General features: G+C 34.0%; 2 protein-coding genes, 1 long non-coding RNA gene and 1 pseudogene across 4 annotated transcripts in view; 2 read left to right on the top strand and 2 right to left on the bottom strand.

Moving 5' to 3' along the window:
- The window catches only part of LOC107914192 (uncharacterized), a 7,177-nt gene extending 5,318 nt beyond the window's left edge, over nucleotides 1-1,859 (bottom strand). Inside the window, exons 1-3 of the long non-coding RNA XR_001688728.2 lie at nucleotides 1,626-1,859; nucleotides 1,178-1,359; nucleotides 1,020-1,082 (exon numbers count right to left, since the gene is read on the bottom strand). This is a non-coding gene — a long non-coding RNA (uncharacterized lncRNA). The remainder of the gene's footprint in view (nucleotides 1-1,019; nucleotides 1,083-1,177; nucleotides 1,360-1,625) is intronic.
- Nucleotides 1,860-10,098: 8,239 nt separating this feature from the next.
- LOC107914191 (calcium-transporting ATPase 9, plasma membrane-type) lies at nucleotides 10,099-31,380 on the top strand. Of its 2 annotated transcripts, XM_041103084.1 has the most exons (35): nucleotides 10,099-10,264; nucleotides 10,449-10,523; nucleotides 10,677-10,945; nucleotides 11,978-12,094; nucleotides 12,177-12,216; nucleotides 12,868-12,983; nucleotides 13,066-13,197; nucleotides 13,297-13,386; nucleotides 13,804-13,873; nucleotides 14,043-14,113; nucleotides 14,205-14,288; nucleotides 14,367-14,444; nucleotides 14,517-14,588; nucleotides 15,361-15,444; nucleotides 15,527-15,609; nucleotides 15,691-15,799; nucleotides 16,230-16,285; nucleotides 16,425-16,467; nucleotides 16,574-16,657; nucleotides 17,340-17,477; nucleotides 21,663-21,728; nucleotides 21,807-21,905; nucleotides 23,471-23,581; nucleotides 24,178-24,345; nucleotides 25,174-25,233; nucleotides 25,508-25,672; nucleotides 25,787-25,903; nucleotides 26,748-26,846; nucleotides 26,934-27,071; nucleotides 28,549-28,649; nucleotides 29,706-29,751; nucleotides 29,932-30,069; nucleotides 30,444-30,551; nucleotides 30,663-30,754; nucleotides 31,029-31,380. In XM_041103084.1, the coding sequence occupies exons 3-35, from the start codon at nucleotides 10,772-10,774 to the stop codon at nucleotides 31,132-31,134; spliced, it is 3,255 nt and encodes a 1,084-aa protein (XP_040959018.1). In that variant the 5' UTR covers nucleotides 10,099-10,264; nucleotides 10,449-10,523; nucleotides 10,677-10,771; the 3' UTR covers nucleotides 31,135-31,380. The 2 variants fall into 2 exon arrangements, with proteins under 2 accessions (XP_040959018.1, XP_040959019.1); XM_041103085.1 differs by lacking the exon at nucleotides 10,449-10,523.
- A 9,170-nt stretch (nucleotides 31,381-40,550) lies between these two features.
- On the bottom strand, nucleotides 40,551-40,919 carry LOC107915311 (uncharacterized). The gene is made up of 2 exons (XM_016844479.1): nucleotides 40,788-40,919; nucleotides 40,551-40,730 (listed from the first exon to the last, which is right to left on the bottom strand). Exons 1-2 carry the CDS (start codon nucleotides 40,917-40,919, stop codon nucleotides 40,551-40,553), a joined length of 312 nt encoding a protein of 103 aa, XP_016699968.1.
- On the top strand, nucleotides 40,918-52,254 carry LOC107915310 (glutathione S-transferase zeta class-like; annotated as a pseudogene).
- Nucleotides 52,255-67,075: the final 14,821 nt, after the last annotated feature.

Raw genomic sequence — 67,075 nt, 5'->3', positions numbered from 1 at the left:
CAATACCGATATATTCAATGGCTTGTTTTTTATTGTCAAAGTATTTGTGTAGGGAAATGGGGAGTATTGTGGCAAGATTTTCGTGGTAGAAGGGTCATGTGTGAAGGGGTATTCATTGGTGCGAATGGGAAAGAATGTGTGACTTGAAAAAGGAAGTGGGTTTGGGTTTTCGAAGTTTTGGGAAATTTAACATGGCTCTTTTAACCAAAAAAGGGTGGAGACTTATTAATTATCCTAATTCTTTTGTTGTTTGAGTTTTGAAAGGTAAGTATTACCCTCGATCTAATTTTTTCAATGTCAGTTTAAAACATAGGGCGTCGTATACTCGGAAGGGTATTTGGTCAGTGAAGAAGTTGTGTGGTGGGATTGGATGGAGAGTGGGTATGGGAGAAAAGATTTCAATTGTTAATCATGCATGGATTCCCGGTTCAGATGATTATAAATTAAGCAATGTGGTTCGTAATGATAATTATATGCTTGTTGTTGATTTAATTGATAGTGAAAAACAGAGAATGGGGAACGTATTTTTGATAATTTCTCTAGTGCCGATGCAACCAAAATATTGAGAATCCCGTTGGCTAGCATTCTTCACGAGGACGTGATGGTGTGGAGAGGCAAGCCTTCGGGTGAATTTTCTGTGCGAAGCGCCTACAAACTATTACAAACTGACATTTCTTCCCCTACTTTTAATGAGGCATAGACCAATGCTAGAGAATTATATAGGAAGCTATGGAGCCTAAAACTTCCGGCTAAAATCAAGATTATAATGTGGCGAATTTCGAAGAATTATATTCCTACTTTAGCTAATTTGAATTTTAAACGACCTGTGTCAAGTCTGATATGTCTGAGGTGTGGTAGTGCAGATGAAACTTTGGACCAGGTTTTCTATAGCTACCCTGTAATAATAAAAGTTTGGACCAGGTTTTCTATAGCTACCCTGTAATAATAAAAGTTTGGAATTTACTGGGGTTTCATGGGATTGTATCAAATTTTGACCAGGGATTTTTTGAATGGCTTACCTGGGTCTTGGTTATTTATTGTGTGTTGCATTATGGAGCCTGTGGACAGAAAGAAACAAGAAGCTGCACGAAAAAATTAGTAAAACGGGTAGGGAAATTGTCACTTCCATATCTTGTTATAGAACAGAACTGGAGAACAACGAGGTAAGGGAAGTTACCAGACGATGTGAGGGCAAGCAATAGGAACCTCCTACAAGGGCGAGAATCAAAATAAACTTTGAAACGACGTTTGATAAAGTGCGCTTCAGATCGGGATCAGGAATCGTAGCTAGAAATACTTTGGGTAAAGTTTTGGTATCTCAATCGATTCTGCATGCGGAGGTTGGAATGGGTTTTGCAACTGAGGCCCTCACGTGTTCATGGGTAATACAAACGGGGTTAGAAATGGGGTTAACAAAAGCAGTTATAGAGGGCAATTCTCTAACAGTCATCAAGAAATGCAATAAGAATGTACAAGATAGATCTGAAATAGGTGCCTACATCTGAAACATTAAACAAAAGATGAACAGTTTTAATTTTCTTCGGCTTAAACATGGAAGTTGCTTTGAAAATCAGTTAGCCCATCTTTTAACGAAGGAGTGTTTGAAATCTGGTGAAGGTTTTTACCTGGAAGATGCTGTCTCGAGATTTACGATGCAGATGATGGAAGATGAATCGATACGAGAACCGGACTAAGGATGATTTTGCTTCAACCCTTAGATGGAGGAAAGAGAGGATGTGGTCTCTCGTTATTATTATTAATGGCTATATGCAAAAGGGGTGTTGGAAAAAGAAACCATCGTATTTTGAAATGACTATTGAGGGGATAAGGACGGGTATACATTTTCTGTTTGGCTGGGCTGGTTAATTTAGTTTTTAATTGTTGTCTTGGTTTTATGTTTCATTGCTGGTTTTTGGGCTCATTGGGGTTGGGCCAGAACTTTTGTTTTGTTTTTTTCTTTTAATACAACTTGGTCTTCTATTAAAAAAAAAAAGAACTAAGATACTTTGGTTAAACATGGCAATAGATAAAAAAATGTTTTGAATTGCTTGGTGTCACTGCTCCCATAACTAACTCAACGCAAACTATATTATTTTAAATAATAATTAAATTTTTATTTATATTAAAAATAAAATCAATAATTAATTTTTTAAAAAATAGTTAAGGCTGTAAAAAGGGTTTACTCCTTCCACTTAAGGTCTAGTGGAAATTTGAACTCTAATTAGGTGAGTTTTCTCCATTGAATGCATAACAAAGGCATTCGTACTGGACCTGTGGAGGTTGGAGAAGAATCCTCTACAACAAATTTACTTATTAGTGGCATATAAAATATTGTCACTAGAAGCAACATTTCTGTCACCATTTGTTTTTTATGATGCAAAGTTTGTTATCACGACGTTCACATAAGGTGTGTCACTAAAAGTTAAATGTGAAAATTTATTATTGTTCATCACGTACCATAAATATTAAATTTGTCATGAATTTAATAGAATTAGAATGACAGATTAATTGAGAAATTAATTTAGTTAATATAAATTAATTAAATAAAATAAATATTATTTGGGGAAATAGAAAATAATTATTGAGTTAGATAAAAATCTAAAAAAACACATATAATTGGACTCAATACATGAAAGGCCTAATTTAAGTCTTCCTACATGATAAGGATGACAAATCTTAATATTTTACTAGAGGTGTCACTGTCACTTGTATGTCCCGAAGGCCCGCCTAAAAATTGGGAGCGTTTGAGTAAAAATATAGGCCCGAAAAATGAGCTTGGACAAAAAAATAATACCAGTTTAGAAAACTAGCCGGACCTTAGGTAAGTCATTTTTGCCTGGCTCGGCCTGACCCAAATATGCAAAAAAAAAATAGCAGTCTTTTTTTATTGTTTTATTGTTATTATTATTTTGTTACTATTTTCTTCTTCTTTTTTCACTATTTTGCTACCATTTCCCTATTATGTTGCTACTATTTTGTTGTTATTGTTTGGATATTGTATAACTCTTGTTTTATTGTTAATTTTGTTATTATTTTAGAGACATATGTTTGTTAAGTTACATCTATATTAGTGTTATTTTAATATACATATTTTCAATTTATTGAGAAACATTTATTTTAATTTTTTTAGTATTTTTAATATATTATTTTTAAAAAAATTAGATGTAAAAAATGATATTAAAAAATTAATATGGGTGGGTCGGGCCCAGGTTTAGCATTTTTATTCGGGCAGGACTTGGGTAAAATTTTAGGCCTATTTTTGGGTCAGGTTCAGGCCTAGCAAATGAGCCTAAAATTTTAGTTGGGCCCGACCTATGGTCATCTCTGCTTGTATTCTAGGTAGACTAGAATATCGTATCTTGTATTAAAATGTTATTATTTAATTAGACATTATTCGAACATAACTCTTGTATCGATTCCCTACACATAATTCTTAAGTGTCACTATTTTGTTAGAAGATAGTGAAAATTTATTTTCTAGGAAAAACACATGGGTTCTGACTATAGAGAGAATTAGCTTTCCTATACAAAGTTAAATAAAATTTTCATTTTGTGCACTAATTTGATTTGCTTGAGCCCACACACAAAGCAATTGAGGTTCCAGGATAGCAGAGAAAGTTGATTGATTGAAAGTTGGGGAACGACCTACACCACTTTCACACAAAGCACATGTATAATTTTGATTAAAGTTTATTACTATAAATATCACAAAGGCTTGACTTTAAAAAAATTTTAAACTTTCGTTGTGCCTAAAAACACCGTTTTCTAAACCGATTTTTTGAACAATAGTTATTAAACATAGCTATTAAAATATGTCAATCAAATATTCATACAAATTTCATAATCAAGTGGTTAAGACCATGAAATAATTTCAATGAAAAATCATATATATATTTAACTTAGGCTCTAATACCACATGTAAATTTTTTATGATCAATATATTATGCAAATTAAGTTTTTCATCTTGCATAAATAATGATTTTTAGAATATTTAGCATAATATGGTTTTCACTAATATAGAGAAGTACTTATGCAAAATTGAAGTCGGCCATTGAATTTGACGAAAAACACCACAATGAATTGATTTCTCCCGCTTGACATTTTCCTTAATTACACAAATCCTCAGCAATGAGAGTTATAATTTTTATTTGTTTTTGTATATAACCCTAATAGGTAGAGAGATGATTAATTTATAATGATCAATTTTTAAATTGAGCCACATGATTTTAGACTTATTTGGATCCACATAATTGAGCTAAAAAATCCTATAAGTGCGATAAAAATTGGTTTGAATATTTTATGGTTTTTAGGAGACTAAGCTAAAGAACGTGAAAAGCCTTTAATAGCAACTTTAACAATAATCTTTGATTAAGCTGAAAAAAAAAACAAAGAATGAGAAAGAGAGGATCGTGGGAGAGAGAGTTGAGTAATATTAAATGTCATGTTTTATTTTTATTAATTTAAGTGATATTAAATGTCATGTTTTATTTTTATTAATTTAATTTTTTATTTATATTAAATATTAAATAGCACATACATTTATTTTAATTAAATTGTCATGTGTCATCGTTTAATTGGTTTCAACATTTTTTAAAACAAAACTAATAGTTGGACAAAAAGTTTTAACAGAATCAAAGTTTAGTTATCACTTTTGGTTAAAAAAATAGATACCTAAGTAAGAAAACTTTATAATTTAGTGTTAATTTTTCATTGTTTTTGGTACATTTGCAAGACCATAAGTTAAGAATGGCTTTGTGTTTCAGAGATCATGGCCAAGAGAAGCTAATAATGGCTTTGGATGCACACGTAGCCCATTGCTTAGTATCTTGCTTGAGATGTTAGTTGTTTACTTTGCATTGTTGGATCGAGATCGCTTAGAGGAGGTGCTAGATGTCTTCAAAAGTCGGTTTGAGTTTTCATCATGTATTGGTTCGACCAAGAATAATATTACTCCATTTTTTATCTTTATTGAGCAGTCCAAAGCAAGTGATGTTGTTTGTTTTGAGGAGAAGCAATATACAACAAAGAATAAGAATCTTGACTTGAAGCATGTTGGATAATTTGAAACTTTTGACCTGCAAAAGATGAGAGCCATTATGGCCTAGAGCAATGGTTGCACTACTAATACCACCGTTGAATTTGCACTTCCAAGTATCAAGATAGAGGGTCAAAAGTGGAACCTTATGATCCAAAATAAGTGTTCTTTTGAGTATGATGATGGGGATAGTAGAGGTTTCAGTGTCAAAGAATGCATAATTGATTGGTAGAAATCATAAATCTTTATAAGTGTTCCTATCGGGTTAGGGTTGATATTTTTGAAGATTAGCTCGTTTCTAGATTTTTAGATAATACAGAGAGTGTTAGCAACAAAGGTGTAAAAGATCTTAGAAAAGTGTGAGTTGATGTCATTTGATTTGAGTCATTGGAAGAATTAACTAGAGGTGGAGGGGGCATTGAGAGAGTTCGATCGAAGTGTGAGAGGAGAGCAAAAGCTTGAGCAAATTGGCATTGAAGAAAAAAGCGCTCAAAAGTTTCTGCTGTGCGGAAGCGTGTAAAAGAGTAAAATTATTGTACTAAAAAATCACACTAAGTTCAATTCTCTGGAAAGAGAGGTGGATCACAAGGATTGCTTAAGTACCAGGTTTTTCCTAGCCATAATATCCCTCAATCATAATTTAATAGCACAATAAATCACTACAATCACACTCACAATTCATGCAGAATAATACAATAAAGAACACAAGAATTTAATAAGGTTCAGCAAATTTTGCCTACATCATCGGGCACTACCAAATATATTTCACTCCAAAATACAAGTGAGAATTTAGAAAGAGTGAGAGAGAAAACAATGCCTTAAGTAGAGAATGGCAAATTTGGGATGATGAAAAAGAGAAATGGTTAGGCCTATTTATAGTTGAGGTTCAGGGATCAAAATTACAATTATCTTATGCCAAATCTCAATCCCACTTTTGGTGCCTTAAATCCCAGATTTTGATACCCATATATTTCTGATACCCATATCTTTGACTTTCTATATATATGGATGATTTCCAATAATCTCCACATTGAAGATTTGATTCGAATAATCTTATCTTCACACAATTCTCTCTGCATTTGTCAACAACATTTGATAGTGCCTTCTTCAACTGTTAAACATGCCTAGCTTTCATAAACTGATCAAATCGCTTGTATCACTGCCTCAATTGTTTCAATCCATAAAGCGACTTTGTCAGTTTGCAAACCCAATTTTCTTTTTAGCAACCTTGAATCCATCTGGCTGAGTCATATAGATTTCCTCTTTCAAATCACCGTGTAAAAATGCGGTATTCACATCGAGCTGAACTAGTTCAAGGTCATATTGCGCAACCAAGGCTAGCAAAATCCGAATAGACGAATGCTTCACAACTGGAGAAAACACTTCATTGTAGTCTATTCCTTCTTTCTGAGCGTAACACTTTGCTACCAATCTAGCTTTGTATCGAACTTCATTTTTACCAGGAAATCCTTACTTCTTTGCATATACCCATTTGCATCCAAATGCCTTCTTTCCTTTAGGTAGTGTCACCAACTCCCAAGTCATATTTTTATAAAGAGACTGCATTTCTTCATTCATAGCTTGCTTCCACTTTACACCATCAGGGTTACTTCTTGCTTCTGTGTAAGTAGAAGGAATATCATCATCTGCAACTGGAAGTGCATAGGCACCATATCATCAAAGCGAGCAGGCATACGAATCTCTCTTCTTGGCCTCCTATATGCAATTGAATCATGTTGCTGTAGAAGTTCTTGGGTCGAAACTTCTTCATCATTTGTTCCTTCAATATTAGTTGGATCATCATTAACCTTTTCAATCTCCACCTGCTGCAAAAGTGCCATTGGTTTTGTTATCCTTTTGTGAATCCTTATTCTTCATCATGGTTGATTCATTAAAAGTCACATCTCTACTGAAAACAATCTTCATTGTATCAGGACACCAGAGACGATATCCTTTTACTCCTCCAGTTATACCCATGAATAATGCTTTCTTTGCTCTTGGGTCTAACTTAGATTCTTTTACATGATAATATGCAGTGGAACCAAAAACATGTAAAGAATCATAATCAGTAGCAAGTTTACCAGCCCACCTTTCCATATGAGTTTTTCCATTTATTGCAGTTGATGGCAATCGGTTAATTAGATGGCACGCATATGTAACTGCCTCAGCCCAAAATTCCTTTCCCAATCCAGTATTGGACAACATACATCGAACTTTCTCCAGTATAGTCCGATTCATACGTTCTGCCACCCCATTCTGTTGTGGAGTATCTCAAACAATGAAGTGTCGCACAATGCCCTCATCTTGACATACTTGTAGAAATGGATCATTCTTGTACTCAGTACCATTGTTTGACTGAAGTCGTTTGACCTTTCGACCAATCTGGGTCTCCATCATCTTCTTCCATTTCAGAAATGCATCAAAAACTTCATTTTTCCTTTTCATTAGATACACTCATACTTTTCTTGAATAATCATCAACAAAAGTAACAAAATAGTGCATACCTCCCAAAGAAGCCACTTTAGTAAGTCCCCACACATCACTAGAAACGTAGTCCAAAATTCCTTTTGTTTTGTGAATTACTGAACCAAATTTTATCCTCATCTGCTTGCCCAGAACATAATGTTCACAAAATTCCAATTTGCAAGAATTTGCACCTTTCAACAAGCTTTGCTTCGCCAAACTCTGCAAAGCTTTTTCACCAACATGTCCCGATCACATATGCCATAACTTGGTAGCCTCTGAATCTTCATCTTTCGCAGATGCTGTTGATGTTGATCCAATAACTTTACTTCTATTTAAATAGTACATGTTATTCCTTCTTGTGCCTTTCATCACCGTCAATACCCCAACTACTACCTTTAGTAATCCATCTCTTAAAGTGATTATGAGCCCTTTAGATTCTAGGACCCCTAATGGGATGAGATTTTTCTTCAAGCTAGGCATGTAGCGAACATCTGTCAAGACTTGAATTGAGCCGTCGCGATTCTTCAATTGAATTGTACCTACTCCCATTGTCTTACAAGCGCTGTCATTGCCCATAAAAACAACTCCACCTTCTAGTTCTTTAAGACTAGAAAGCCAGTCCTTATTAGGACACATATGGTAAGTACATCCCGAATCCAAAATCCACTCATCAGTATGACATGCCATTTCCATGCCAACCAAGCTAAAGTCTGACTCATCATCATGCTTCGCTACACATGCATCAGAAATAGCCTTGCCCTTTTGTAACTTAGGACAATTCTTTTTCCAATGCCCTTTCTCATGACAAAAAGCACACTTATCTTTGGCAGGTCTCCCTTTGGACTTACTCCTTCTACCAGATTTGTTGCTGTGCGAACGACCTCTTATTGTTAAGACTTTTGTAGTTGTATCTCTGTGATCTTTTTTATCTTTCTTTCGAGTCTCAAATCTATACAACGCACTACAGACTGCATTAAATGTGATTGTATTCTTCCTATGAAGCAATGTGGTGGTAAGATGATCATATTCATCAGGAAGAGAATTCAACAACAGTAATGCCTTGTTTTCATCTTCAAATTTCTCATCCAAATTTAGCAAGTCAGCTAAAATTTTATTGAATGAGTTCACATGGTCATTCATCGACATACCGGGTGCATACGTGAATCGATAAAGTTTCTTTTTCATATAAAGCTTATTTTCAAGACTTTTTGTTAGAAACTTTTCTTCTAGTGTATCCCACAACTTCTTCGCTGATGTCTCCCTCATTGTTCCACATACTTGTCTATTGATCTTGGCCCACTCCTTGTTATCCATATTGTCAGGTTTTTCTTCAAAGGCTATATCCAGCTCTTGCTGACATAAGACATCCAGGATCTCACGTTGCCACATACCAAAATTATTGATACCATCAAATTTCTCTACTTCAAATTTTGCATTGGTCACAGTAGTCTTTACTGATGACGATGCCTTTTTCATTTTTCTCTTCAATCCCAACTATTGTGCGTGAACAGTGCTGTGAACGATCGTATTCCCCAAGTACGAATCTAGCTCTGATACCAATTGTTGTGCAGAAGCGTGTAAAAGAGTAAAATTATTGTACTAAAAAATCACACTAAGTTTAATTCCCAGGAAAGAGAGGTGGATCACAAGGATCGCTTAAGTACCAGGTATTTCCTAGCCAGAATATCCCTCAATCGTAATTTAATAGCACAATAAATCACTACAATCACACTCACAATTCATGCAGAGTAATACAATAAAGAACACAAAAATTTAACGAGGTTCAACAAATTTTGCCTACGTCCTCGGGCACTACCAAATATATTTCACTCCAAAATACAAGTGAGAATTTACAAAGAGGGAGAGAGAAAACAATGCCTTAAGTAGAGAATGGCAAATTTGGGATAATGAAGAAGATAAATGGTTAGGCCTATTTATAGTTGAGGTCCAGGGATCAAATTTGCAATTATCTTATGCCAAATCTCAATCCCACTTTTGGTGCCTTAAATCCCAGATTTTGATACCCATATCCTTTTGATACCTATATATTTCTAATACCCATATCTTTGACTTTCTATAAATATGGATGATTTCCAATAGTTTCCCTATTATTTCGCAAATTAGGTAGGCATGATCTGTTAGAGACAATCACCTTGAAAGTGTATCCTTAGCAGGAAGACAATTATTGCAAATCTTTCATAAGAAGACTGATTTTAAACGAAAGTTTGAGGTGTTGATTTTAAACGAAAGTTTGAGGTGCTAAATGTTTTTTCTGTAGCCTATTAGAAATTGGTGAAAGAGATGCTTTTTCATTTAAGGTTTTATAAAATATATAAAAGAACTAAAAAGTTATATAAATATATAAAAAACCCAGAAAAAATGTCTAGAATAAATTTAGATAAATGATTGTCGAGATATGTTTGACTATGGAAAATTAGCATTTTAAGTTAATTTTTGATGTAAAATTTTTTTTATACTCTTTTATTAATTATCAATTCCATATAAACTAACCATGTTAATGTTAAGTGTTGAGGTATTAATATAATTAACAGGACATACCAAATAAGTATTTAACTTGATCGCTGTTAGCAGTGAGTTTGGTTAAGGTTTAGGTCAATTCCCAAAGGAAACTTCTAAGAAAGTTCCTTTTAAAAACAAAGCGTGAGTGGGGCGACGACTCGTATGGGAAATCAACGCAAAGTCCTTGCCGTCGTATCGTTCATCAACCAAGCCATCGGTGGTTGGATTTCCCCCTGCTTTGCTGGTAAACCAAACAATCTAACTGTCTTTGTTTTTGGTTTCTTGTTTTATTTTTCTTTTCATTACTGGAGGTTTGTTCCTTGCACAAAACAATCCAAATAACAAATAACAAAAAGCAATACACAATAAACGAAGTTCAATTTGGCCGTACAAAATAAAGAATCTGGCATTTTCTGTTATTGTGACAGAATGATATTGGAAGCGAATTCCTCCGCTTTTTGTGGATTCCCCTCTAATCCACATTCATCCCTTGCTTCTCTACGGTTTGCTGCTGTTTGATTTTCCCTCTTCTTACTCTGTTTTGGCTTGCTTGTTTTGAAAATTTAAAACAAGTTTAGAAAGAAAAAAGACAGTATATGAAGTAAAGATTTGGATGTGGTTTTCATAACACTAGGGTTCTTCTTTCTGTATTCCAGGTGGCCCAACTTTGTGTACGGCGATTGTGCCATTGTGTTGGACTGGCGAGCCATCTCCCTTGCGACAGTTTTTCTGCTGAATAGCAATCTCCAATATGAGCGGCACTTCATCCGGAAATGGTCTCCTCCACCTCAATGACGTGGAGGCTGGCCTTTCTAAGGACAATGCTGATCTCGACCATCACCTTGATCCTGATGCTGGCACGTCCGATCCCTTCGACATTGCTCACACCAAGAATGCTTCCCCCGAGACTCTCAAACGCTGGAGGGTAATCCCTTTTTCTCCGTCTGTATAATTGTCTCTTTCTCTACCTTTTTTCTTCTCTCATTGTAATTGTAAAAAAAGAAAAAGTTGTTATATAGTATTTAGTGGTAATTAAATAAACTTCCATTTTCACTTGTGTGTTTAAGCTATATTTTTACTTGTTATTCTTTGCAATGGGTTAGGGGAACTTTTTAGTGATGCTTTGAATGTTTAAATGCAAGCTTGGAATGATTAAATTGCCAGTTTTTATTTCTTATGTAATGCTTGCTTGGACTAATATCAGGGTGGGTGTTCAGTGTGAAATTTTTGCCCAAGTTTCCATCATGTTATAAATATGTGAGCAGCCAGAATGAACTGAACTGAATCGTGGGTGATGCTGGTTTTAGGTATCATGCTGCATTCTTTGCATCAATCACTGTGTTGAATAGGTGGTTTCCAATTAAGTGTACAGTATGATCAGTCTGAAAATGGCTGCTCTATGTTTAGGTCTTCTTTTCTGGATACTCACTATATCATTAATCCAAAGGAAGCGTAATGCCATGCTACAAACTTAAATATTCAGCAGATGCATTGCTGCAAACAGGAGATAGATTGAGGGCCTTAGATGTGATTTGCTGTTTCTTTCCCTCCAAACTATGTAGTGACCAAGCTAATTTTAGAGTCATGATGCTGTTGCAATTTAATTTCATTTTCTCCCTTTTTGGTTTTGGCTGTTTTTAAGTATATTTCTAAAGCTAAGTCTTATCTAGGATTATGCTTGTTGAGTCATACGGCTGATATATCAAGGTCTCATTGTGATTGGGTTGGAGCTTATGGGCCTTTTTAAAAAAAAAGAAACTAATTCATGCCTTTATAACCAAGTTTTGCAAATTTCATATTGCTTTTGATTATTTGCTATCCCATATTCAATTCATGATTTTTTCAATATTTTTTTAATGCATTAATTATCTGTTAGTTGTGGTCTTTGGGTAAGATGAGGAGAGGGGGACACTTGTTTTTCTTGGAGCTTGGGCTAATTTTTTATTTTCTTTTACAGCAAGCAGCGCTTGTGCTAAATGCTTCTCGTCGATTTCGCTACACTTTGGACTTGAAAAAGGAAGAAGAAAAAGAGCAAAGAAAGAGGATGATAAGAGCTCATGCACAAGTCATCAGAGTAATTTTAAATATTTTAGTCAACATTTTAATTAGATCTTTTTTTCCAGTAAAGTTGAACTGATTTCTGCTTGTTTCTGCAGGCAGCATTGCTTTTCAAATTGGCTGGGGAAAATCAAATTGGTATGCTGCTTTACCAAAATATTACCTATAGTTTTTCTCCACAATTTTATTTTTGTTGACTTTCTTTGCTCTTGCTTTCTCTCCAATGTCCAATTTTAGTAAATAGTAGCAATATAATGGTTCCTTGCAATTTAGCTTGCACAATGGGGAAGTGCTTGGAGAAACATGAACACAAAATAGTGCACAGGAATCCTTTCAAATAAGAATTCATTGCTCAAGTGGTGAGAAATAAATTATGTCTTCTAGTTACAACCATTTACTGTTGAGTAGGAATGTAACATATAAGCCAAGGTAATTGAGAGCTACTTGGGCTTGGCCTGATGTTAAACCAAGCTTAATTGATGTAACTATGAGTCAAATTGAGCTCATGGGGATGATGAATTGGTTGAGCAAAGTTTAAGTATTTTGATGTTTTTACTTGAGCAGTTTGCAATCTTAATAGGACATTTTATACTTTTAGGATAATATAAACATATATGCTAATACAAATACTCTCCATTTTCATTGCACCTGTCTCTTCTTTTCTTGATGCCTCAAAACCACACTATTTTTTCATTTTTGTACCTAATGCTCTTACAGTTTCTTTGCTACCTAGTTTTTTATTTTTATTTTTTACTTTGTCTTCATGTTAACATATCTGTGCAATTTCAGTATCAGGTGCACCAGTTGCATCGCCAAGTGCCGGTGATGATTATAAAATTGGATTAGAACAACTTGCATCCATGACCCGTGATCATAAGTTATCTGCACTTGAACAATATGGTGGAGTAAGTTATCTATACATGTAATTTTCCTTATTTACTTGGTGCTTTTTTTATTGCTAATGTCTGTTGTGAATTCCTTCATCAGGTTAAAGGGTTGTCAGGTCTGTTGAGAACAAATTTAGAGAAAGGAATTGACGAGGATGAGGCTGATTTATTGAACCGGAGGAATGCGTTTGGATCAAATACATATCCACGGAAAAAGGGGCGGAGTTTCTGGGTATATTATTTTCTTTGAAATCCTTATTTTTTTCTTTCAATTCTTGCAATTATGGTTGAAATTTTACTGATACCGATTGATACCTATGCTGTTTTGTAGATGTTCCTCTGGGAGGCATGGCAAGATTTGACCCTTATCATATTGATTATAGCAGCTGCTGTGTCACTGGGGTTGGGAATAAAGACTGAGGTAAAACATTTCTTTGCTTTGAATTTACTAATGGTATGTTTGGATTGAGGAGATGGAAGCGAAAGGAAAAGAGGGGATATTGGGGAAGTTTTCCCTTCATTGGGATTGCAGTTGCACAAAAGGAAGCAAAGTGAGGGGAGCTCTGTAACCCTCCATTTTCTTTTGTTTCCCTTCCTTTACCCCCAAATTTAGGGGAACTGAAAAATATAATTTTCATTTCCTTAAAAACTCCCATTTTTTTGGTTCCCTAAATTTGGGGAAAAAGGAAGGGAAGGGAAATGATTAATATTTAAAGGCTTGATATGACTATTATGTTGCTATTGGCTGTTCCATTTTATTACTTTGCATTGATTTTACTTTTTCTTTGTTCTTTTCTTTATCCTTACTGGTAATTGTTTTAATTGATATCATTTATAGGGTTTGAAAGAAGGATGGTATGATGGGGGTAGCATTTTCTTTGCTGTTTTTCTTGTTATACTTGTTACAGGTATCAAATTTGATAATTCTCTGTAAATAGAATGCAATTTGTATCAAAGCAGCTTCCTGTAATTAAAGTTTGGCTTAGTTGTATAATGTTAATGTTTTTACAAGCAGTGTAATTGTTATACTGCAGGATGATCTGTAGCTAACCTTTTTTTAAAACAATTATTTACCAGCCACTAGTGATTATCGTCAGTCACTTCAATTTCAAAATCTAAATGAGGAAAAGAGAAATATCCAGCTAGAGGTATGTGTTACTTCTTGCTGTATGACAACGTCCATTTTTAGCATTTCTATAGTTACCTTAAAATTTGGTTATTTTTTTAATGTCCTTTCAGGTCGTGAGAGGTGGTAGAACTGTAAAGGTTTCAATATATGATCTTGTTGTTGGTGATCTTGTCCCGCTAAAGATTGGTGATCAGGTGTGTTTCTCAGTTTTTCTCCAGGGCATTGATATTCATGTGCACTTGGACTAAATAATAGTTTGATGCTTTTGTTAGGTTCCTGCTGATGGAGTCTTAATCGCTGGCCATTCTCTAGCAATTGATGAATCTAGCATGACTGGAGAAAGCAAGATTGTAAGTTGCTTGTTTGGTAATGCATTTATCTAATGTTAGGCTTCATTGTTTTAAGCACAAGGTTTCTTGTAGGTTCACAAGAATCAAAATGACCCATTTTTGATGTCTGGCTGCAAAGTTGCTGATGGTTTTGGTACCATGCTGGTAATTAATATCTTGCATTTTTTCTTTACTTGGTGCTCATTGTTAACCACTTTGATTATTGCTGGTAACTTATTAGTTCTATAGGGTGATGTTTGCCAAGTCCTCTAAGCTTCTGTCTTTCTTTTTACGGAGACTGTAGAGAGATAGTAGGAAATGGTTTGTGCTTTTGTTTTGGCATTGTACTTATGTTTCAAATTGTTGATTGATCTGTCTATTAAATGGGGGTGCATTTTATTGAGAAGCTGTGTAAGCTGGTTTTGGTGTGAGATAATCTTTCTTTTCTTATCTCTTATCTCAAATTATCCTTTGTGTTTCATTTATAACCTGATATGATTCTTGTATAGAGGTAGTAGTTTGAGAAAGATTGTTAGCGTTGATCACTTTATGAATGGCAACTAGATTTTGATTTGTTAAGTATGTGTTGGTAAAATGTTCTTTTCTTGTTGGATTTGAAAAAAATCTGTTTGATCTGCCAAAAATTGTAAGGTTTATAGGATGAGTTGCATAATGTTTGTTTTAAGCTAAGAAGAACAGAAAAAAATTGATGAACTTAATTTGGTGTGCTCGACATGTGGCACTTGATTATCTGTGTCTTAACACTGCGTTTATGTCTTTAGTAGGGAGTTTGTCTTTTAGAAGAGGTTGTCTTTTGTAGATTCTGATCTTTCTTCACTATGCATTTGATCTTTCTTTAACATCTTGGATAGCTTAGCCTGGTTCGCTGTTTCACTTTCAAACCATTGAAATGTCATCTTTCCTAAATTGTTTGTAGGTGACTGGTGTTGGAATCAATACCGAGTGGGGACTGTTAATGGCAAGTATTTCTGAGGATACTGGTGAAGAGACCCCCTTGCAGGTTTGAGTAGAGTGTATCTTAATAATACCTAGTTCCAATTATTATGATGCATCTTAAGCTTATTATTTATAACACATTGTAGGTGCGGCTGAATGGAGTTGCAACTTTTATAGGCGTAGTTGGGCTTTCTGTAGCTGTTTCTGTGCTTGCTATTCTTTTGGCAAGGTATGCTAAGAATCAATAACTTATTACTCATGCTAGATGAATTGCATGCCATCTAACGTCTTACTTTTGATTGGTTTCTAGATACTTCACTGGAAATACTGAAGATCCAAATGGAGCTACACAATTTATTAAAGGACGCACTAAATTTGATGATGCATTTAATGATGTTGTTAAAATTTTTACAATTGCGGTAAGTACACCATAGTTCATTAGGTCTTGTTTGGTATAGAGGGGAATGAGATTGTAATTATTAAGGATTATAATAGTCTGACAATAGAAGGGAATGGCTTATGACATAGGTTTATTAAAATAAAAATACATGTATGCTATTACGTGGTGGGAGTAACCGTGTCTGGTTTCACAAGTAACAAGTTGTTGAAATTACCAAAAGGAACAAATAAACAGTAGTAAGTGGACCAAAGTAAGCATGTAACTGTTTTGCCATCCTATAAATGATTTGGGTCTCAATTTTGATTTGATTTTTCCCATAAATTTCATGTTCCTCCTGCACTATATTTAGCACTTGAACAGAATAGTTAATCCCATGAAGCAAAGGTGATGTTAATATTTTAATGTTTATTTACTAGCAAGTCCAAGATTTTCTGACTTGACTTGTTCAGGTTACAATTGTTGTCGTTGCTGTGCCTGAAGGCCTTCCTTTGGCTGTTACCTTGACGTAAGTTTAATTCATAGCTTTTGGTACCTATGCATTAACAATTGAACTCATGCTGTCGAGTATATTTTGTGCTTCTTTTCCTACTCTTTTATTCATGGTTCTGTTCTTACATATTCTGTTCTTACATGAACTTTCACAGTCTTGCATACTCGATGCGGAAGATGATGGCAGATAAAGCTTTGGCAAGTTCATTAATTCTACTTTTAAATGTTTTATGTCCATGATTGCTTCTACGATCAACGTGTTTTTCTTTAATGGAATGTTTATCTAACAGATACAGATACACAGGTACGCCGGCTTTCAGCTTGTGAAACCATGGGCTCCGCAACAACAATTTGCAGTGATAAGACTGGAACATTGACTTTGAATGAGGTTAGTTCTATATGGTTTTTGTTACACCACTATGATTTTGTGCTTTCTGTTTTCACACTTGATAAATGTGGAAATGTCCAATATATGTTGGGCCCCTTCAATTGGAAAGAGGCTTACAGGAGGCAAGTAGTGATAAAAAAGTGTAAAAAAGTTATTGCTTTCTTTCTATTAAATCAGATAGGGTTAGGGCTTATATAGCCTTTTAGTTTCCTTATATCTTCTTGGTTCCAATTGTAGTGAAAATATATTGCAACTTTTGTCCAGCCCACCTTATTTATGCCACACTCTCTGAAAGGTTCTCACTCAGATCTAGTCCATTCGTTGCATGCTATTAAGTGTTAACTTTTTTCAATGAAAACAAGCACTACATGTGAAAAGTCTCTACAGTAGTGATGATGATATATACGCACTCTTGATTACAGTATCTTCATATCTTTCTCACCTTGAATTTGTACCTGGCCTTAATCATTGACAAATTCTTGTGTCTTTTTTTCTTCTTCTAATAATGCCATATTTTCATCCTTGCTGCATGGCTTTGCCTCATCAGGGTTGCTCTTATTCGGTCAATTCTTTTACATGGCTTTTAAATATGTTTGGTTTTTGAAATTTATTTAGCTGTTTCAATTTTTTAATCCAGTTGTTTGATAGCTTTAGATTTCAGTCTGATTAACTAGTATCACAGATGACTGTTGTTGAAGCTTTTGTTGGGAAAAAGAAGATAAATCCACCTGCTGAGTCTTCTCAGTTGCACCTATCAGTTGTGTCTCTGTTGAGTGAAGGAGTTGCACAGAGTACCACGGGGAATGTTTTTGTGTCTAAGGTAAGATTGTCTCTGTTCATCTAATTCATTATGCTAAGGTCAAGAGATAAATATTTATTATGCTTAAGAAAATATTAGTTTTTGGCTAGGCTTAAATATTTTCTGTAGGAATATTCTGTAAATATTTTAGGAATATTTTGTAGATATTTTTTTTATTAAAATCCCTTATTTTAAGGGATCATATCTCCTATTTAGTATCTTTCCTAACTTAGAGTTTCCTAAAGTAGTGTCATAGGTTGTATATAAAAACTCTGATTTATGTTCTATTTAATAATATAATACTCTGATTTCTACATGGTATCAGTTTAGGTTACGATTTCTTTTTCAACCTAGACCATGTCCGAAACTCCTTCTCCTACTTCGGAGATTACTTCAAATCCAGAAAATTTTTCTGGTTCCGATGCTCCATCAGATTCGTCTAGTCTGACTATCACCTGCCATCGATTGAATGGCAACAATTTTCTTGAAGGGTCTTGTGAAGGTAATCTGGTCATAAAAGATCCAGAAGGTAACCTTTCTTCTACTGCATTTTTCTCCTCCCAGTTGACTCCTAATTGAATTCTCGATTCTGGTGCTACGGATCATATGACTGGTAACAAGGCATTGTTTCACAATTTTTTCCATACCTTTGGTAAAGCTGTCAAAACGGCTGATGGTACCTTGTGCAAAATAGAGGGACATGGCACTGTTATTCTCAATGAACAGATTGCACTTAAAAATGTTCTCTTTGTACCAAATCTGGCGTGCAATCTCATCTCTGTTAGTAAATTGTCCACAGACTTGCACTGCTCTGTAATTTTTAATGATCGTGATTGTACTTTGCAGGCACTGAACTCGAAGAAGATGATTGGTAAGGCCAGCTTGCATAATGGTCTCTACATCCTCCCTACCTCTCCTAAAATCGAGATCTCCAAGTCATTTACCGCTTTAGGAAAAGTTGATACTGTTATGTTATGGCACTTTCGTTTAGGCCATCCTAGTTTCCAATACCTTGCAAAATTGTTTCCTGCTCTATTCATTAATAAAAGGCCTAATTCTTTTTCTTGCAAAGTTTGCTCTCTTGCCAAACATACTAAATCATCTTATTTTCCTTCTACATACAAGCCTTCTTACCCTTTTGCTTTGATCCATAGTGATATTTGGGGCCCTTCTCGGGTGAAGAATGCTGATAATTGTAAGTGGTTTATCACTTTTATTGATGATCACAGTAGGATAACTTGGACTTATTTGCTGAAAGATAAATCTGAAACTGCTAGTGTTTTTGTGCAATTTTATAACATGGTTCTCACTCAATTTGGGTCTAAAATCCAGCTCTTTAAATCTGATAATGGCAGTGAATTTTTTGCTAGGTCTTTAGGTGATTTTTTTAAGGAAAAGGGCATAGTTCAGATTAGTTCTTGTGTTGGAACCCCACAGCAAAACGGCGTTGCCGAAAGAAAAAATAGACACCTTCTTGAAGTTACTCGTTCTCTTCTATTTACCACTAATGTTCCTAAATATTTGTGGGGGGAAGCCTTATTAACTGCCACATATTTAATCAACCGGATGCCTAGTAAGGTTTTAAAATTTCAAATGCCTCAATCTATATTTTTGCAGCACTTTCCTCATTTTAAGCCTATCTCCTCCATTCTGCCACTTAAAATTTTTGGCTGCACTGTTTTTATCTAAAATATTGCTCCTAATAAGTCCAAGTTAGATCCTAAGTCTTTAAAATGTGTATTGGTTGGGTATTCTTCACTTAAGAAGGGTTATAAATGCTACCATCCTCCTTCTAAACGATTTTTCACCACTATGGATATAACATTTTATGAGCAGGATTCCTATTTCACTCAGGCTGAAATTCAGGGGGAAACATGGAGTGATTTTCAGCCACAACAGGTATCTCCTTCTAATCTTCATTCTCAACCTTCAGAATTGCCATCTTGTTCGCCATTACCTGCAGATCTGTCACCTGTGAATGCTCCCATTGATTCTCCTGTAGTACCTATGACTAATTCACCTACACCCACTTTAAACACTCTTCCTGAAAATACACCTACTCCAATTGACAGTCTTCAAAAAACACCATCACCCAAACAGCTTCGTGTCTACACAAGAAAAAGAAGACATATCCCTGAGACTGTTTTGCAATCTGATTCTTGCCGAGAATTGGATTTGGGTCCAGCTGCCGAAATGGAAGAAGAAATCAGTAAGTCCACTACTCTAGATGACTTTCCTATTGCTATTAGAAAAGGGGTTAGACAGTGCACCAAGCATCCTATTGAAAAATTTACTGGTTATAATTCATTGATGCCGTCTTTTCAAGCATTTACAGCAACTTTGGATAAAGAACAGGTTCCCACAAGCATAGCTGAAGCTCTAAAGGATCCAAAATGGAGAAGGGCTGTTGAAGAGGAAATTTGTGCATTAGAGAAAAATGCTACTTGGACCATTACAGACCTTCCTCAAGGAAAAAAGGCTGTCGGCTGTAAATGGATCTTTGCTGTAAAGTATAACTCCAATGGCAGTATCCAACGATACAAAGCTAGACTAGTGGCCAGAGGTTTCACGCAAACATATGGGATAGACTTCACAGAAACTTTTGCACCTGTGGCAAAGCTTAACACTATTCGAGTACTCCTAAGTTTGGCTGTAAATTGCGATGGGAAATTACACCAACTTGATGTAAAAAACGCATTTCTTAATGGCAAGCTTGAGGAAGAAGTCTATATGCAATTGCCACCTGGCTCAAAGTCTATTGAAGGTAGCAATAAGGTTTGCAAGCTCAACAAGTCTTTATACGGGTTAAAACAATCACCCAGAGCTTGGTTCGAGAGGTTCACTAAAGTCATTCTTCAAAATGGCTACAAGCAGTCCCTTGTCGATCATACGCTTTTCATCAAGGTAACTTCTACAAATAAGAAAGCTATCCTAATTGTGTATGTGGATGACATCATTCTTACTGGAGATGATGAGGAAGAGATTAGCAATTTGAAGAAGTTGTTAAACAGAGAATTTGAAACCAAGGACTTGGGAAAGCTAAGGTATTTCCTAGGAATGGAGGTGGCAAGATCAAAAGAAGGACTTGTGATCAACCAGAGAAAGTATGTACTTGATTTACTCAAAGAAACTGGTTTTCTTGGCTGTAAGCCGGCTGATACACCAATGAAGGCAAACTTGAGATTCAATAAAGAAGATGAGTCCTTAGTAGACAGAGAGAAATTTCAAAGGTTAGTTGGGAAACTAATCTACTTATCCTTGACAAGGCCAGATATAGCTTTTCCTGTAAATGTGATAAGTCAACACATGACTAATCCTACTGAAGAGCATATGGCAGCAACAAATAGAATTCTCAAGTACTTGAAGAAAACTCCAGGACACGGCTTAATGTTTAAGAAGACACAAGACAGAACTGTTAAGATTTTTACAGACTCTAGTTGGGCTGGATATCTCACTGAAAGAAGATCCACTAGTGGGTACTGCACTTTTGTTTGGGGTAACCTTACAACTTGGAGAAGTAAGAAACAATCTGTTGTTTCAAGAAGTAGTGCTGAAGCTGAATTTAGAGCACTAGCTTTGGGGATATGCGAAGGAATTTGGCTACTTAAATTACTAAAAGAACTTGGCACAAATCAGGAGGATCACTTTGAAGTTTTGTGTGATAATCAATCTGCCATTCAGATTGCCAAGAACCCAGTTCAACATGACCGAACAAAGCCTGTTGAAATTGATAGGCATTTTATTGCTGATCAAGTCAACAAAAAGACAGCCACTCTTTCTTACATTCCTTCAGAAGGACAGATTGCAGACATTCTTACCAAGGCTTTGCCAAAACCTGTGTTCAATAAATTCCTATTCAAGCTGGGATTATACAATGTATATTCTCCAGCTTGAGGGGGAGTGTAGGAATATTCTGTAAATATTTTAGGAATATTTTGTAGATATTTTTTTTATTAAAATCCCTTATTTTAAGGGATCATATCTCCTATTTAGTATCTTTCCTAACTTAGAGTTTCCTAAAGTAGTGTCATAGGTTGTATATAAAAACTCTGATTTATGTTCTATTTAATAATATAATACTCTGATTTCTACATTTTCAGTAGGCAATGACCTTTGCTTCTGACTTATCAATTGGTTCTTGTGATTATAGTTGATATTGTTCATAAGTCACACTAGAAATCTCATTGAATAACATTCATTTTCCAGGATGGTGATGATGTTGAGATTTCTGGATCTCCCACAGAAAAAGCTATCATTTCTTGGGCAATAGAGGTACCCCATAACTTGGTCTATCATCTACTTTTGATTTAATTTGCTTTTACATACTAATCATTGAAAATTATATTGCAGTTGGGGATGAAATTTGATGCTATCAGATCAGAATCCACTATTCTTCATGTTTTCCCTTTCAATTCAGAGAAAAAGCGAGGTGGTGTTGCATTACGACGGGTAGTGGCTTCAGTCTCACTTCTTAATGCCTTCTGAATTTGTTGATGCTCCTATGTTAGATGATTTAAAATGCTATTATTAGAAGTAACAAAAAAAATTACTTTCTTTGTTTATGGCTAAAACACTAATGGCCTTCTGATGATTTCCCTCCTACGAACATTGACATTTTTGTGCATGTTTATTTTGCATTAAATTCATATTTGAGCAGTTTGACAGAAGCATCTTGGTTGTTTCCTCAATTTGCTTACTTTTTGATAGACAGGTTTCTTAGGCTGGATTTAGAATAAGACATTTTCTACAACACCAGTTTCTGTTTCAAACATATCAAAGTGTGATTGGATTTTAAGGGTGAATTAAAATAAACACTGTTAACGGCATTGAATGAACATTCAATCAAATATTGTGAAATGGCAACATTTTGATTCCATTTATAATTGATATTGTTAGTTGATTATAGGACCGGAATAAGGACATGAATGGTAGAAACATCTGTTGTCCAGGCCTTCTTGACTGGGTAATGCTGGCTTGTCTTTTGTTTTGTTAAGCTGGTGGATCAGGAAGTAAGTTGGCTAAATATAGTCTGCTTAATAATTTGGTATTGTGGGATTTGTAGGACTTAAGGTGAAAAGTAAATTGTTAAAAAATGTAGAGAGAAAAACTAGGAGAGAAGGAGAAGAGAGGAGAGTGAAAGGGGCAGCTTAAGCTTGAGAGGCAGCATGGATGGAGGTCTTATGGGGGTATACTAATCTGGCACCTCCATGCTGAACTCTGCCAAGCAGAAGTGAATCAATTTGCCCCTGCTGTGCCAATTGAGGCAAGAGCCAGATCTTGGCCCACTCAGCTGTGGGAATGAAGGGATAAAGGAGGGGAAAAAAAAGAAAATTAGGTTCATTTTAGCCGGACAAAAAAGTGGTTCTGTTGGGTGAAATTATGTTTGGGTGGGTAATAGAATTTTTGCCTTTTCAATTTTTGGTGAAAGAAGAATTTTAAAAGAGGGGGAAGAAAGAAAAAGAACGAAGCCAATGTGAAAAATGAACAAAAACATGAAAATTATTATTATGGTCTGTTTCTGGTTTCTCTTTTTCCCTTCTTTTTTTTCTTTGCTTGACTTTTAATTGTTTTCTTATCATTTGTTTATAATTAAGAAAAAAGTAGTTTTAAGTTTTTTTTATTGATCTATTGTTTTAAAATTAAAAAAAAAAGTTTTTGCAATGCCACAGCAAAATGTGGTGGATTTGCTAGTATTTTATCATTGTTCAGCCTATGAGATATGAATCTTTCATATGTGATTTGTGATTTTTGGGCCTAGGAAAACTGAGATTTCTTAGCTGTCAAGTATTTGACTTGCCCATGCACTTTGATGCTTACTTGATCAAGTCTTTTTCTTGATGGGAATATAGCTGAAGTGCTCAGGTCCAAGCTCATTTTAGTAGAATTTAGTTAAGGTGATTGAGAACATTAAAAAAAAACGAAGCTTCTTTGCCTAATATTTTGAACATACCATTGATATTAGTAATTTAAACAATCTCCTTTAATATATATTCTTACCTATTTTCTTATGGCAGTCTGATGCAGAAGTTCATATACATTGGAAGGGAGCAGCTGAGATAGTTTTGGCTGCATGTTCTGGATATCTTGATTCAAATGGTTGCCTGCAATCCATGAATGAGGACAAGGTTAGTGATTATGCATTTTTACACACACAAGCACATGCATGCACTATTGAAATATCTCCTGGGTTAAAAATAAGGGAATTTCCTCTCATTTGCAATACACAGACACAATTTGAGCTCCATAATTTAACTTTAGCTTTGAGCTCTTTTTACCGTTTGTATATGTTCATAATTTTTTTATTACATACTTATATTAGTATTATATATTTGCATACAACAATTTTAAGGTGGTTTATTTTTTTTTTCTGATTCCTAAATTTGTTTTATCTATTTCATTGTTACTGCTTAAAACCGGATTTGTCAAGGGTGCATGACACACTCTAGCTGCTAGAAACTTTATATTGTCTGCAGTGCAAAAGTAGTGCTTGCTTGAGTGAAGTAAGATGCAATATGTATGTGTCTGTGTGTATGTTTATAAAATAAGTTCTAAGATATCTGGTTATGATAATAGAATCTGAAAGTTTCGTTTTATTTTGTTGGTCAATATGGAAGATTTTCTTGTGGGCCAATATGCATCAGTTCCCTCTAACCATAAGTCATGGCTAATGATTTGACATCAGTATATGCTTCAACTTTTATGTTTAACCATCTTTCTGCAGGAATTTTTTGAGGCTGCTATTGATGAAATGGCTGCAAATTGCCTGCGCTGTATTGCCCTTGCATACAGATTGTGTGAACAGGAAAAAGTTCCTAGTAATGAAGAGAGCTTTGATGATTGGGTCTTACCTGAAGATAACCTTGTTTTGCTTGCTATTGTTGGTATAAAGGTAAACTGTTTTTAGTATGGATTCCCCACTTTTACCTAATGGTACTTCCCCATAATGGTTGTTCATCTATTAGTAGCTCGACTATCATTGTAGCTTTGACTTTATGTTTGATCTACTAATGAGTTTATGATAAGCTGCGCTGAATGACGATATGGAACTTTGTTTCTGAAAGAAAGCAATTGCTCTTTTCTCTTTTAAGTGCAACATTTTTATGATATATATCACTAAACAAAGTGTTACTTGCATGCACATCCAAGCAAGTAGATCTATCTTTAGAAACAAAATTACTCATTGAAGTTTACTGAGGTAGATTAATTCTGCCACAAAAGGAGAGCTTTTGCAATGGTCAATGTAACCTGTATACCATAGCTTTTCTCCTTTTTTCCCCACTTTAAGCATTATAGTGCCATTCTTTTTGTGCATGTTGGAACTTAGGAGTGCCTTTAATGATTATCTTATTATGTGTACTTTCTGCCATACAATGATAAATATGCTAAAAATAAATGGAGGAATGCCTATTATTAGATTACAACCATTTAAAAGTGGATTTCCTTGTACACATTAAACAAAAAGGTTCTTTATACAGCTGAACTATGCTCTTTCTTTTCCTTATAATTATTAGTTTGGATTCATTTTTCAAATTTGATGTTACTTTTGGTGTTGAGTGTTCGTGTTTCCATTTATACAAAGGCAGTTTGGAAGTGTTTAGGGAGTTGCCGTTTTGTTCAATTATGTGAATGAATCATGATTATCCTGCTTTATTGAGCTAGACCCATGTGCAAAGTGGAACTGCTTCCTCTTTTAGCTTAATATGATTTTCACCTGCAGGATCCTTGTCGCCCAGGTGTTAAAGATGCTGTGAAAATTTGTACGGATGCTGGTGTTAAGGTAATTTTGATGGCTTTGTAAGATTAGCTTCTGAAGTTATTATATCCTTGGTGCCTAGAATGCTAGTTTTGTAGACAGTTGGATGGTCAAGTTTTCATTTTTCTAGAAAAAGAAATTAAAGATTTTTAATTACTATAATTTAGAATGAATACTTGGAATTTTTATCAATGATAATGCCTTATATGAGCTACACACACTTTGATACATATAACAATTAAATTACATGAAAATCATGAAAATCATGAAATGGAACCCTAACTTTTTGAATCTTTAGGTACGCATGGTCACTGGAGATAATATCCAGACAGCACAAGCAATAGCTTTGGAGTGTGGGATACTTAGTTCTGCACAAGATGTTACTGAGCCCACTATCATTGAAGGAAGGGTGTTTCGTGCCTTAACTGAAAAAGAAAGAGAACAAGTGGCCAGGAAAATAATGGTATCAATCGACTATGTTTCTATATTGGCTTTAGATCCTGTTATCTTTCTCCAAGTGTAGAGCATATTTGTTGATTCAAGCATTAAAGAGTGGTTAATTGGGAGTATCGTGCAGGTAATGGGGAGATCTTCTCCAAATGACAAGCTTTTGCTTGTTCAAGCCTTACGCAAGGGAGGGGATGTTGTGGCTGTGACTGGAGATGGTACCAATGATGCTCCTGCACTTCATGAGGTTTGTTTTTGTGGTTAACTGACAGATTTATTTATTTATCTTTTAATGATGATGCATTAGGATGCATATTATATTTGGTAAGCATTGGTGTTTGATAAACTAGTGAAAGTTGAAATTTTGAATGGTTTTAATTTTTCAATATGTTCAATAATTATTTGTAGGAACTACTTGATGGAAGATTTTCAAACAATAATTGCTGAAATACTTAGTAGATTTTGCTACTTAACGTATTAAGTCAATTTAAGACATTTTTTTGAAATGCAATAATCTTATATTCTTTCCTTTTTAACTTTTATGAATTGAAAATAATTATAAAACCATATTTCTAATTTATAAAAGATAAATAAAATATCCAATAAGCGTGTAATTTTCAATTGCATACTAAATTACCTTTATAAGGTAAATTCTGTATGTAAATTTTCTAACTAAAATTCATCACTTAATTTATCATTATTGAATTTGTTTAGTTATCAAACAGTACCTTAGTATCTCTGTGTACGCTTAAAATACTTGCATATTCACTATGGTTCTGATTAACAATTATGCCCTTTCCAGACTAACTTGGGCATTAACCAATGTTATAATGTAAAAATTGAGAGATTGTTTGTGAGTCATATAATTGGAAAATAGTTCTTTTGCTTACTACCAGCTATGTGAAGTTGTGAACCATCATGGACCAATTACCTTTCATTCAAGCAGCTTTGTTCCTAAATCTAATGAACTCATACTCTGCCTCTAGTACTGATTGGTGATTACACCATGTCTTCCATACTTAATTTGCTGATCTCCACATTTTTACATTTTATATTCTGTTGATTGCTTTTTTACTTTTTCTGTATTTTAGGCAGACATAGGTCTGTCTATGGGCATTCAAGGGACTGAAGTCGCAAAAGAAAGTTCAGATATCGTTATATTGGATGATAATTTTGCTTCAGTTGTGAAGGTTAGCATGCATGTTTAATTCTTTCACATGGATATTATTGTTTCAAATTTCCAGCAATTGTAACTCAGCTTTGTATTGCTAATGTAGGTTGTTCGCTGGGGTCGTTCTGTGTATGCCAATATTCAGAAGTTTATACAATTCCAGCTTACTGTGAATGTTGCAGCCCTTGTAATCAATGTTGTGGCAGCAATATCCACTGGTGATGTTCCTTTAAATTCGGTGCAGGTACTGCCCTTTCTTGTAATCAATGAAATTTGGTGTTTTATTAACTGTTCAAAGGAGTGTTGAAAGTTATGCTTCACATTAGGACCATAGTATCATCATAGGCGGTATGAATGATCTAGGGATTTCATTTGTTGTGCGCATCAATGATGGTTTAAGTTTTGTACATCAATGTTATCTGAAGTGGATCGGACTTGGGTGGGACCAGCGAAATGGATTGGTTGAGGCAAGAACCAATACAAACCGGTTCAACCGGGCTAAAAAACTGGTTGAATTGGTTTTTAATATTTTTATTAATTTTTGATGATTTATTTAATCTAACCATCCAAACTGGTTGGACCAGCGAACCGATGGCCTGACTGGTTCAACCACTGTTCCAGTTCTGAAAAGCTTGTTGTAGATGGGTTGGTTTCATAGTTACCCGGAATCTGATATGTCTCAGAAGCTTTATGGGACAGGGTATGCTGTTTAGCAAATGTTGTGTTAAAAGGGGTATAGCTTTGGTTGATAGCTATTTCATGTTTTAGTTTGAAATAAAATAGCTGTGGCCTATATTTTATAATTATTAGTGGTCATAAGCAATTTTTAGCAAATAAATTATTTTAATTGAATGAAGGTGATGAGGGGGGTTGAAGTGGTTTTTTCAAATTAAAAATGTAATGAGCTTTTATTTTTCTCCAAGATTATAAATGGACTTTTCTAGTGTTAATTCATTAGGGGCTTTCTTACCATCTAACCCTCTCCCAAAAAAAGAAAAATTGAACATTCTTATTTACTACTAAATAAAATCATAATTACTTGGTTGGCCCTCTCAAAATAAATTTTTTATTTCTATCTATAACTTAAATTTATGCATTATAAATTAAAAAAATATGTTGTTATTTGTCTTTTCATTTGACCTACCAATCATTTTTCATAAACTCTAGATTAATGATTTGTTATAAATATAAGTCACAATCATGTAAGTTTAAACTTTTTCCAAAAACTAGTGTTCTCTACAAAACTTTGACCAAATCAGATTTTCTTAATGCTTTCTGTTCATTTTCTAATTCATAGCCTACACTATAGCAATTAGTATTATTATCTGCCGCTCTCCCCCCACAAAGAAAAAAAAAGTGATCAGCCACTGTTTTTATGTTTAAAAATGGGTGTTATGGTTAAAAGCTTGTATGACATTTGTATATTTGGGTTCTGACAAGGGGAAAGTTTTCTTTAATTTCCTGGAATATAGTTTTGGGTGCTAGGCCATGAATTAAATAGCTGTTCGCTGATCATTTTGTCATTCTGTATGTGGTGATTGAACTTAAAAACTAGTGAGCGTGCATGTTGAATAAAGTTCAAAAATCATGTTTCTGTTAGGGTAGAGATAGGAGAAAAACGAGTAGGATAAGTTACTCTATGGTCAACCTAAGAAGATATGTTCGTTAAAACATCTCTTTATGAAGACAAAAATTTGAATGATTGAATTCTTTTGCTACAGTTACTATGGGTTAACCTGATCATGGATACACTTGGAGCACTTGCATTGGCCACTGAACCTCCAACAGACAACCTTATGCATAGGTCGCCAGTTGGCCGAAGGTTTGAATCCTTTCTCATGTGAATGTTTCATGTAATTTGAACCATAGCACTCTAGTTCTATAATTACTATCACTTGTGCAAGCATAGATGTGGCAATTGTCTTTAAGATTATTTATTGATCAAAATTAACTTATTTCTGTTTACTAATATGTAAAATGCTACATTTATATATGGCTCTTTTAATGTTTTTCTGAGAAAATTTACAAGGCTTTCAGTTTTTGTAAAATTTCAGAGACATTTAATGTTTGGTTTATCTTTGAACATTTCCATCTGGCATTAAGGCTGATATCTTTTTACAAATATTTTAATCTGAGAAAATATACAAGGTTTTTGCTTTTTGTGGAATTTCAGAAACATTTTACATTTAGTTTGTCTTCAGAACATTACTGAATGGCACAAAGGCAGACAATTCTACAATAATTCCTTTTTACTGCTGCTCAATTCTTAGATTATCTGTGTGAAAGAAATATAGTGTCCACCTCATCTGGATTGTTTTTACATCTTCATATAATTTTTATTGTCAAATATTCAAGTATTTTTGTTTTAATCTAAGGTCACCAACACAATGAATATTTCTGGCTAGCACATAGTGATATGCTGCTGATTTCATTCACCATAACTTATGGTCCTAAAATGTCAAATGGTCGTGTTTCTTTTCATTTGAATATTTTCGGTGATTTCAGTTAGGGAAGGAAGCTTCCAGAAAAAAAAAAAAAAACCTGTCTTCTCAGTCAGCAGTATTTTTTTTTCTAAAATTGATTTCTGTAGGAAATGAAATGCATGTTTGCATGCAGAAACATTGATGTAGAATCAAGCAGGCAAACAGTAAGGGGATTCAGTGGGGAGAAAGAGAAGGGTTTCACCTTACTTTTCAATGTCACTGTATTCTGTTTTCAACTTGTCTACTCTTTCAAGCTAGTCTTTTTTTTTTTTTTGGGTTCAAATTCAAGCTAGTATATACATTAGTTATAGATTATTAGAAATGACTGAATGTACCTTATCTAGTTGATCTTTTAATTGTCTTGTGTTGTTGATGTAAATATTTTACTTTTCCAGAGAACCTCTAATTACAAACATCATGTGGAGGAACTTACTAATACAGGTACCCGTTCTTTTTTGGTCCTTGCCATATGACTAATTATTTTCACCTGTTAACTTTTTACTTGTCTTAGCTTGTGCTGCCTTGCAATTTATTTGATTGAGTGTTGCTAACTCAGACCAGGGTCTGGAATATAGCTCTATGTTCCATGTTCTCTTATGATGTTTTCACATGTCATTTCAGGCTTTATATCAAGTCACTGTCCTCCTTGTGCTCAACTTCAGAGGCATGACCATTCTTCAGTTGGAGGATGATGGTAACAGGGAACATGCCTATAAAGTGAAGAATTCTTTGATATTCAATGCATTTGTCATGTGTCAAGTAAGTACTTGTTGACAAGTTGAGATTTTGGGTCTATTTTTGGATTTGTTGCTATTAGTTCACCGTCAATTACACATTTGGGTGCATAAGCAATAGTTAAATTCTTGACTTGGTACCAAGTTGAAATATTCTCAAGTAGACGCTACAATTTTGTCATCATTTCCATCAATTTGCAAACGTGACTAAGACTTTTAGTAAAAAATGGATGACATGTCCAGAAACAGTCTATAACCTACATGCCATGTCTAAAGGGCACTTGTTGCAATTGGATGATTTGGACTTGTGAACAGAGTATACATGACTGCTGAAGCATACCTATCTAAATAATTTTTACATGGTGTAAAGCTTAAGGTTGATAACTGTTCAAATTGCAGATCTTCAATGAGTTTAATGCTAGAAAGCCTGAAGAAATCAATTGCTTCAAAGGAGTGACTAAAAACTACCTCTTTATGGGAATAATTGGATTCACTTTCATACTTCAGGTGATTAATAATCTCATCCTTTTTTAACTCAATCCGTGGACTGTTCTGCTTTGTTTGTGGTCCTCATTTTTAATTGGTCTACTCATGTTACTTTTTCCAACTCTTTTGTAGATAATCATCATCGAGTTCCTTGGAAAGTTTACCTCAACAGTGAGACTTGATTGGCAACTGTGGCTTGTATCCCTTGGCATTGGCATTATCAGGTAGTTTCTCCCTTCATTGATTGTTCGAATATTGGTATTAACTGTTACTATTTAGTGTCAATGCTAATTGATGTGGTCAAACACAACTGAAAAGTTATTTTTCCCCCCTCGTTGCAAGAGCAGTTATTAGTAAATCTCTAAGCCTAGGTTTCCAACTGTCAAATATTTAATTAGTTTTGCCTTGGAAAATGCTTCATTAACTTCTGTACCAAAACCGAGAGAGTCATATATATAATGTTTGTAACCTTCTTTGACTGGCAATTATCTTTTGAAGCTGGCCTCTTGCAATTGTGGGAAAGCTGATTCCGGTTCCCAAGACACCGGTTGCCTCGTACTTCATAAAGCCATTTCAACAATGCAAAAGATCCAGGGATGCATGAATTTGTTATTTCTGTTGTTCCTTGCTATTTAAGTAAAATTGACAATCTGAGAATTGCTAAAGCTTGTGTATAGAAAGGGTTGTCTAACCGCAAAGCGGTTGACTGCATCCTCACTTAAAAAGGCAAAACAGAACAGAAGAAAATATGCTTGCCTGAGTGTAATCAAGGCAACTGATTCTGAAAGATCATTTATGTATTTTGTACAAGGTTTAAGTGAAGGGTAAATTACAGATATGGTTTAAATTATGTTTTGATCATCGAACTTTAAAAAGTTACGATATGATCACTAATATTATTTATTTGCTGTATTTTGGTCATCGAGTCATTAATGGTATAATGACAAGCTGAAATAACATGTTATATCATCATATTATATGAAAATTTGAAGTTGAATTGCACAAGTAGTCCCTACATATATATATTTCTTTTTGAGTAACTTCTTCATTTTCTTTTATTTTCTTCTAATTTTCCCCTTTTCTCTGTTTTCTTTAATGACCCTAGCCATTACTTATAAAATAAATGGATAAGCAGAAAACGAATAACTTATGGCATAGGGAACCTGCAACCACACACAAGCAACATTTGTGTCATAAATGGATAAATATTCTAAAGACAAATATAGTAAGCTCTGAAATGAAGGTTAAAGGTTAAAGTTAAAGCACCATGTATACCTTTTACTGGTAAGGTACACAAGAACAAAAATAAGATATCTAGGTTAGACTGGAAACTCAAGTAGAATTTAAAGATGGCTAACCCTTAATAGGGAACAATATGGTTATATAAACTCATCAAGTAAAATATTTATCATCCCGAGTAAATGTAGAAATAAATGGTTCAACTTGACAATAAAGGAGAACTTGCCCTATATTCATAGAAATATTCAACTCTCCATCATAAAACAATATCCCAAGCCATCGAAACCAGGATTGGCTTGTAATTTCCTTTCTTGCTTTAATAAAATGGATGAATTAGCTCCCCCGTAGTTCCAATTAGGCAATTCAAAGTTTCAAACGACTTGCCTTTAATACGGCTAACACTCTGAAACCTTCTTCAAGCCTTTTGCCACCATTGGATCATGCAACTGAAAACACTCTTGTACCTCCCTACCAATGATTGCAGAAGTCTGACTTGCACTCACCAAATCAATGAACAATGAAGAATCACCAGTAACAGAGAAAGTAAACTGGAGTAGAGCAAAACAGACTGATATTCTAAAGTCTGATACGTGTCTGGAGAAGTCAGAATCCATTGAATATTTCAAATAGCTGATTTCAATTGTAAAAATCAACTCATACCAGAGTACAAATGCAAAGTACACATTTATCATGCGTTAGAATAGCCTATACTATTATAGTATTCACAATACTGTAAAGCTGTAAAAGTGCCACAGAAGCCTCTATATTTAGAGACGGATTACATTTTGGTCCCTCTATTTAAAAAATGGATAAATTAATCTTTATACATAAAATGTGCAAATTAGCCTATCCATTAAATTTTATATGTTAAACGGTGATGTGGAATATTAAAATATTAATTTGGTCTCTGAACTATAGCTAAAATATCAATTTTATTTTATTTTTAAATATTCTTAACAATAATTTTAAAATATCTAACAAAATATTAAAAATAAATATAAATTATTAAAAATATATTGAGACTATTAAAAATCATGTTAAAATATTATATGTTAAAAAATAAAAATTATAAACAAAAAACTTCTAAAATTTCAAAATATATATATGTAAGAAAATCTAAAATATTTATCAAAATTTCATGTTAAAACCCAGAAGCCATGGTCGTTTCTTCTTTATTTTAAAAAATCCAAAAAAATAAAAAAATATTTCTTGATTGAAGCAAAAAATAAAAAAGATAAAAGTTTTAATTATTCATTTTCAAATTTTTTATGCTTTCGCTAAGGTTAAGTTTCATCTTTATCATCCATGATTTACATAAAAATGTATTTAATCTGCATCTTCATATTCAGTTTGTAACTGAACTTTTGAGAGTAAAATCTTAGTAAGTAAAGTAATCTAGTTGATGCATAAGGACGGGATTGCAAATTGGTGAATAAACTGAGTTTAACTCATGTCTTATACTATTACTTTTTAGTGAATTACATTTTAAGGAACCAACTTGTGATTCAAAATTTATTTAGCTGGATGGTCTACCAATTTAAAATTCAACCGATGTGTCTTTTCCCGTTTTTGGTAGACAACCAATCTATCCTATCCAATTTTTACCACACAAGTTCATAGAATCTAGTACAAACTTAGAGCCGTGGTAGAGTTTAGTAGTTGTCCGTCCTTGTACACTAGAGAAAAACAAGATATTGAGTGTTGGCTTTTGAATCTGGTCGTCTCAAACATGATGATAATGATTATGAATGAATGAATTAACAGTAAAATATACAGGTAGAGGGGGAGAACAAACTCAAGCTGTATTCTTACTGGGGGAGCTGTTAACTTATTGAAAGAGATAACAACAAGATGAAGATAATAAGGGAAGGGTAAGGGAAGGGAAAACTAAGATGATGAGTACATTGATTCATAATCCAAGAGCCTATTTATATAGGCTTTTACATAATAGAAAAACTAAAAATAAGCACTAACAACTAGATAAAAAATCTAAACAAAATAAATCCATAATTTTCAACAACTAAAACTTTGATATGCATCAACTATTTGCCTAGAAATAAGAAAAACAATCCGATTTTATTAACAACCAGATTTTATTAACAATCCCTCCTTTAAACTGAAAAACTCCTTAAACTTCAGTTTACTGGTGCCATTCTTCAAACAAGATATTCCAAAGTGCAAACTCCCATTAACCTCCTCAAATTTTGGAAGGAAAATAATTTGAGAGGTTTGGTAAATATGTTAGCTAGTTGATATTCGCTCTTGTAGTACTTGAGATCAATTACCCCATCATTGTTAAGATCTCTCAAAAAATAGTATTTTACATCAATATGCTTGCTTCTACCATGTAATACTGTATTTTTTGAGAGTTTGATAGCTGAATTGTTGTCACGAAAAATTGTTGTAGCTCGCATTCTCTTAAACTTTAGCTCCTCCAAGATTTTCCTTAGCCAAATAGCTTGACAAGCACAGGCTGTTGCAGCAACAAATTCAGCTTTAGTCGTTGACAAAGTAACAATGGATTGTTTATTGGATGACCATGAAACAACTCCGGTTCCTATCATGAAAATATAACCTGAAGTGCTTTTTCTATCATTCAGATCTCCTTCAAAGTCACTATCAGTGAACCCAAATAAATATGAAATTTCACCTTTTCTATAAAACAACCCAAAATCCCTGGTTCCTTGCAAGTAACGAAGGATTCTCTTGACATCCAATAAATGCATCTTTCTAGGATTCTCCATAAACCTACTAATCAAACTCACAGAATACATTATGCCAGGTCTTGTACTAGTCAAGTACATTAAGTTGCCAATGATCTGCTTATAAAGTGTAACAACCCGGTTTGACTCTAATTGGAATAGTGGTTTCGGGACCGCAAATCCTAATTAGAAAAATATTTTAATATTATTTTCTGTGTTTATTATGTGTGAATTTACTAGTGTGAAAATTTCGTGCTTTAATTTCACCGTTTGAGTGCCCGATTAAATAAAAAGATTAAATCGCGTAAAATAAAAATTTAATGGTTAAATATGAAAGTGCCTAATTGTTGTTGTCTTTATAATTTAGAGGTTTTATGATGCAATTAGTCCACTATGTAAGTTAGTGGGTGGCAAAGGACTAATGTAACCTTATTATATATGTTTAATATATATATGTAAAGGTTAATATAGTAAATTAATAATAAGGTTAATATATGTTTAATATAACAAATTAAAAAGCCATGTTCTTCATCTTTTGGCCGAATTTGAAAGAAAATAAAGGGGTTTAAAGCTTTGTTTCATTCGGCACTTTCAAGTTTGATTAAGGTATGGATTTTGTTCGGTTTTTGATGATTTTTATGTTTTTGAGATCGTTGCTTCGAGTACTATCCGACCCATGCTTGAATTTTTGATTTTGATGAATATTTTGATGCTATGCCATGATGAATAATTGTGTTTTGTGATGTTTGATAATGAATAATGAAAAATATGTTTTAGATTAATATGTTTTGTATTGGAATTTTTGGTGAAATTGAGTAGTTAGGGTTAAATTGCAAAAATAATATTTTTAGAGACTAAAATGTGAAATAAATGAAATGTGTGGACTTGTATTAAGACAAGGAACATTCGGCCCTAGCTTAGTGTGGGCAAATTTTGTGTATTTTGTGTTTTGTGCAAAAAGGACTAAATTGCAAAAAGTGTAAAATGTTAGGGGCAAAATGGTAATTTTCCCATTTATGTATTTTTGGACTTAATTGAATGTTTTGATGAATAAAAAAAATTAAATTTGATTATGTTTAGATCAAGAAACAAAGAAAACGGATTTGGATTGGGGAAAAACGAAAGTCATCGAATAGTCGATCGTGTCCGCTGATATCCGAGGTAAGTCTGATAGCAAATAAACATCATTACATTAGTATATGTATGTTCTATAAGCAAAAATATAATAGTATGAATTGTATAAATATGTTAGCCGAATGTATACATATGATTTGAATTTATAAGTTAAAAATAAAATGTATGAATTGCATATATATATGTGTGTTAGTCAATGTATATTAGAGTTTTATAAGTTAAAATAATTTGCATAAATTTTATATATATATTTTGCCGAATATATATGTTGAGTTTTATAAGATGAATGAAATTTAATGAATTACATATATGTTAGCCGAATGTATATATATATATGTTTTGAATTTTATGAGTTAAAATAAAATGTATGAATTGTATATATATATGTGTTAGTTAATGTATATTTGAGTTTATAAGTTAAAATAAATTGCATAGATTCTATATATATATATTTAGCCGAATATATATATATATGCTGAATTTTGTAAGTTGGATGAAATTTAATAGATTTCATATATGTTAGCCGAATGTATGTATTGAATTGATAGGTTGAAATTAATCACATGAATTATATGTATGTTAGCCAATGTATGCTTTGAGTTTTGTAATTTGAAGCTTATAGTATAAAAGAAAATATATATAATAACTGAATGCAGGTATTGAGTTCTATGAGCTGAATTTAATGATATGAACTATAGAGATGTTATTCAAATGTATGTTTGCTACGAAGATTGGAATAAAAATTCGATTCTTGCTGAGATACGATTATTGAAAAGATTTATATGAGATATAAAGAATATCTAGATTTTCTTATAAAGAATTTTGTGAAAGACCAATTTCATATCCATGGTATTCAGGCTCGATGCCTAGCAGATGTAATGCCGGTGAATTAATTCAGACTTTAAGTCTAGCAGGCTAAGTGCCGGTGATCTGAACCAGGTTATGAACCTAGCAGGCTAAGTGCCAGTGATCTAAATCAGGTTATAAACCTAGCAGGCTACGTGCCAGTGATCTGAATCAGGCTATAAGCCTAGCAGGCTAAGTGCCGGTGAATATGTTAAATTAAGTGATTATATGCATTTGATATATATAAATATATAAATGATTTTGGGTTATATATAATGAATAAGTATATGAATATTTATTTATATGTATTCGATGAGCTTATAAATGTTTGGATCTATGTGTTTAGTAAATAGGCACATATATTGGTTGATATGAAAATTGTTGAATATACATGTATGCAATCGGCACATGTGGATTAGAAGTATAAATGTGCATTTGATTCATGTAGTTGATAAGTAAAAATATAAGCTTTTGACATGTATTTGAAAGATCATAGATATGCATTCGATGAAATGCAAATGATAAGTATATTTGGAATTTGTATATGCAATTAATGATTATGTATGTAATTGATTATAAGCATATAATGATTATACATATGTCCGTTTATATGTATTTTAGATATGCTATAAACTTACTAAGCTATAAAAGCTTACTTTGATTGTTTTTGTCCATTTGTTTTATAGATTTTGGAGACGCATTACGAGCTCGGGGATCATCAGCATAGTCCATCACACTATCGACTTCTTTTGGTATTTTGTTAAAAATTTGAACTCGATCTTATGGAATGTATAGGTTTGAGTATGTTTTTGGCTAGTTTTGGATCGTAAAATATAAATAACCATGCAAAAATGGTTTAATTTCCATGTTTGTGATCAGTTCGGTTTTAAAAATGGTTGTGTTTGTTTGGTAATGCCTCGTAACCCTAATTCGGCGACGGATACAGGTTAGGGGTGTTACATTTGATTGGTATCAGAGCTACAGTTTAGTCGATTCTCGAACTAACGTAGCGTGTATGAGTCTAGCTATACATGCCATATTTTTATACTGAGATAGTGTGATGACTGCTGACATCTAAAAATGTGTTTTCGTATAGTAATGGATCCCGATCGAGCCGTAGCTGATGATGTTGAGAGTATAGCGCCTGCTCTTGTGCAAGGCACAGAACCGGTGGACTCTCGACCGACCTCGAGTAACCAGGAGGGAGAGGCTAAACAAGCCTTTTACCAAATGATGAATGATTAGTTTACTCAATATGTCCGAACTAATCTGGTTGCACAACAACCTCCACCCCGACTAATCCATCTTTGGTTCCTGTTATACCTCAAGTAAGTGATCCGATGAGATTACTTAAGTCTCCTGTTGATAAAATTTGAAAACAAGGGGCCGAAGAGTTCAGAGCTACTGATGATGATGATGCTGAGCGAGCTGAATTCTGGCTCGATAATACTATTCGAGTATTTGATGAGTTATCTTGCACCCCTGATGAGTGCCTGAAATGTGCCATATCTTTGCTACGGGACACTGCATATCACTGGTGGAATACATTAGTATCGGTGGTTTCGAAAGAGCGAGTGACTTGGGAATTCTTTCAAACTGAATTCCGTAAGAAATACATCAGTCAGAGATTCATTGATCAGAAACGCAAGGAATTTCTTGAATTGAAACAGGGTCAGATGATAGTGACAGAATATGAGCAGAAATTTGTGAGCCTCAGTAGATATGCTCGAGAGTGTGTTTCGACTGAAGCTATTATGTGTAAAAGATTTGAAGATGGGCTGAATGAAGATATTAAACTGTTAGTTGGCATACTTGAGATAAAAGAGTTCGTAGTACTTGTTGAACGAGCTTGTAAAGCCGAGAAGCTCGGGAAAGAGAAGAGAAAAGCTGACTATGAAGCTCGAGATTCCCGTAAACGATTATTTAGTAAATCGTTCCAGTCGGCCTCAAGGAAATCCAGAGAGGATCATAGCCGATCTAAAGCTACTGCAGGGTTTCCTAAGCATGATCGAGATCGACCCCCTGTGAGTTCACAAGCTACTTCAGTTGCTAGCATTGGTAGTGTGCGACAAAATAGATCAGAGTGCAAGCATTGTGGTAAATGGCATCCTGGCATCCTTTCTATAGCTGCAATCTCTTCATCCATTGCCTTTCGCCATTTCGACTTATTTATAGCATTTTCAAATGTTGTTGGATCACAATCTGCAAATAAGGCAAAGTAGATGATTGGATATTCAATTTGACCAATGCTAGTTACCTCAAAATCTCCCATCTAAGCTGGTCTTTGTCGAATACGACTAGGACAAGGTTTGGTTACTTCTACTTCAGTGGTTGTTGGAGCATCGTTTGGTGAACTTTCAAGCTCAAGTGTTGCTTGAGTTTGCTGATCTAAAGGCTGTGCATTTCAAATTCAATTTTAGTGTCAACAAAGGTTTGAGAAGGTTGTTGGTCATTCTAATTGCAAGTGTTCTTCTCATCAAAAATTACATCCCTGCTAATCACAATTTTCTCCGTTAAAGGATTAAACAATTTATATGCTTTAAATGTTTCACTTACACTTAGAAAGACATACTTCTCTCCTTTGTTGTCATGCTTTTTTCTCTTTGCATCTAGAACATGTGCATAAGCTATGGAACCAAAAATTCTGAAGTGATCTACCGCTGGTCTCCCTCCTCTCCAATCTTCTTCAGGTGTCATGTTTTGAACAGAAAAAGTTAGGCTTCTATTTAAGACGTGGATACTCTAATTTACCGCTTCTGGCCAAAACCGTTTTGGGACCCTTCCACTAGCAAGCATGCTCCTCACCATATTTAGTATGGTTCTATTTTTCCTCTTTGATACGCCATTTTGTTGGCGGGTATATACAGTGGTAAGCTCTTTTTGAATGCCATGGCTTTTACAAAATGCTTCAAATTTCTTGGAGCAATATTCTTCACCACGATCAGTGCGAAGAGTTTGAATGGTTTTCTCGGTTTCATTCTCAACAAGTGCTTTAAAGCTAGTAAATGCATTAAATGCTTCTGATTTCTCCTACAAGAAGTAAACCCACATTTTCCGAGAATAATCATCAATGAAAGTAAGGAAATAATTTTTACCTTCATTAGATGATGGTTTTATTGGCCCATAAATATTTGAATGAACCTATTCCAGCACGCGTTTTGCTCTCCAAGACTTTCCTTTGGGAAATTGTTTATGATGTTGTTTGCTAACAACACAGTCTTCACACACTTGGGATGGAATGAAAATTTGAGGAAGACCATTGACCATCTCTTTCTGTCTAAGAGCCTTCAAACCCCCAAAATTAAGACGACTATAGTGAAAATGCCAAAGCCATGCGTCGCCCTTCAGTTTAACCATCAAGCAAGGTTGAACACAATCAATCACCAATGGAAACAACCTACTGGTACTCATAGGAACCACTGTAGTAGCACCTTTGGAAGGATCATAAATTTCACAAACACCTTTTGATATCGTAATCACATATCCTTTTTCTTGCAATTGACCAGCACTTAAAAAGTTACTTTTTAAAGCAGGCACAAAGAAAACATTGGAAATTGTCTCTACAAAACCATTCTTGGTTCTTATACTAATATCACCCTTTCCCACTACATCGACAATAAATTTATCTCCAAAAGACATAGTAGTGTGAAAGTCTTCATTTAGATAAGAGAAAGAAGACTTATTACAGCATATGTGGTTGCTACAGCCCGTATCCACATACCATAAACATGAGTTCTGTGACTTCTCTTGCTTGTTATAAACTGCCATCAACAAGGTTTCAACTTCTTCTTTTTCTGCAAATTTTGACTTTTCTCCCTTTTTCTTGTACGACATTCAGAACGATAATGACCAACAAACCTATAACATTTAAAACATTCTACCTTTGATTTGTCAAATTGTTGATCCATTGTTTGCCTTTATCATTTGGTTGGCATGCCTGCTACCATCTTTATTCTAACTGTCTCCTCTATTTCTTCCCCTTCTTCGACCTGGACCTCTTCCTCTGAAAGAATGAGTTGAAGCTTTCAAAGCCTACTCTATTGAGGTAGAAATTCTGTTTATCTTCTGCTTATGGACCAACAAGGAGCTCTGAAGTTCATCAAGAGTAATGAGTTGAAGCTTTCAAAGCCTGTTCTATTGAGGTAGAAGTTCTGTTCATTTTCTGCTCATGGATCAACAAGGAGCTTTGAAGTTCATCAAGAGTGAGTGCATCAATATCCTTGGATTCTTCAATCGAGCAGACATCATAATCATACTTTGGTGATAAAGACCGCAGTATCTTCTCAAAAATGGTTGTGTCATTTATCTTCTCACAATGAAATTACATATTATTTACGATCCCCATGGTTCGTGCACAATAGTCTGTAATAGACTCACCATCCTTCATCTGAAGAACCTCAAAGTCCCTCCGTAGGGCTTGAAGCTGTGCACGCTTCACTCTGGAAGAACCTTGATATTTTGTCTTCATGGAGTCTCAAATATCTTTAGAAGTTTCTTTGAAAAGAATGGTTTCCAGGATCGAACAATCAATAGCTTGAAATAAGTAATTCTTTGCTTTCAAATCTTTCAGCTTCAGCCGTTCCAGGTCCTTTTATTGTGCTTCTGTAAGCCTTTCTCCATCTGTTAGTGCTGTTACACCGTGCTCAATGACATGCCAATATTCATTAGACCGTAAGAAGTTCTCCATCAACATGCTCCAATGGTCATAGTGACCATCAAAACGTGGAGTAGCTGGTTACACAAAATTTTCAGAAGTCGTAGGAACTTTTTCCTCTCACCAAAAATACTCTTCTTTTAACTTAGCTCTGATACCACTGTTAACTTACTGAAAGAGATAACAATAAGATAAAGATAATAAGGTAAGGGAAAACTAATATGATGAGTACATTGATTCATAGAGCCGATTTATATAGGCTTTTACATAACAAAAAAACTAAAAAAGGCGCTAACAACTAGAGAAAAAATCTAAACAAAATAAATCCATAATTTTCAACCACTAAAACTTTGATGTGCGTCAACTATTTGCGTAGAAATACGAAAAACAATCCGATTTTATTAACAATCAGATTTTATTAACAGGAGCTCCTGTTGTTGCCGTATCATTATTGCCCTTAATGTCAAGGTAGCTTTCCTATGGGTTCTTTTCTCCATTTTAGTCTATTACTTGCAACTTTTAGTTTCTGCTTTCTTTTCATTTTGCAGGTCTGGAATACCAATACATACTTGTTAACTTACTTAAGGGGGAGAAATTCAATCCTGGTCAGAACTATTTTTTCTTTTTTTCTGGTTGCACTAATTCATTAATTATTGTAATTAAAACATTGTGGAAACTTGGAAAATGGGTAGAATTCCAAAAGCTAAATCCTATTGGGTATGTGCTGGTGCTGGTGGATGGTGACATTATCATTTCAGACTATTGCAATTTTCATGGTCATTTTCCTATTCCACTACCCTATTCTTTTCATTACTTGGCTTGAATGGTTTGCTTTGGATAAATCATAATTTTGATCCGGCAGTATCTAGAGGAGAAATACCCTCAACACCCTTTATTGCCATCTGATCTTGTAAAGAAGGCACTCAATTTCCAGGTCTCTACTTTCCTTCTTTGATTCACTTTTTCTTTACCCTTTTTCTTCCTTGTCCTACTTAGCTTTGTATGATTAAATAACTATGTTTAACTAATTTTCTCTACACTAATGAGTACTCACATCATTCTATAGGCTGCAAATATTGTTTGCTTTAGCATTCAGCCTCTTCAGAATCAAGTTGTACTGGTTCATCTCTCTTATGCGTTCATTTCATTTATGAAAGCAGGCATATCTTCTTTTTTGGTATTATTAAAATATATAGGAATTGCATTTGAGTTGCCACTTTCCCCTTTCTAGGAGTACATTGAGGAAAAAGTAAGTCCAGATGAGAAAATTCCTTGGACAAAAGTTCATATTGAGAAAGGCTTTGAAGGTAAGTGATTAGTAAGGCATCCTCCTAAGATTAAATGCCATAAGTATTATTATTTCCTCTAGTGGATTTAGCATTTGATTTGATTAATGTTTCTTTGTTTCAGCACTTAAGAAGCTATTAAAAGATCATGCTAGAAGATATGCAACTGGAGATAAAGGTTTATTGGTTTGTTTCATCTTCTCTTGTTTATATATACAATTTCATGCTCAGTTTACATGGTAAATCTGTAAAATTTTATAATTTTGATATTATGCATACAAAACACTTAATATTGCATAAATAATAATTTTAGGGTTTTTAGAATAATATAATTTTACAAAATATAAAGATTTACCTGATAAGGAATTGGATTCGACCATTGAATTTGACAGAGAAGAACACCACGATAAACTGATTTCTTCTTGACTTTTTCTCTTGATTACACAAATCCTAAGTGATGCAGTCTATAGTTTTTCTGTATTTGTTTTTTTTATTTGTTTATGTAACCCTAATAGGTAGATAGAGATAGATCAATTTATAATGATTTAACCTTTAATCTAATACATTAATCAACTAAGCGAATGATCGAACAAGATTTAACTTCTGTTAAAGTATAATGCTTAAACATTTTAAAATGGGCTATTTTATTTTAGACTTAGGGTGAGTTTGGATGGGTGGTGCGTTTACCTGCGGTTAGTGTAAAAACAACAGTGGCGGTGAGATTAGATACTGTAACGATATTGTAGCATGTGACAAAAAGTAAGTTAAACGTACCGCACCGCACCCAATCGCCCATCCAAACCCACCCTTAATTGAGTCAATAAATTTGGACTAAAATATTGCATTCTCCCACCTGCCTCAATGTAAAAAAAATAAAATTAATAGAATAAATATTGAACGCGCAGAATAAATATATAACATTGACCATTATTATCACATTATAGTGAATTGCAACTGTGAGTTATGAAGTTTGTATATAGTTTAAATCACATACCCCTTCCATATGCTATGCCATTATAATTCAATATATAATAGGTCTTTAAGTAATATACATATCAAATCATGACCATAATAATATCTTATAAAGATTTTCCTATTTCAAATAATTTCAAAATTTATCTGCACACAATTACATTAAGCATAAAATAGGTCAATGTTATATAAGAAACACAATAACTACGTTCAAAGTGTCTCATTATCATAAAATATAATTCATTAATAAAATCCAGAGATATTCTATGTAGATGTTCTTTACATTGTTTTTGTAAGACTTCAGTTTACATATCTACAATCATGAGATAGGTTCAAATGTGTTTTATAGACACTCTTTACTTCTGAACTTCCTTCTTAACGACAAGATATTTTAATTTAGTATGTTTTGCACTTTTGAAATATTTGTTGTTATTGGAGAAAATACTACTGTGAAATTATTACAATAAATTTTTAGCGACTTGGTAATGGTGTCAAGTCGACTACCCAAGTCCTAAAATAAGTTCTACAACCATAATTCATGAATTGTAGCGTCAAAACATGCCGCAAATTCTGCTTCCATCATAAATGATGCAATAACATATTATTTAGCACTTTCCTATGATATTACTCTTTTAATAAAAAAATAAAAAAATAGCCAAAAGTGTAATTTTTACTAAGGCATCCACTAAAAAAATGTAAATTCAAATTTACTTTCAACTACTTAGATATATTATAAATGAGCATGTAATTATTTGTTCAAACTGCTCATGAAATAAGTATAAGGAATTGATTCATTTTTTTATTCTATATCATTCTTTGAACATTGCATTAGACTAAATTTATCCCCCTTTTGTATAGGAACAATTCCTCCTAATCAATTATGCATATTAAATTTCTCTATAACTTTTAGATATGTTTGTATGAAATAATCCTAACAATCAATGTGATATATCATGGTACGTTTTATTTCCTTCACATTTGTATGTTTAAGAGAAAAACTTTTGTATCATGCAATAAACCTAAATAATTTGCAGCAAGCAAAATATTGTCAACGTATAGAATTAAGTATATAAACTTACTCCCATTGATCTTTTGATATATACACTTGCCAATGATGCTTTCATGAAAAACAAAAGACTTAATGGCATCATTAAACTCGATGTATCACTATCTTGAAACTTGTTTAAGTCCATAAATTGATGTATTAAGTTTACATTGTTGGAAAAAAATTAATTTGAAAATGATTATCTATCACAACGGGAAAATAAAAATTTAAAAACCAAGCTATTTTGTAATATTTATAGCAATAAACTTTTCTCGAAAAGTACTTGTACTTTGTGCGAGACGGATCCTTGTCATTTTCGACTTAACCTAACGACCTTCTCCGCCATTCTCGTACCATGAATTGTTTCAAGTGAGGTTTCGAACAATCACGAATCAAACATATAACCAAAAATAACTTTCTTACTTTCAATAGGAAAGTGAATTTCTCTCTTTCTATAGAAATAGGTAGAATTGTTATCCCTAGAAAATAGAATTTATACTTAGAAATAAATTCTGACTATTTTTTAACAGAATAACAATATTGAAAACTTATGTGTGAATAGATCTATCAATGTCACCTATTTATAGAGAGACACATAAGGATACTGGTTAGATTAGTAGAATAAAATAATACTTATCTAGTAGAAACACAAGTCCCCTAGTTCTACTAGGAGAGAGGGGCAGCTAACCCTAGTGGGTCCAATTACATGTGCTTCTTGAATTTTTAATCTAACACTTTATAATTTATTCAAACCCAAGGCATATTTTCCTATTGCAAAATAAATATTATTCATTAAATTAATTTAAATTAATTAGTTAGATAATTAGATAATTTTCTCAACCAAATTCTAATTCCTTTAAAGTCATGACAACTTTACCGTAAAAGAATCTGTGAGAAAATATATTTAATTTTTATATTCAATGGGTTCACAATGACTAATTAATTTAATTTCATTTTTGAACTTCAGTTATTTACTTAAATAATAATTCGAAAAACTTAAATTAATTCTTAGGTCATTTCCTACCAAGTGAGAAACCACATTCATTTCCTACCAAGTGAGAAACCACATTCATTTCCAAATGTAACTAATTTCTCTAATTTTATCATTTCTATCCATTCGTGTTCATTTGATTTTATTTTCAATGAGCTAGTAGAGGGAACGATTGAACATATGCAATTAGGGATCAAATGATTTATAATTAAGTTTAACTTTTCACCTATTAATTATAAACTAATTTAGTTACAAAGTCATTCCATTATAATATTGTGACTGAGCTCTTCTTCATTACATACCATTACGCAAACTATTTGATTAGTGCTTGTCCAATGACCTTGCCATAAGTGTGTTACCCTCATAGGATATCTTTAATATCTTTGAGATAAATCTATTTTTCAAATATGATCCTATTTCATCTCATAGTAACTATTATATATTTCTTTATGAAAAATCAATTACTATCGAATAGTAATAAAACCATTCATCATAAGGACAAATGACCCGTCACCACGTTTACTTTTCATCTATCATGTAATGTCAATGAGAGGATATCATTTACTGATTTCTTGGGTTATGAATTCCACTATTGTGAATAATGCTATAGACTATAGAAGTTGTATACCCAACATTCCAACTTTCGATTCCATATCTTTTTGAACTTAGGCTTTTACGTACATCAAAGTATACGAGTCATACCTACATATCCACCATCCATTTAGGATTACGGTATGTCACACTATGAATGTCACTACTTAGGTTCTGTCTGATGTATTGTTAGTCCAGTCAATCACATTTATGTCTGTATCTTTTGGGAGTCGTTCGCTCCGATGCTAAAGACAAAGCATCTCTCCAATTAGACTTGATAGATGACATATTAGTCTTTCAATCAGTTTGCTCATTTTCGATTAGACTAAGGACATGTTTAGGTTCATCTATAATATAAGTTTTCTTTCCATATTATTATCCAACCACGTAATACCGTTTTATAGTAGTTAAACATTAGATAACTAGTGAGCTAATATTTACTTCCATTTTTCTTTGAATGCAAAAACGTGCGAAAACCATTGAGGATAATATAAAAAGGATATTAATGTAATTCATGGATAATTTTATTAAACCAATTTGTTCGAAAAAAATACAAGTATACAAACGAATATACTACATTTAGGATACAATACCAACATACACACCATATGACAATTTTCTTCAATTGAGAAATCTTCAAGTTGGTCTACATGAAATTTTTTCCTAAAGATCTCCATTTACAATTTCACATCCCTTTGGTGCAAGTCTAAATCATAATAAGCCACCAATGTCATAATAATTCTTAAAGATTCTTAACTATCATTGAGAAAGTCTTTTTATTGCCAGACTCATTACGATTTATCATTTGTGAAAACGAAACTAGAACTTTACTGATTCCAATACCAAAATATGAATCTTGAAAATAAACCACATAATCATCATGAATAATAAATTTTCTTTGATTCATTTGTACTTTATTTCATCAAACCTTTTTGAGTTAGTTTCTTTTATGGGTGTTTCATCATTTAAATGTTGTTCATCATTATTAGGAAGCTAATAAATTACTGAAACAACATTTATGATTGTGACGGATAAAGGAAAACTTATAGGTATAGAAATCTACTTTAATTTCTTGTATATCCACAACTTATTTTGAAGCACTTTCACTAACTTCATCATTCTTATAGAATCTTGCAAATGCACTTGCATTTTGTCCCAATTTAGTATATTTCCCATAATATTCATCACATCTACTTCATCTTACTATTTTCAGTTTTCTATCTAATTGCCTTCAAACCTCATTAATGTATACTTGAAAGGCATCTACTACTTGAGATTTTTCATTAAGTAAATAGATGTAATAATATCATGAAAAATCATAAATAAAAGTGATAAAATATTTTTTGAATTAAAAGGTAAAACATCAAAAGGTCGACATATAATTTGTGCATTATGTCAAGAAGTTGGGTACTTCTTATGACAACTTTTTTTAATATGTTTGGTTTGGTTTCCCTTATACAATCCACATATACACTAAGATCAATAAAATCTTGATTTAGTAGAATCTCATTTGGACTAATCTTTCTAATCTTTCTTTGGATACTTGACTTGAATGTTTATGCCACAAGTAAGAAGAATTTTCATTTCGCATATTATGTTTAATTCCAACATTGTTATAATTAGCAAATAAGGATTTGTACAAAAATTATCAAGTTTTGATTTATATAAACCATCAATAAGGTTTTTAGAAGCAATAACATACTATTCTTAAATAAAGTGGAACAACCATGTCCGAACTTAACATTAAACCTAGAAACATCAAGGTCTGAAAAATAAATAAGGTTCTTAGAAGCTGAAGTTACATAAAAGTCTAAAATAAGTTTAAGTGATAGCTAGTATCCAAGACCAAATGATAAGTCCCTATGCCTTCAATCAAAGCCTTCATATGGTTATTCATATATAGAAAATTCTCATTTGAGTTAGAGGTTTGAATCATAATGAATCCTTGCATCATGTTGGATACATGAGTAGTAGCACTAAAATCAAACCACCAAGTATTATTAGGAAATTCAATTAAGTTTGATTTGAAACATACGAAAGCATAAAAATTACATTTCTTTTTAAACTAAGCTTTGCTTTTTTTGGGGGGGAGAAGAAGGGGCAATTTTTTTTTATAGTGTCCTATTTTCTTACAAAAGTGACATTTATCTGCCATTCGTTCCTTTTTCTCACCATTAAAGACATTAGTAGGTGTGTTTTTCTTTTGCTTAAGTTTGTTGGCTTTTGCCTTAAGTCCTTTGTTAGGTCATTCACTACAAGATTGATGGAATAACTTCCTTGAATATTTAATCCTACCTCCTCTTGAACGAGCTTACTAAAAATTCATTAGCATCCCACCTATTTTTAATATTGTTATAGTTAATTTGAAATGGATCATAATTCGGAAGTAGTAAGTTCAATTAAACTGCACTAAAAAATAGTCATCAACCATCAGCCCAAGGTCTTTAGCGTTGCTGTAATATTAGTTATCTTAATGATATGTCGACCTATCAAACTTCATGGTCATGAGTTGTTCTATTGAAATACCAATGAGTGACTTGTTCGCAGAACGAAAACATTTTCCACATATATAAAATATTCTTTAGCACTTTTACTTTGTCTAATTTTGGCCTGAATGTTGTTTGAAATAGTCATTAAAAAAAGAAAGAAAAGAAAAAAAGAAGAAGCTCAATTTGTTAGATCTTTCACATTGTTTATCGTACAACTTCTCTTCCTTATTGTTTATGTTAGTAATAGCAGCAAATTTATCTTCTAATAGTACTAAGTCAAGATTCAAAACATTTGAATGGAATTTAACTTGTTCACTTCATTTAAAGAAGTTTGACCTATTAAATAAGACAATAAATAATGCATGTGAATGGAGCGATATGACTACAAAATAATAGGTAAATGCAAAACTATACATAATTCAAAACATTAAATTTACTTTATGAATCACATAAGCAGACAATTTAAAGTATATCTTAATTCTCCTTTGGGTAAATGCTATAATATACTATCATAAATGAATGCTAGTAACTTTAATAGACAAATAAATAACATCAAATATATACATTGTCTTTAGACACAAAGAGTATATATCTAACAAATAAATTAATTTGTCACTATAGTTTTCACTATTTCTAGAATAAATTATTCATTTTTGGGTAAATTCTGAAGTTCTAATAGTAAAAGTTAATTATTCATTTTTCCATTATAAGCATTTCATTAATTTCATGGATATTGACAATTAGACATGCATAATTTAATTGACATCTAGAAAACTTCCTAATTTAGCCACTTTGATGACTAATAAATTATATACATTACAGAGAATCAAATTAAACAATTTCAGTTTTAGAAGACAAGAGCTTTAATACTTATTTGTGTAAAAATACTTAAAACCTCATAATTCAACCTATCTTAATTTTATAGTAAAGTTTAAAATCAAATTTAAAAACTATTAAACTAAATGTAATTAGTGCTATAAATAAATAGCAATTGCATACTAAAGCAATAAAATCCAAGTATCATTTACTCCTTCAGAAGCATGGCAGCATGATGGAAATTTATCCATAATCTCTTATTGAAAATCTCATCCATCAAATTATCAAAGCAAAAGGCACATTCTCATTCTCTCTCTCAATAAAAAACAAAAATTTTATACTTTCAATGTCCCAACTTCAAAGAATTAAGGGAGAATTTTATTCATAAAACACTCGACCTTAAATCAAGGATACGTAATACTATATAATATCAATTCACACATTAACCCTTTTAAAGCTATATTTACCCATGCTCATGGTCCGTGAATTTATAGTACAAAAATGCAAAATATTATAATACATATTTAACTTATATTCGTAAAATCTTAAAAAAAACATTAACATAAATACTTAAAACTAAAAACATCAATATAGATCAAAATTAGAGATTCTAACCTATAATCGTTGTACATGAAGATTAGGAGTTCATTTAAAACAATAAAAAAGTACAATAAAACCATATCAATCAATGAAAAATCATTTAGTCTTCAACCTAGATCTGATACCACATGCAAAACTTTATGATTTTGATATTATGCGAACCAAAAACTTAATCTCATAAATAATAATTATAGGACCTTTAGAATAATATTATTTTAACAAAATATAAGATTTGCTTGGTGTGAAATTGGTATTAGTCATTGGATTTAATGAAGAATACCATGATAATTTGATTTCTTTCTCTTAACTTTTTCCCTTAATTACACAAACCCTAAATAATGGAGTCTAAATTTTTTGTATTTTCTTTTGTGCAACTCTAATAAGTCAATTGAAGATCAATTTATAATGATAAACATTTAATCGGTATGTCTATCAAACAACTGAATGAACGGATAAGGTTTAACTCCTACTAAAGCATAATATTTAATCTCTTTAAATTGGATCACTTAATTTTAGACTTAATTGTGCCTATAAAATTGGGCTAAAATCTTAAAAATTAATGCACAAATGTTCATGTGTTCAAAGTTTTGGAAGGCTTGTATCTTTGTTGCATATTGTAGATCAAAGGGTTTTTGGCATCACTTTGAATGAATGTGGTTTGATTATTTTGTTAGGTTGATACAACCAAGTGTTAGGAAAGGGGGGGGGGTTGAGGATATGAGCACTAAAAAAGTCTCTTTGCTTACAAAGTTTGCAGTTGAAGATCTGGCAAAAATTGTTATACTTTCATGCAACAATATGTGATTAGGAAAATGTAAGTAAGGCATCATCTAGTGTTTAATATATGATCCAAATTAATTTTAGAAAAAAAAATAGTGGCAAAATAGGGGGATTTGTGAGGGTGAAGGCCACAGCCCATCATAGATCCCCATTAAGCAAGATACTGGACTGGGGGTTGCAATCAGGGTGCGGCCCCCGTGGTACGGTATGGGCTGTACAAGTAAAATCTGAATAGAAGTATACTTTCTCAGTTTGATATTGTTTTGAATAAGGTATTTCTCAGTTTAATACAAGTAAAATCTGTATTACATCTATTAGCTGTTGATTAGAATAGGTCTTTGTAACCTATAAATAGACGTGGTCTATACTCCTTTTGAATTATTCGAATTCGACATAGTAAATTATCTTCTCATTTGCCCATGGTTTTTTTCCGAAAGGGTTTCCATGTAAAAATTTGTGTGTTCTTTATTTTTATTTTTCTTTTCTTTTCGATATATTGTCATTATCGACATTCTATTTTTCACATCTAATTTCTATTCAACCTCTGAACTATATACGCCTTTGCATTTCGGTAATGTACCATAGAATAAGAAATATGTAGAACTATTTATTTAGAAATGTTTTGAATATATACATAAATATGGCTAGTTGACTTTATTTTAGAGGTGATCATGGGCCGGGCTAGGTCGGGCCCAGACAAAATTTTAAGCCCGTTTTCTAGGCCCGGGCCCGGCCCGGCTCGAAATATGGGATTAAAAATTTGTCCAAGCCTGGCCCAAAAGAAAATTTCTAAGCCTGAGCCTGGCCCGGCCCATATTATATATATTTAATATATATAAAAGATATATTTGATTAAAAATAAAATATATATATTTGATTAAAAATAAAAAAAATATTTAATATATAATTCGGGCCGTGCCCGGGCCAAAAAAAGTTTACCTGAGGCCTGGCCCGTTTCTAAACGGGCCTCGTTTTTTGTCTAAACCTATATTTCGGGCATATATTTTTACCCGAGCCCTTCTATTTTTCGGGCGGACCATCGGGCCGGGCTGGGTAGCCCAACCCATGATCCCTCTACTTTATTTGCAGGTAGATTTGTTTCTAGCACCACAGCTTCATATTGGGATTAATCTATTCGATGTTGACCTGGTAATTTGTTTATTCAATTAACTACTATTTTCTCCATCTAATTGATATTTGTTCACTTTTAACTCATTTGAAGTTTCCATTCTTCTCCTCACACACAAAATGTATGCATCTCTGGCTTTTCTATTTGCTCTTAGGTTTCAAAATTTTTTGTGAGTTAAGAGGGAGAAATATTGCTTCACATTTAAAATCTTTGGCATTTTATGCTAGAATTCCATTATTGATAAAAGTTTTCCATGGTTTGAACTTTTGAAGTCGATATCTCTTTTATGCTTCAGCTCCAATAGATTTTCTTGCTAACGTGACTTCTCTTTTTTCTATTATTTTGTAGGCAAAATTCCCACTTTTATCTGGATTAAATGAGGCATATAGTGAGCTACCAGAATTCCAAAATGGTATGCCTGAGAATCAGCCGGATGCTCGTTCAACATAAGGCACTCATTATGATGGTGGATGGGACATATCTACTGTTGAATGGTCCATTTGTTTGGTGGCTGGAAATCTTGAACAAGGGCTCTTTGTTGTTCCTTCCGAATATTATCAATGATAATAAGGATTATACAGTCCAGAACTAGAAGTTAAAGACATGCTATATATATATATCCGAATTTGGTGGTTTTCTCGATCTCCATATTAACGTCTTTGTTTGCAGAAATAATATTAGGCTAGTTCGAAAGTCTCACATAATTGGAAAGACAGATAATTTAATGTGCATTTGGAACTACTTATTTTGAAAGAAAATAGAATAATGAATTCTAGGCATCATGCTTAAAAATATTCAAGAGGTCATCATTCGTTTACAATTTATTATAAATCTATGCACCTCCTATGAGACAGACAAGGTAATATACCAATGAAAGCTCCAAACTTCACTTATAATCTAACCATGTAAAACAATCCATAGCATGTTTTTCAAATAATATTTCATCACAAGAATTCGTATGCTATTTACTTTGCAACCATCGAATAATTTTGCTAAATACTCGCAAATCTAGATTCGATTTTTAAAAAAAATTAACGTAATTTACTAAAAATAGAAAATATTGTAAAGCCCCACTTAAATTAAGCATTGCCCTCCATGTTTAAAAGCATAAAGAAAAGAGAAACTTTCTCTATTTAGGCTTGAATCTACAACTAAGGGAAGTCGCCTCTCCACAATCAAATCAAACAATCTTTAAGGTGAGCCTACAAAGCCACAAAAATCCTAAAGTAACAAAATAATTATTACAAAATCCAAAAATAAAAATAGAATTGAGTTCAAGCCCCTCAAATGAGGACAAATTTGCTAAATCTTCCATCCTCTCCTCTTCATTCTCATGAAGATCATAAATATGGCTTTTGCCGTTCTCTATCAGCTCAATCTGATGCTTTTCACGATGTCCTTTGGTTAATTATATCTGTAGGTGTTCTAATTGCCTTTGGTCTTGTGCTTCCATGTTAAATCTTAGCTACATGTTGGCATCCACCAATTTCTCTTTTACTTGGACCATACTACTCATGGTTTCTCACACTGCAACGAGATTAAGCTATCATTAGAACGTGCCGACAGTTTAATCATGGAATTGATGATCTTCCTCACATTGATGGGTTTCCCTGCCAAAAGTAATGTACAAGTATCGAGCATTACGCATACAACTATTTGTATTGTTAGTTGGTAGCCGTATAGAACATATGAACATGAAGAAAAACTTGAAGTTTACAAGTGGAAATCACGACTTAAAATAAGTGTTATCCTTCACTCTAACTAAACTGCCATGTATCCCAACCCTATGTCAATGATTTAATTATCTCATTCAAATCATAATCAACTTAATAATCTATACAATGCCAAGGGTGTCAAAAACTATGTTAATAGTTCTTGCATCAAAAGCCACTTTTCTTTCTCGCACAATAACCTCATTACAGGCCGAATTCAAATTAGCATAAAATTTTCTAACCACCTTAGACTAGGAACACCCATAAATGGTATAATGATAAATTTAGCTCTCAATTTTACTTCTTTTTGTCAATTTGATTACTATTCTTTTTGTGAGCTAAATTTAATCATTAATCTTTAAAAATGAGTCAAATTATTTTTTAACAAAAAAAATTGATTAAAACATTAATTATTCAATGATGTTGGCGTGGCAACTTGTGCGATTGTCTCATGTGTACTCCATGATGGCATGTCACTATTTTATCTTATATGTCATGTCAATAAATAATTTAAAAATTATAAGAATATTTAAAAAATAAAAAGTTTATAAAAATAAGAATGGAATGAAGTACAAGTGGTTTGTTAAACATGATGTCATGTTTAAAAACTTGTGTGATTGTCTCATGTGTGCTTCATGATGGCATGTCACTATTTCATTTTTTTGAGTGATTGGCTAAATTTACCATTGTGCCTTCACAAATTTATCCCGATAAAATTAAGCTATTTTATCCACTATGCCACTCATCATTTGAGTCGTGCTAGCAAGCTTGACTGAACTAGTCTAGATTTTCCTCAACTAATCTTATAGTATATTTCACTAGCTTTAACAAATATGAATTGTAAGGGCCCAAATCTGTCCGGCCCAAACAAAAACAAAAAAATAAATAAATTCCATTTACAAAAAATATATTGACCCAACTTACAAGCCCAAATCTAACTCAAGTCTACTCAAGCCCAAACCAATATCAAACCTTAAAAGGCCCAAAATAGAAAATGACAGAAACCCTAGTTCCCTAATGCTATTTGCGCCACAGCCTCCGGCTCGTCAGCGAGTTCGTCGCCCAAGGTTTGATGCCTTGTTCGCCCTTTCACCGAAATGGCAAGGCACAGCTCCCCAACGTCGTTGACCTTGCCATGAATACCTGCAAAGAAAGAATGAAAGAGCATAAACAGCACAAAAACAGGAAGAAAAGCAAAAACAAAAAAAGGAAAAAGAAAAGTGAAATATTGTAATTAAAATGGCTATAAAAGCCAAACTCTTGTAAGATTCAAAAGGAGGATATACAAATACAAAAAAAAAACAACAACAAGAAGTTAAAAAAATGTAGTTTATTTTATCTATTTTATTTTTGCGAAAATAAAAATAAAAAATTATTATTTCTCACTTGTGCCGCTTCGTTCTTCGCCGTGCGAGGCCGAGGCCACTGTCTTCGATGAAAAGTAGTCTCGTCGGATGAGAAAATAAAAGCGACCTTTTAAGAAATCAAGAAGCCCGAAAGGTTTCTTAAAAATCTCTTAGGGTTTCATCATTTTACTTCAAATCAGGGTCCCAAGGGGTTAAAAAGGGCTAAAAAGGGCATATTTTTTGCAACTCCGGCCACTGGAGGTTATGGCCGCCGTCGCAGATGATCGGTGGCCATGGTGAACTTGCGAAGGCTCAATGGCCAGGCTGAAAGGAGGATTGAGAGAAAAAAGAAGGCTTAAATTTTTTTTAAAAGTCTAGCTGAAATGAAATTTTCAAAAAAAAAAAAGGCTTAAATAGGCATTACCAAACTTCGTCGTTTTGGCCAGGGTTCAAAAGTCCCAAAACAGCGTCGTTTCAAGCCTGACCCATTGACCCGATCCAAATTCCCTGGGATTCACGTGTTTTCGTGGGAATGATCTATTTGCTGCCTTAGTCCTTCTGCCTTTGATCCCTTTTTAATGTGGTCCTAATTCCCTTTTTTTCTTTTTTAGATTATACCATTTAATTTTAACTCGCTTTCAATTTAGTCCTTATTTTGCTGACCTTCTGGGGAATTATGCGTGTCATGGGGTTTGGAATAATTACCCATTTGGTCCCTGTTTATTTTCGCATTTTTTATTTTAGTCATTTATTTATTTGTTTATTTATATATATAATTTATGCTTTTAATTTCATTTAAATTTCATTCAATCCTTCATTTATTTAATTTTACCCCTTTATGAACTATTTTTTGTATATTTTTTATTATTATTTCTTTACCTTTTTTTTAAATACTTAAAATTTATGTTATTTATAATTCCTTTTACTGTGCATTTTTTAACCTTGTTATTATTTTTATTTTATTATTCACATTAATTTTATGATAGTAATCATGACATGATTATTGCTATTATTACTATAAATTGATGTTTTTACTATCATTATAGTTGCATTATTGTTACTCACTAGCATAGAAATTTTTTATTTTATCATTTTATTTATTTATCTATCATTTTAATATCATCATTTCATTTTTTACCCGCTACTATGTTACTTCATTTTGCTAATATCCATGCCGTGTATCGTGTTAAAATATATTTATCAATTTTATTATTAGGCTTAGAAAAATTAAAAAGCATATCGTTTTAAAAGGTTACATTCGTTCTACCTAATGGATAGGAAATATTTAAAACCAAGGTAATATTCATTATTTTTGGGATTCTAGGAGTCGTGCTCCTAACTTACGGAGTATGAATTTTTCTTAAAACTGAAGTAATCAAATATTCTATTTAAAATATAAAAAAAATTAGATTTAAGTAAGGATGAAATGGTGATTATTCTTGTTTTCGAGGATTCAAAGTATCGTGTCCTAACTTACGGGGTATGATCTATTCTTCTCGACAAACTCAAAATAAGGCCTTTTTGTAAAATTTAATTTAGTCAAGTGATTTTGATTAAAAATAACCTCATGCAAAGAGGGATTGTATTTTAATTTCTCTTCGAATTTTCCACTTCCAACATCAAAACATCAAGTAATCAACTAGGTACCAATTTTGGGCGTTATGAGGGTGCTAACCCTTCCTCATACGTAATCGAATCCCGAACCCATTTTCCAGATTTGTAAGACCGAATATTACCGTTTTAGTAAGTCTAACATTTTATTAAAATGACCGAGTTTTGTGGTGATCCAATCATACCTAAAAGAAAAAGGATTGGTGGCGACTCTATTTTTGTTTTTAAAATAAAAAGTTGATTTCCAAATAGGATTCGACAGCTTGGCGACTCCACTGGGGACAAATAAGAGGGTCAAGCTGCGAGTTGATTACTTTTTGGTCTTTTTGTCGAAAATTGATAATTCAGTTTAAATTGACGATCCCTTCCTTGCCTTTCATCCTTTATGTTTTATTTTAGTGGTAAATAATGTCTTTGTTATCTCGGGTTACACAATGATTTAATATGTCTGCTTTATTGGTTCGAGTTTCTCTTGGTATATTTTCACACATTGCATGGCATATTCGTTCCATTGTATCCTTTTTAAGTGGGAGTGGGAAGCTATTCCTTCGTGAGGTCTTCACCTCTGTATAGGATAGTAGATCGCTTTTGGGATACATTCGTACCTATTTCTTCGTAAGGTCTTCACCTCCATACAACCATAGGAAAATGTATTCCCCTGAACTGAACTCGATCCATATGAGCTTATAATGGGTAAGGATTGAGGAATCTGCTGGTTCAGGTACCCTTACTTTAGAACCGAACCGCATAAAACGAGCCCTAAAGGACCCACCCTAGGTAGAACCATATCAAACCCTTAGCAGTCACCCGAATAGATGTTCTATTTACTATTTCTTGTTTTGTATTCTAGCTTTGTATGAAATGTACTGACTTGTTTCATTTTGTTTAGCTGCGATTGTATTGCATTTTCATCATAGAAAAGGGTGTTGATTCGTGTTTAGTTACTAAATAGGGAGCTTGTCATGGAAAATGGATTTCTTGATAAAGTGGAAGACAATATGGCCATACGATATGGTCCGAGAAATCACAAGAGAAGGGTGACGACTTGATGGAGGGGTATATATCAGAATTATGGGATTTCACCCGCATTAGTGCGACTCAGAATAATCTTTAAGAGTTGAAAGAAATATGAGACCAATGGGATGACGAAATCAAGCAGTTGTTCTATCGTGAATATGGTAATTTACCTTATTTACTTGATGTTAAAGTGGATAAGCACATAAACTGAGCTTTTGCCCAGTATTGGAATCTCGCCTATAACTGTTTCACTTTTGGGAAGGTAGACTTGGTGCCCACCATCGAAGAGTACACAACTCTGATCTATTGCTCGATGATTCAAATCAACAAAGCTTATTCTAGAGCCGCAATCGTCCCGACTTTCTTAAAGAAACTAATGAACATAACTGGGATGAGCGAGCAATCGGTTGCGGCTCGGATTAAATAAAAAAGGGATAGTAACGCATCCTTTGGAAAAGTCTACGAGACTGGATCTTGGTACATCCAGATGCGAGGAAAAGAGTCGACATTTTCACCTTGAGTATTTATGGGTTAGTCATCTTCCCTAAAGCACTAGGGCACGTTGATGATGCAGTTTCAGATCTATTTAACCTGCTTGACAAAAGGGTCACGCCTGTATCGACAATTTTGGCTGAAAGTTTTAGATATTTAAGTGCATACCGGAGAGTGGGTGAATGAAGATTTATTGGATGTCACAACTTTGCTAGCTTGGTTCCATAGTCGAGTGTTCTCTCAGGACTACTCTCCGTTGAAAGAATTCGTGGCTATCCAAAAACGAGACAATATTTCTCAAAAAAAGTTGATGTCAATTCTCCAGAGTCTCCAAGACAAAGACGTTGAATAGAGGGCCCATTGGATGATCCTTAATGAAATTTTGTACCGATATAGAGACTTTGAATGGGTCCCTCTATTCGGGATATAGGGAGCTGTTGGATATGCCTTTCTACTTATATTGAGACAGTATAGGTCGAGGTAGTTTATACCGGTAATGCAAGGGTTGGCTTAATGTGAGTTTGTGTACAAATGTGATAATTACAAAAATAAAGTTCGTGAAATTTCGAACGGGTGAAACTAAACTCACAAAATGAAGAGATTTTTCATGAATCCCATGACAACCCCAGAATATGATTGGTGGTGGGGTAAAAGGGTCAATGACAATGTCCCTTCGACAAGCTAAGAAAGTACCCGATCGATAGAATAACACTTGCAAGTGATCCCATTTGAATTATATATCGTAAAGCAAAACTTCAAAAAGAAGTGTTTGGAGCTAGGGAAAAGGATGAAAAATTTGGAAGAGGAAAATTTTCAGCTAGGATCAGACGTTGACATCCAGAAGTTAGAAGCTGAGAAAATGAGAAAATGAAAGAACAAGGCTGAGGAAGACTTGGACAGCTTAAAAATGGATAATAAGAAATTACTTTTGTCGATAAAGACTGTCGGGTTGGATAAAACATCAGAACAATGGTGGTAAGAAATCCAAGAAGAAAATATTAGAGCTGACTAGTGGGAAAAGAAATTCCAAGATGCTCAAGTCCGAGAAAATACTCTAAAAAGGGATTTGTTAGAAAGTCAAAATGAAAAGGTTGGATTGAGAGTCTGGGTAACAGAATTAGAAAGGTCACTGCATCAACATCGTAGTCGTAACTTTGTGATTGAGTTGAAAGCAAGCCTGACTAAGATTGAAGAGTTGAAGGGAAAGATAGAAGAGCTCAAGGCCGCACTGCAAAATTGTGAACTTCGAGTTGAGCTTCTTGAAATGAGCAATGAACATTGGAAAGAGCAACTCCAACACTCCTAAGGTCTGATTAGGGATAGAGATCACATCATGGGTGAAACTTTGACTCAATTACGAGAAGTAGCCGACCATTTGCAAACCCTAGCGGTTCAAGCTAACATGCTAAGCTTGAGATACGAATAAGAATCAAATCGGGACTGAGAATTAGCTTGGCTTCTTAGGAAAGTCAAGGCTTTGAGTATTAGGGCAATACCGTATATGTAAAATGCATCCGTTTTATGTAAAGAAATTTGTTTTCTAGTAAAAAGTTTCTAATAGAATTGAATCAGAATCAATGCCTCTTTTTGCATTCATTTTTCATTCATTAGCATTACATTTCATCACATGCATTAAATTTAATAAAAAACCCTAATTAATCGAAACTATGATAATTACCCTGGAAACCAACAAGAATCTTCCAATCGAATATCGGTACGGTACCCACGGTAAAACCAAAGCCATAGATCAAGGATTAGAAAGACTAGAACAAGTTCAGAAAGAAATGCAAGATCAGCTGCAAGCGCAGCTACAGGACCAATTAACTAAGGTACATCAAGGCATGAATGACCAAATACAAGAGTCCCAACGAAGCATAATAAGTCAGTTGACCCAATTACTGGCCAGAGGGATTGAAAAAGGGAAGAGTATTGTGATTAACTCTGGGATGATAATGAAGACCCTACATACCCCTCGGGCTTTACCTCAGTGAATGTCCAAGCCTAACCGAATACATACCCACAAAGGTACCCGTTACCATAAGACCATAACAATACCAGGCCGGTACCTCAGGACCTGTAAATTACCCAACGGGCTCAGGTTCAAATCCCGGAGATAATCCGACCAACCTCGTGTTCCAAATTTAGATGACATAACGAAAATAGATAGAGCAAGAGTAGAATTGCCAAAACAGCTAGAAAATTGGTGCAAGTGGTTGAAGGAGAAATTCAGAGCTATGGAGACTGCTGACTACCTTTGTGGGGTCAGTGCCAAAAAATTGAGTTTAGTCCCAGATCTAGTGCTCCCACTAAAATTCAGAACTCTAGAATTTGAAAAATACATTTGGACTAGTTGTCCTGAAGCCCATATCACAATGTTTTACCGAAGAATGACAGGATACATCAATAACGACCAATTGGTAATCCATTGCTTCTAGGACAGTTTGATCGGGTTGACTGCCAAATGGTACAATCAACTAAGTCATGCCAAAATCAAATAATGGAAAGACTCGGCATAGGCTTTCATGAAAAAATATAGTCATGTAACTGACATGACACGTGATAGAATTACGCTACAAAACATGGAAAAGAAGCAAAGTGAAAGCTTTAGGCAATATGCTCAAAGATGGAGAGAGGTGGCAACACAAGTTCAGCCACCCCTTCTGGAAAAGGAGACGACAATGCTTCATAGACACTGTGAAAGCCCCGTTCATTAACCATATGCTGCGTAGTGCTACCAAGAGCTTTTCAGATATAGTAATGTCTAGAGAAATGATTGAGAATGCGGTAAGGAGTGGGAGAATAGACATTGGGGAAAACCCTAAATGGTCTGCCTCGAGAAAGAAAGAAAATGAAGTAAACATCGCGAGTGTGTATAATAAGAGCTATTCAAAATTGGTCATTGTAGGCAAAGCAAGGACTATGACAACCAGCCATCAAGGCCTTTCGAGGCAAAAATCTAACTCAAGGCAAAACACGGAAAAAATCCAATTCACACCTATCCCGATGACATATGGAGAGTTATAATAGAATTTTTTCAATGCACATGTAGTATCCTTGTTTTACTTAAAACCCATGCAACTTTCATTCCCAAAATGGTATGATACGAATGCTCAATGCGAGTACCACGCAAGAGTAACAGGACACTCGATTGAAAACTGTATTGTATTCAAGAAGTTGATCGAGAGGTTTATCAAAATGATGATTGTAAGGTTCGATGATCCTTCAGGACCTAATGTGGTAGGAAATCTGTTGCCCAGTCATTCTGACCAAGGGGTAAATATGATAATCGAGTGTGGAGGCAAGAGGACCAAAACTGATGTTGCGAAGGTGAAATCCCCACTAAAATGGGTTTGGTAAAAAATGATAGACGTGGGATTAATCATTCAAGATTCAGAGGAGATGCCCAAATGAGTGAGGAGCTACTGCGAGTTCTATTCTAAATAAGGTCATGAGATCTAAGAGTGCACTAGATTCAGAGCTCTAGTGCAAATTTTGATGGATAACAAATAATTGGAATTCTTCGAAGATGTTAAGCTCTTGAAAGGAGGAGATGTTTGTGCCTTAGAGGAATGATCAATGGAGAAAGTCAACAAGGTCAACCACCTAGTGGTGATTATTTCACGACCGAGAAGCAATGAAGTGGGAGCACAAGCTACACCAAGAGTCATAATTCAAAAACCCGTGGCTTTTCCCTACAAGGATAGTAAAAGGGTTCCATTGAATTATGATTGCAACATGATGATTAGTGGGTGTCGAGTCCACCAATATAAACCTACACTTAATTTGTAATTTAAGCAGTATAGGGAGTAAGGTCGATCCCTCAGAGACTGGGCTCACGTAAAATTATTACTCTTTCTCGACCAGATTCGTGTCTGGGCAGTTGTCGTGAAGAAATTTGGGGGGAGGATAAAAATTCAAAACCTGGAACCTGAAATAAACAGGGAAAAAATGCGTGAAAAGTAAAAGCTGGAAATAAAATAATAAAAATAGTTAAAAAAATCTGAAGAAAATTTAATTAAACTAAGCTCAGCTTTAAGCACGGGTTTTTCCTCGTCTTTTAACCGATCCTCGAAATTAGATGAAATCCTCTTTTCCAATAAGCTAGTTATAGCTACCAAGGATGCCTCGGACACCAACTATTCCTTGTGTAGATTAGTTATTGAACGTCTAATAACTAACCCTTACCGATCGAATAACCTATGAAACGTTCGTGATTTAGAACTCCGGCAGCTTTGCGTTCTAGAAGAGCTTAGCTCGAACCAATGCCCTTAATTGCGTGGGACATTTAAATCCGGTTAATACTTCCCTTGACGAAACCAAACAGCAATCCCCACTTGGCACGTCGATGTGTTCACGGAAAACCGATTAGACAATCGATCCTTTCAGAATTCCAACTGTACGTCTAACCACACTAACTCAAATGACGTCTTTTCTAACTTAGTGTTGATTTGACTTTGTGAGTTGACAAAATCATACTCTTAATCCAGAGAAATAATAAGTACTAAAATTTAGGAGTTTAATTGTTCGAGTTCGTGGGAGAGGAGAACTCAATTGGCACTTCAGAAGGGGGCCAGGATATTGGTTTCTTCACGCGCAGTGAGAGGCACTATAACCCTACAACTTCAAGAATCGAACCTCTTAAGGAAAAAACCCTTGCAGTTCAGCATAAGAAAGAAAAAACTACTAGACTTGAATCACTTGTTAATGAGCCAGTAACTGAGAACGAGGCTAAGAAATTGTTGAAGTTCTTGAAACATAGCGAGTATAGTGTTGTAGAATAGCTACACAAACAACCAGCTCGCATATAAGTATTAGCCTTGCTCTTGAGCTTAGAAACACATCGTAATGCATTGAAGAAGGTGTTAAATGAAACTTATGTCATTGATAATATCTTTGTAAAAAAGCTAGATCGTTTGGTTAAGAATCTGAGTGCCTACAATTTCATCTTCTTCAATGATGATGAAATACCTCTAGGGGGCATTGGATCCACGAAGGCTTTACACATTACCCGCTACAAAGGATATACATTTCTAGGAGAGTTAATCGACAATAGATCTGTACTGAACGTCTTGCCTCTATCCATGCTGAATAAGTTGCCAATGGATAACTTTCAGATGAAAGTGTGCCATAATATAGCGAGAGCATTCAATGGTACAGAAAGGAAGGTGATGGGGAGGATTGAAATACCATTCTTAATTGGCCCGAACACATATGAGGTGGACATTTTGGTAATGGATATCAAATCCTCCTATCACTGCTTGCTGGGTAGGCCTTAGATTCATTCGGCTGGGGCAGTGCCGTCGTCATTGCACCAAAAACTGAAATTAGTAACAGAAGGTCGACTGGTAACGACAAATGCTGAAGAGGATATCATTGCATCCGTAACTAGTGACGCACCATACATAGGGGTGAATGAAGAGGCAATAGAATGTTCCTTTCGATAACTGGAATTTGTTAATGCAACTTTCATTGTTAAAGGAAACAAGATCCCACCAAAAATATAAAAAAGCACGAGGATGAGCCTGCAATTGATGGCTAGGAAATGAGCCTTGCTTGGAAGAGGAATCGAAAAATACCTTTAAAGAAGAGTCAAGACACCAATGCTGATGGACAAACAAGACCGCCTTGGCTTAGGGTACAAGACAGATGCGAGACAAAAGAAGAATAAGTTGGAAAAGAAGCAAGAAGGAAGAAGAGCACAACTAAGCGGGGGAGAGGTCAAATAGGAACCGATAATATTTCCCCATATATCTAAAATATTCGTGTTAGGAGAAATCATTTATCTTGAACAAAAAATATCAGAAAAAAAACCCTGTTAGTCAAAACTGCGGGAGGAATGTTGGGAAACTTGAGCATCAATGCCATATCCAAAGAAGGAATTGGAGAAGAAAACCCATCAGGCATTTGTCTTTATATCTCGGGAAGTATTCTAAACAATTAGACCGCGGAAGAGATCCTGTAATTTTTAGAACTAATTTAGAGTAATGTTAAAAACACACTTATTGCTCTATGCCTGGGAGCAATAGGAATCCTTTTGTGAAAAAGACACATGTCCACTATTTTTATTTCAATAAAATAATGCATCCTTGTGTCTCATTTGGCAAATATTCTTCTATTTTTTCATTTCATTATACTTATACCACACAGATAATTATTCTTAGATTCATTTGTTCTTTGGGTCTTCTTTTATTCCTATAACAGGTCTCAAGATATTAATGATACAAGCGATGCTGCTGCTAACTCAGAGTCTCCTTTTGAGTAGGATATGTGTCCAGAGGAACCTCAGAACTTTGAAGATAATCGAGATTGTAACTTATCCCCTAATTTGTTAAGGATGGTAAAACAAGATGAGAATCAAATTCTACCTCATAAAGAGTTAGTGGAAATTGTGAGCTTAGGAGATAAACAGGAAAAGAAAGATGTGAAGATCAGAGCTTGCATCATTGCAGAGACAAAGCGAGACCCCATTGAGTTACTCCAAGAATTCAAAGATGTCTTTGCATAGTCTATGAAGACATGATTGGCTTAAGTACTTATATCATGGTACACCGGCTTCCCACAAAGGAAGAATAGAAACTTTGAAGGATGATGCCCGACGTCCTATTGAAAATAAAAGAAGATGTCAAGAAATAATTCAAAGCTGGTTTCCTATAGGTGGTTAAATACTCGGAGTGGGTAGCCAATATAGTCCCTGTCCCTAAGAAAGATGGGAAAGTACGAATGTGTGAAGACTACAGGGATTTAAACAAAGTTGGCCTCGAAGGAAAATTTCCCGTTACCTCACATCGATACCTTAGTGGACAACATGACAGGTTATTCACTGTTCTCCTTCATGAATGGCTTCTCCAAATACAACTAGATAAAGATGCATCCTGAAGACATGGAAAAGACCATATTCGTAACAATGTGGGGAACCTTTTACTATAGAGTGATGCCATTCGGACTAAAAATACGGGAGCAACATATCAAAGAGCCATGGTAACTTTGTTTCATGATATGATGCAAAAAGAAATCGAGGTTTATATCAATAATATGATTGCAAAATCCTAAACAGAAAAAAAGCTTGTGAAAGTCTTGAGGAGTTTGGTTTTAAGGTTGAGAAAATTCTAACCAAAGTTGAATCCAGCAAAATGTACCTTTGGGGCCACGTTGGGAAAATTGCTAGGATTTATATTTAGCGAGAAGGGGATCGAGATCGACCCAGATAAAGTCAAGGCTATACAGAAGTTGCCTCTGTCGCGCTCTTAAAAGGAGGTTCGGGGTTTCTTAAGGAGATTGAATTACATCACTAGATTCATTTCACAACTAACCGAGAAATGTGATCCCATAGTCCGTCTCCTTAAGAAATATAATCTAGGTGTATGGGATGAGGAATACCAGAAGACCTTTGACAAGGTTAAACACTACTTGTCCAATATCCTAGTGTTGATGCCACCTAGCACAGATAAGCCACTAATACTGTACTTGGCAATATTTGAGAATTCTATGGGATGCGTGCTTGGCCAACATGATTAGTAGGGGAGGAAGGAAAGAGCGATATATTACCTTAGTAAGAAGTTTGCTGAATATGAGAAATTATGTTGCACTTTAATCTGGACAACCCAAAGACTGAGACAATACATGTTGTACCATACCACTTAGCTCATCTTGAAAATGAATCTTTTAAAGTACATGATGGAGTTGACCACGTTAAATGGAAGAATGGATTGATGGAAAATTCTGCTCTCTGAATTTGATATAATTTATATAAACCAAAAGGCAATAAAAGGGAGTGCAATAGTAGAATTCCTAGCTAGCAGAGCTCTAAAATATTACGAGCTTTTAAACTTTAATTTCCCAAACGAGGATCTGATGTATGTTGCGACCACTGAAGAAGGTGTTCAAGAAGAACATCCTTGGAAACTCAATTTTGATGGGGTCTCAAATGCTATGGGTAATAGAATTAGGGCAGTCTTGGTATCCCCAATGGAGATCATTATCCTTTTACTAGTAAACTTGATTTTGATTGCATAAATAACATGACAGAATACGAAGCATTCATCATGGGTATCCGTGCAGCCATAAAATGCAAGATCAAGGTACTAGAGGTATATGGGGATATCTTATACAAAAGAAGAAATAATCAAGTACTACTAAGATGTGTGGATATCGTTGAGGCCAAGAAAATCTTGGAAGAAGTCCATGAGGGTATTTGTGGAACACATGCTAATGGTTTTACAATGGCCAGACAAATCATGAGATTCGGATATTATTGGTTTACCATGGAAGGGGATTGTATGAATTATGCCAAGATGTGTCATAAATGTCAAATTTATGGAGATAAAATTCATTCTCTATGGCCTTTCTCTATGTGGGGCATGGATGTCATTGGGCCGATCTCGCCAAAAGCTTCCAATGGGTATCGATTCATCTTTGTGGTCACCGATTACTTCATTAAGTGGGTAGAGGCCACTTCCTATTCCAATGTCACGAAGTCGGTAGTCAGTAAATTCTTGAAAAAAAGATCATATGTCGATATGTAATGCCAGAAAGGATCATATCTGACAATGCATTGGATTTGAACAACAACACGACAACAAACCTCATCACCATATCACCCAAAAATGAATGGTGCAGCGGAGGCAGCCAATAAGAACATTAAGAAGATCGTGGGGAAAATGATAGAGACTTATAAAGGTTGGCATGAGAAGTTACCATTTGCCCTTTATGATTATTGAACGTCTATCAGAATCTCCACCGGAGTAACACCTTTCTCATTGGTTTATGAAATGGAGACGGTTTTGCCCATCGAAGTCAAGATTCCTTCTCTCTGAGTTTTGTCAGAGTTGAAATTTGATGAAGCAGAATGAATCCAATCTCAATATGATCAGTTGAACTTGATCGAAGAGAAGAGGCTAAAAGCTATCCGTCATGGTTAGATGTACCAAAAACAGATTATGTGAGCTTATGAAAAAAATGTTCGCCTCAGAGAATTCCATGAGGGAGACCTGGTATTGAAAAAGATCTTGTCCATACAAAAAGACTTCAGAGGAAAATGGATGCCAAATTGGGAAGAACCTTATGTAGTAAAGAAAGCTTTTTTTGGATAAGCAT

Source organism: Gossypium hirsutum, chromosome D10 (assembly GCF_007990345.1).
Source record: "Gossypium hirsutum isolate 1008001.06 chromosome D10, Gossypium_hirsutum_v2.1, whole genome shotgun sequence".
Lineage (NCBI taxonomy): Eukaryota > Viridiplantae > Streptophyta > Magnoliopsida > Malvales > Malvaceae > Gossypium > Gossypium hirsutum.
Note: the sequence above shows the minus strand (reverse complement) of the source record. Positions and strands in the feature narration are given on the sequence as shown.

Bases quoted from the DNA above. Each gene is read 5' to 3' on its own strand.
- LOC107914191 (XM_041103085.1), top strand. From the start codon at position 10,772: ATGAGCGGCACTTCATCCGGAAATGGTCTCCTCCACCTCAATGACGTG. The intron at 23,582-24,177 runs GTTAGTGATTAT...ATCTTTCTGCAG, and splicing joins AATCCATGAATGAGGACAAG to GAATTTTTTGAGGCTGCTAT. The intron at 26,847-26,933 runs GTTAGCATGCAT...TTGCTAATGTAG, and splicing joins ATTTTGCTTCAGTTGTGAAG to GTTGTTCGCTGGGGTCGTTC.
- LOC107915311 (XM_016844479.1), bottom strand. From the start codon at position 40,919: ATGAAGACAAAATATCAAGGTTCTTCCAGAGTGAAGCGTGCACAGCTT. The intron at 40,731-40,787 runs GTAAATAATATG...ATTTTTGAGAAG, and splicing joins GTGCACGAACCATGGGGATC to ATACTGCGGTCTTTATCACC.